General features: G+C 39.5%; 3 protein-coding genes and 1 non-coding gene across 6 annotated transcripts in view; 2 read left to right on the plus strand and 2 right to left on the minus strand.

Moving 5' to 3' along the window:
- Nucleotides 1–3,236, minus strand: part of LOC107798229 (PH, RCC1 and FYVE domains-containing protein 1) — a 10,776-nt gene extending 7,540 nt beyond the window's left edge. The window contains exons 1-3 of the mRNA XM_016621201.2: nt 2,707–3,236; nt 1,555–1,641; nt 144–233 (exon numbers count right to left, since the gene is read on the minus strand). Of these exons, the coding sequence (XP_016476687.1) occupies nt 144–233; nt 1,555–1,641; nt 2,707–2,760 (231 nt within the window). The 5' untranslated portion in view covers nt 2,761–3,236. The remainder of the gene's footprint in view (nt 1–143; nt 234–1,554; nt 1,642–2,706) is intronic.
- A 16,159-nt stretch (nt 3,237–19,395) lies between these two features.
- LOC107798231 (uncharacterized) lies at nt 19,396–40,474 on the minus strand. 3 transcript variants are annotated; one of them, XM_075231372.1, is made up of 8 exons: nt 40,033–40,473; nt 38,266–38,379; nt 37,522–38,169; nt 36,464–36,543; nt 35,095–35,565; nt 34,937–35,020; nt 34,747–34,843; nt 19,396–19,527 (listed from the first exon to the last, which is right to left on the minus strand). In XM_075231372.1, the coding sequence occupies exons 1-7, from the start codon at nt 40,037–40,039 to the stop codon at nt 34,748–34,750; spliced, it is 1,500 nt and encodes a 499-aa protein (XP_075087473.1). In that variant the 5' UTR covers nt 40,040–40,473; the 3' UTR covers nt 19,396–19,527; nt 34,747. The 3 variants fall into 3 exon arrangements, with proteins under 3 accessions (XP_075087473.1, XP_075087472.1, XP_075087471.1); XM_075231371.1 differs by lacking the exon at nt 19,396–19,527 and adding an exon at nt 33,914–34,118 and having other exon boundaries at nt 40,033–40,474; XM_075231370.1 differs by lacking the exon at nt 19,396–19,527 and having other exon boundaries at nt 34,518–34,843.
- Nucleotides 40,475–41,833: 1,359 nt separating this feature from the next.
- LOC107807677 (mitochondrial fission 1 protein A) lies at nt 41,834–45,149 on the plus strand. Its single transcript, XM_016632109.2, is given in 6 exon segments — nt 41,834–42,054; nt 43,986–44,124; nt 44,318–44,385; nt 44,387–44,440; nt 44,711–44,774; nt 44,865–45,149. Coding segments are annotated over 6 exon segments (504 nt in total). The 5' UTR covers nt 41,834–41,961; the 3' UTR covers nt 44,951–45,149.
- Nucleotides 45,150–45,853: 704 nt separating this feature from the next.
- Nucleotides 45,854–45,926, plus strand: TRNAR-ACG (transfer RNA arginine (anticodon ACG)). Its single transcript has one exon. It is a non-coding gene; the product is annotated as a tRNA-Arg (tRNA).
- The last annotated feature ends 16,204 nt before the right edge of the window (nt 45,927–62,130 follow it).

Consider the following 62,130-nt stretch of genomic DNA (forward strand, 5'->3'; position numbering starts at 1 on the left):
CACCATATGAGTTCTTCGAAATCCATTTTAAAACCACAAAAAGAGAAATATAAAGATGGATAAACTTGTAGAATAGAATCAAATAGATACAAGTCAAAAAGGTTGTAGAATGGAGATTAGTATCTTCAGCAGAGGGAACTTACAGTGCGCTGTCCAGATATTATTCTTGACACGTGACTTAGCTTAAGGTGTTTCTCCTCTTTACCAGAAAACCATATCAGAGCAGACTCATCCTGAAACCATAATGACAAATTTCTTTTTTTAGACTCCGCACATTACCTTCAACTAACACTAAGTTTCAGAGGAGCACAGTAGTTACGGTTAGCTGCGATACAACGAAGCAATACACAGTTGCTGTAGTAAATTCCTACCTCAATAAAGAAAGGTAAAGTGAAACAACCGATATCCATACAGCAAGCATGGGATTATTTTATATCAATAACAGGTTTATCTATAAGCAGTCATACAAAATAAATAACAAAATGGCCATCCCTCTAAGGCTTTAGGTTTAAACCCCAGAAAGTAGACATGAGCTCAAATGCTGGCACTACTGGAACAAGGAAACAAAGAACAAACTACCTAGGATGAAGTTTACCACGTGTATTCGAACAACAGTCAAAACCACTACTTCACAATGGTTACATGGCAGCACGAATGTGAACAAAGAACCTTGACACGGATATCTCTGATGAATATTGTGTATCCACTGAGCATGAATTATCAACATCAAAGTTCTAGAATTCTGGATGACACATAAGGTAGGCATTTGGAAGAGAATTCAAACTTCCAACTTTTTATTAAGTCTCGTTTTCTGATTTATTATCATGAGATAGTGCGATTATTTTTGCTTCTCTTTAGTGTATGGCAGTTTGGATAGTATCACTTCCAAATGGGCACAGAGATTGTAGGAGTTTTGATTACTTATGTTTACTTTCAAGATTCTCAATCCACACTCTCCTTACCTGTGGTATTATTTACATCATTTGAAGGACACTACTTCAATCTGAGATACACGCATGCAAAAACTGAAGAGTAACAAAAAGGAACAAACTACGATCATGATGGTAAACATCTTCTACTTTTTTGACAAGTATAATCATGATAGTAAACATTACCAATCACTAATCAGAAACTGACACAAGCATTTAGGATGAAATATCAACACACTGACACATAAAACTGAAGATAGGCCAAAATACCACAAACTTCAACACTGCTGTAAAATCAAGGGAAATGACCTAATTTGCTTCATTGAGATATCAAATTCATGGTGAGGATGCCAATGCCCACCTATTACGTGCTTCCTAGCAGCCAGTGTTACGTCCAGTATGGAGAACTCTATGTCGGTCTCTCAAATAAATGATATAGATTCTTGTAACGTATAGATGTGGGGTCTCACCAAACTGTGTTATAGTTGGATAAAGATGGACGCCCATCTCGCGCTCGGATAGCTAATATGATTACAGAGTAGGGATGCATAGAATTTCATTATTTCAATACTAAGAAAAGCAAGCCATATGTACAAAATTAAACAAAGAATGAAATGATACTTACATTTGCCAGACGAAAGGGGCAAAACTTTGGCTTTCCCCTTCTTCCATACTTCAGCAAACATGCCCCCTTCTTTAGAGCGGTTATCGCCTGAGATAAATCAAATGCAAAGGAATTTCAAGCAAATAGGAATTTCAAGCCAATGAACCTTGCTTCTGTCTTAACCCACTGCAGTAAACAAGGTTCATAACTTTTCTCTCCCAAAAGCTGTAATACCATAGCTAAATCTTGGCACCATTGCCCATTCACCCCATGCCCAAAGAAGAAAACAAAACCTTATTTTTCAAATGAGGACGTAAATGTTCCATAGAGACAAAGCAGCCCATACTAAGAAAGAGGAATACAAAATGAGGTGTTGAGTATATGACCATCTCATCTAAAAGCTTAAGCTACTAGAGAGAGTACATCTTAGCTAACTTAATTATGTCTTCAACATGCCCCTTAATGTGCTGCTTGATTCTTGGGCCAAGCACGTGTATGTTCTTTTTCTATAATGGGTGGCAAAGACCTCTGTCTTCTCTAATACTATGTTGAAGTGTAACTATCTCATCTAAAAACTTAAGCTATTAGAGAGATTACACTTTAATTTACTTACTTATGCATTTAACATGAGTGGTTAAAACACTGAAGGCAAGGAAATTAGGGGATTAATAAATTAACTTAGTATAGGTTCCAAGCATAGTTGCGAGAACCTACCTAATTTTATTTATTTTTATAACAGTAGTACTCGGACTAGCTTGTGCGCACTTGGACTATTTCACTATTCCACCAGATACTTGTTGCCTCCCACCGGCACATGCATCGGCTATCTATTCCCACCAGGGCTTAGGCAGATCGAAAGAAATCATCCGGTATTTCTTTATGCCTCCATTGGGATTTAAACTTGACGCCCCGAGTCAAATGGAATTGAAAAGACTTTTTTATATATATAAACAAGGTGACATCTCGAAAGTGCCGCTAGTCGAGACCCATAGTACTCCTACCACTTCATTGATCATTAGGGCATATTTTAATTATTAAAACCGAAAGTGCATCCTCCAAACTTATGTCAAGGAAGAAATCGTATTAGTATAGTAGTAATAAGCAATAGTTTGACGGGGCTTAAAATAATGACAAAAATTGGAAGAATAAGACAGTAATTTTTTTTCTTTTTACCTGTTCAATATCTCTTTCAACTGTTCCACTAGCTCTGTTGACATCTGAATTCATTCCTTTCAGCTCAAAATTATTCAAATAGTGAAGAAACCCATTTCTCAAAAATTAAAAGAAAATCTCCGATTAAAATTGAAGGAACTAACTGCAGTAATTGCAAGGCTTTAAGAATTTGTAGTAACAGTTTCTTAAATGCAGAAACCAAAACACTGCTTTAATCTCAACGCCACAAAGCTTATAAACCGAAAATGGGTTAAAAAAATTAAAAGAGCTGAAACTGCAAATGGGCTGACAATGAGAGTAAATTTCACTGATTTTGATGAGAGAGAGAGTGGTTTTAGGAGAGAGAATGGCAGAGAGATTTGCTGAAAAGTGAAGCAGTAGAATCTAGCTATTATTGGGGAATATATCGTTTTGATCTGATTTTCCAAAACTGAAGCAGTACACACACACACGCACACAGTACAAAGTGTTGCAGAGGAGAGAGAAGGGACTGAAGAGAAAGAGAGGAGTGAGGTGGTCAAAAGGGTACTGTGGATTTATGTATAAAATTAAATTAAAATTAGATTACGTATTTCTACCTCTTTCTATTTTGGGATGGAAAATATAACTATATTTTTATTTTAAGTAATAAATTATCTCTCCATTCACTTTTATTTGTTCACTATACTAAAAATATATTTTTACTTTTACTTATCCATTTTAGCTAATCAACATAAAACTATTTTAGGGCTATAAAACAGAAATTCAAGACGTTTCCAAGATTTTCATGTGTTATCATTCACGCCATTCACGCCATCTACATGAATTCAGGTGACCGGCCCCGAATCTTCTAAAATTTTGCGAGCTTATCAAAAATAACCTAATGAACAATAATCATTGCTTTGTCATTACCATTCCTTATTTTCTGGCGTTTTAGGGGTCATAAATTTCCTAAAGACGATTTCCAAATTTTCATGCCCTTTAATTCACGCCATTTGTATGAATTAGGTCGACCGGCCCTGAATCTCCTAAAATTTTGTGGGCCCTTCAAAAACGACCTAATGAACAATAGGTATCGTTCTGCCATGACCGTTCCTCGTTTTCTGGCACTTTAGGACGTTTAAACAAAAATTAAAGACGATTCCCAGATTTTAGTGTGCTATAATCCACGACATCTGCATGAATTCGAGCGATCAGTCCCGAATTTCTAAAATTTTGCATGAATGTAAAAAACGATCAGATGAACAACAGTCAAAGCTTTGCCACGATCGTTCCTCATTTTTTGGCGTTTTAGGGCCATAAAATAGGAATTCTAGACGATTTCCTATTTTCGTGTGCTATAATCCACGCCATATGCATGAATTCGGAAAACCGTTCCCGAATCTCCCAAAATTTTGCGGGCCCATAAAAGCGACTAAATGAATAATAATCACCGCTTCGTCATGATCGATCCTCGTATTTTGGAGTTTCAGGGCCATAAAATGGGAATTTAAGACGATTTTCAAATTTTGTATGCTATAGTTCACGCCATATGCATAAATTCGGGCGATCGACCCCGAATCTCCTAAAATTTTGCGAGCCCATAAAAGAGGCCTAATGAAAAATAGTCATCGCTTTGCCAAGACTGTCCCTCATTTTTGATGTTTTAGGGCCATAAAATAGGAATTCACGACGATTCCCAGATTTTTATATGCCCACGCCATCTGCATGAATTCGGACGACGGACCTCAAATCTCCTAAAATTTTATGGGCCCACAAAAAATGACTAAATGAATATAGCCAGTGTTTCTCCATAACCGTTCCTCGTTTTATGGCATTTCGGGCGATAAAACAGAAATTCAAGACGATCCCCAGTTCTGTGTGCCATAATCCACGCCATCTGCATGAATTCGAGCGACTAGCCCCGAATCTCTAAAATTTTGTAGGACTGTAAAAAATTACCTAATGAACAATAGTCAATGCTTCGCCATGATCGTTCCTCATTATTGGCGTTTTAGGGCCATAAAATAGGAATTAAGGACGATTCCCATATTTTTTGTGATATTATAGTCCACGCCATCTGTATGAATTCGGACAACCGGCCTCGAATCTTTCACAATTTTGCGGGCCCATTAAACGACTTAATAAGCAATAGTCACTGCTTTGCCATGATCGTTCCTCGTATTTTGGAGTTTTAGGGCCATAAAACGGGAATTCAAGACGATTTCCCAATTTTTGTGTGCTAGTCCACGCCATATGCATAAATTCGGGCGATCGATCCCGAATCTCCTAAAATTTTGCTGGCCCATAAAAAAGACCTAATGAAAAATAGTCATCGCTTTGCCAAGACCGTCCCTCATTTTTGGCATTTTAGGGCCATAAAACAGGAATTCAGGACGATTCCTAGATTTTTATGTGCCCACGCCATTTGTATGAATTCGGGCGACGAACCTCAAATTTTCTAAAATTTTACAAGCTAACAAAAAATGACTAAATGAACATAGTTAATGCTTCTCCATGACCGTTACTTATTTTTTGGTATTTTAGGGCCATAAAATAAGAATTCAGGACGATTACAAGATTTTCGTATCTTGTAGTCCACGCTATCTACATGAATTTGGGCAGCCGGCACCGAATCTCCTAAAATTTTGCGGGCTCATAAAAAACGACCTAATGAACAATAGTCGCTTCACAAGACCTTTCATTGTTTCTTGACGCTTTAGGGCCATAAAACATGAATTCAGGACGATCCCCAGATTTTTGTGTGCTATAGTTCACGCCATCTGTATGAATTTGGGCGACCGACCCCAAATCTCCTAAAATTTTTCACGGCCATAAAAAATAACCTAATGAACAATAATCAATGCTTTGCCATGACCGTTCTCGTTTTTGGTTTTTTGGGGCATGAAAAATTAAAGATGATTCCTAGATTTTCGTGTACTATAGTACACGCCATTCGCATGAATTAGGGCTACCAGCCCCAAATCTCCTAAAATTTTATGGACCCATAAATATGACCCAATGAATAATAGTTATCGCTTCACCATGATGGTTCCTCGTTTTTAGGGTTTTAGGGCCATAAAATAGGAATTCAAGGTGATTCCCAAATTTTCGCGTGTTATAGTCCACGCAATCTGCCTGAATCCGGGCGATCGGCTCCGAATCTCCTAAAATTTTGGGGCCCATAAAAATAACCTAATAAACAATAGTCATTGATTCGCCATGATCGTTCCTCTTTTTTCGATGTTTCAGGGCCATAATACAAGAATTTAGGACTATTTCCAAATTTTCGTATGTTATATAGTCCACGTCATCTGCATGAATTTAGGAGACCGACCCCGAATCTCTTAAAATTTTGCGGGCCCATCAAAATCGATCTAATGAATAATAGTCATCGATTCGTCATGATCGTTCCTCGTGTTTTGGTGTTTAGGGCCATAAAATAGGAATTCATGATGATTCCAAGATTTTCGTGTGCTAAAATAGTCAACGCCATCTACATGAATTCAGACGACTGACCCCGAATCTCCTAAAATTTTGCGGGCCCACAAAAATGACCTAATGAACAATAGTCATTGCTTCGCCATGATCATTCCTCTTTTTTGGTGTTTTAGTACCATAAAACAAGAATTCAGAACGATTAGCACACGAAAATCTAAGATCAGACAGAATTCAAGTTTTATGGCCCTAAAATGCCAAAAATGAGGAACGGTCATGGCGAGGCAATGACTAATATTCCTTAGGTCGTTTTTATGGGCCGACAAAATTTTAGGCGATTCAGGTATGGTTGCTCGGATCCATACAGATGGCATGGGCTATATGCTCAAAAATCTGGGAATCGGTGAAATTCTAGTTTTATGGCCCTAAAATGCCAAAAAATGAGGAACAATCATGGATAAGCAATGACTAATGTTCCTTAGGACGTTTTTGATGGGAAGACAAAATTTTAGACGATTCGGGTTCGGTCACCCAGACTCATACATATGGTGTGGGCTATAACACATGAAAAACTAGGAATCGAGCAAAATTTTAGTTTTATGGGCCTAAAACGCCAAAAATAAGGAATGGTCATAGCGAGGCGATGACTAATGTTTCTTAGGTCATTTGATGGGCCGACAAAATTTTAGGTGATTCGAGTCTGGTCGTCCGGACCCATGCATATGGCCTGAGCTATAGCACGCGAAAATTTAGGAATTTGGCATAATTCCAGTTTTATGACTCTAAAATGAGGAACGGTCGTAGCGAGGCGATAACTAATGTTCCTTAAATCGTTTTTGATGGGCCGACAAAAATGAGGAATGGTCAAAGCGAGGCGATGATTAATGTTCTATAGATCTTTTTATATGGGCCGACAAAATTTTAGGCGATTCGGGTCCGGTCGGCCGGACCTTTATAGATGGTGTGGGCTATAGCACATGAAAATCTGGGAATGAGATGGAATTCTAGTTTTATGGCCCTAAAACGCCAAAAAATGAGGAATGGTCATAGAGAGGCAATGACTAATGTTTCTTAGGTCATTTTTGATAGGCCGACAAAATTTTAGGCGATTAGGGTCCGACGCTCGGACCCGTACAGATGGCGTGGGCTACAACACACGAAAATCTAGTAATCGGGTGGAATTCCAATTTTATGCCCCTAAAATGCCAAAAAATGAGACACGGTCATGGAAATGCGATGACTAATGTTCCTTCGGTCATTTTTGATGGTCGGAAAAATTTTAGGCAATTCAAATGCGGTCGCCCGGACACATGTAGATAGTGTGGGATATAGGAAAAGAAAATTAGCGAACCGGGCAGAATTCTAGTTTTATGGCCCTAAACTATCAAAAATGAGGAACGGTCATGATGAGGCAATGATTAATCTTCCTTAGATCGTTTTTTATAGGCCAACAAAATTTTAGGCGATTAGGGTCCCGACAACCGAATGGTGTGGGTTATAACACAAAAAAATATGGGAGGAATCAAGCTGAATTCCTATTTTATAGCCCACGGTTATGACGAAGCGATGATTAATATTCCTTAGGTAATTTTTTATGGGCCGAAAAAATCTTAGGTGATTCGGGTCCGGTCGCCCTGACCCTTGTAAATGGCGTGGGCTATAATACATGAAAATCATGGAATCAGACGGAATTCCAATTTTATGGTACTAAAACGCTAAAAATATGGAACGACCATAATTTTAGATTGGCCGGTAAAATTATAGGCGATTCGGGTCCAGGCATTTAGATGATAGCACACGAAAATGTGGGAATCGAGAGGAATTCCAGTTTTATACCCCTAAAACCAGTGGCTGATCTAGGATTTTGAAGTAATGGGTGCTCCACTATATTTTGTCAAGTAGGCATATAGAACGTATAATCAATGGGTTCAACTATATTCAAGTTTTCGTCATAGGACACAGAGCATGAATATATACGTAAAAGATCATCAAAATCTCAACATATATAAAACTTTTAACCCATAATTTTAAAAGTATAGGAGTAAGAAATTAAAAACTGAACATCAAATTTTATTCCTAGATCCTCTCTATTATCACAAAATTGCTACAAAAATAAAATATAAGTAAAGTGAATTTGAGGAGTTCTAGGAAGTAAATATGGGGAGAAGAAAGTAAAATGAAAAAGAGAAACTAAAAGGGAAAAAGAAGAAATAGAAAATGCTTTCTCAGTTGGGGAAGCGGAACAAAGATATAATTGAAAACAGGAAAATAAGAAAGTAAGCAAATAAATAAATAAATAGAAGAGGGGCTGAATGGCCTGATATTGGGAGCAAAATGAAAATGAAATAAAGAAAGTAAAAGAAGAAAGCAAACAACGAACAAGGAAAGAGAAAGAAAAGATACGCTGTCTAATGCTTATAGTAGGATTCGATCTTGCGCTGAGGACTTTAGGGGCAGTTTACCAGCCTCAATAACCACATGATCCACAGCACCCAGGTTCCTCGCTGCTAACAATCTAATATATCACTTTTGTCAAGTTTTCAGCGTAATTCTATCAGTTCCGCGTCCAAAGCAATGGGTGCTCGAGCGCCCATAATGACCAACGTGGATCCGCCCATGCCTAAAATGCCAAAAAATAAGAAACGGTCATGGCGACTCGATGACTAATGTTCCTTAGGTCATTTTTTATGAGTCGACAAATTTTTAGGTGATTCGGGTCCAGGTGCCCGGACCTATGCATGCATGGGATATAATAGCACATGAAAATTTGAGCATCGAGCGGAATTCCAGTATTATGGCCCTAAAATACCAAAAAACGAGAAACGGTCATGGCGAAGCGATGACTAATGTTCCTTAGGTTGTTTTTGATGATTTGATAAAATTTTAGGCAACTACGATTAGGTATCCCAGATCCATGTAGATGTTATGGGCTATAGCACACGAAAATCTAGGAATCAGGCAAAATTCTAGTTTATGGCCCTAAAACGCCAAAAGATAAGGAACGGTCATGGCGAGGCGATGTCTAATGTTCCTTAGGTCATTTTTTATGGGTCGGCAAAATTTTAGGCGATTCAAGTTAGGTCGCCCGGATCCATGTAGATGATGTGTGCTATAGCACATAAAAATTTGGGAATCAGACGAAATTCCAATTTTATGGCCTAGAACACCAAAAAAATAAAGAAAGGTCATGGCGAAGCGATGACTATTGTTCCTTAAGTCATTTTTGATTGGCCGACAAAGATTTTAGGCGATTCGATTCCGGTCGCCCGGACCCATACAGATGGCGTGAGGTATTTCACTCGAAAATATGGGAAACGGGCGGTATTTAAGGAACGGTCATGGAGAGGCGATGACAAATGTTTATTAGATCAGTTTTGATTGGCCGAAAATTTTTTAAACAATTTGGGACATGTCGCCCAATAAGGTAGAATTCAAGTTTTTTTGCCCTGAAACGCTAAAATACGAGGAACGGTCATGGAGAGGCGGTGATTATTGTTCCTTATGTCATTTTTGATGGGCCGACAAAATTTTAGGCGATCCGAGTCTGATCGCCTGGTCTCATGCAGATGGCGTGATCTATAGCACACGAAAATCTAGGAATCCGGGGGAATTCCAGTATTATGGCCCTAAAATGCCTAAAAACGAGTAATGCTCATGGAGAGGCAATGGCTATTGTTCCTTAGGTCATTTTGTTTTTGGCCGACAAAATTTTAAGCGATCTGGGTCTGGTCCCCTGAGCCCATGCTGGAGGCATGGGCTATATAACATACGAAAATTTGGGAATGAGACGGAATTCCAGTTTAATGACCCTAAAATGCCAACTGACGAGTAACGGACATGGAGAGGCGGCGATTATTGTTCCTTAAGTCATTTTTTATGAGATGACAAAATTTTAGGTGATCCGGGTCCAGTTGCCCGGCCCAAAGAAGAATGCGGGCTATAACACACGAAAATTTGAGAATCGGGCGAAATTTCAGTTTTATAACCCTAAAAAGCCAAAAAATAAGTAACGGTCATGGCAAAGCGGGGAATATTTTTCTTTAGTCTACTTTGATGGGCCGACAAAATTTTAGACGATTCGGGCCGGTCGCCCGGGCCCATGTAGAAGGCATGGGCTATAGCACACGAAGATGTGAGAATTAGGCGGTATTTAGTGTTTTATGGCCCTAAAACAATAATAAACGAGTAATGGTCATGGTAAGGCAGTGACTATTGTTCCTTAGGTTATTTTTGATTGGCCGACAAAATTTTAAGCGATCCGGGGCCTGTCGCCCGAGCCCACGCAAAAGGCGTGACCTATAGCACACAAAAATCTAGGAATTATGCGAAATTTCAGTTTAAGGCCCTAAAACGCCAAAACAACGAGTAACGATCATGACGAGGCAGTGACTATTATTCCTTAGGTCGTTTTATATGGGTCGGCAAAATTTTAGGCAATTCGGGTCCGGTCATCCGGACCCATGCAAACGATGTGGGCTATAGCAACCCGAAAATCTAGGAAACTAGCAAAATTCTATATTTATGTCCCTAAAACGCCAACAAAATGAGTAACGGCCATGACGAGGCGGTGACTATTATTTGTTAGGTCATTTTTAACGAGCTAGCAAAATTTTAAGCGTCCTGGGTTTGGTCACCCGGGCCTATCTAGAAGATGTGGGTTCTAGCACATGAAAATCTGGAAATCGGGCGGAATTCAAGTTTTATGGCCCTAAAACGCTTTAAAACGAGTAACAATCATGGCGAGGTGGTGACTATTATTCCTTAGGTTGTTTTTATGGGACGACAAAATTTTAGGCGATCCGAGTCTGGTGGCCCGGGCCCATACAGAAGGCGTGGGCTATAATACATAAAAATCTAGGAATCGGGCTGTGTTTGGTGTTTTATGGCCTTAAAACGCCAAACACGAGTAACGGTCATGGCGCAGCGGTGACTATTGTTCCTAAGTTTGTTTTTGGCGGTCCAGAAAAGTTTTAGGCAATCCTTGCCTGGTCTTTCGGGCACATGCAGAAAGTGTGGGCTATAGAACACGAAAATCTTTATGGCCCTAAAATGCCAAAAGATGATTAACGGTCATGGCATTATTTCTTAGGTCATTTTTGATGGGCCAAAAATTTTTTGGTCCGGGTCTGGTTGCCCAGGCCCAGGCAGAAGGCTTGGAACATACGAAAAATTGGGAATCGAGCGAAATTCTAGTTTTATGGCCCTAAACACACAAAAAACGAGTAACGGTCATGGCGATGCGGAGAATATTATTCCTTAGGTCATACTTGATGGGCCGGAAATATTTTAGATGTTCTGGGTCCGATCTCCCAGGCCCATGCAGAAGGCGTGGGCTATAGCACATGAAAATCTGAGAATCGGGCGGTATTTGGCGTTTTATAGGCCTAAACGCCAAAAAATGAATAACGGTCATGACGAGGTAGTAATGGTGTGGGCTATAACGTTTTTGATATTTGGCGTTCCTTAGGTTATTTTTGATGGGCCGTCAAAAATTTAGGCGATGCACGTCCAGTCGCTCAGGCCCATACAGAAGGCGTAGGCTATAGCACACGAAAATTTGAGAATCAGGCGGAGTTTCAGTTTTATGGCCTTAAAACACCATAAAATGAGTAACGGTCATGACGATGAGGTGACTATTATTCCTTAGGTCATTTTTGAAGGGCTGGCAAAATTTTAGGCGATCCGGGCCCGATCGCCCGGGCCCATGTAGAAGACGTGGGCTATAGCACAAAAAAATCTGAGAATTGGGCAGAATTCCAGTTTTATGGCCCTAAAATGCTAAAACACTAGTAATGGTCATGGAGAGGTGCTGACTATTGTTCCTTAAGTCATTTTTGATGTGCCGACAAAATTTTAGGCGATCCGGATCCAGTCGCCCAGTCCCATGTAGATGGCGTTGCCAATAGCATACGAAAATATCGGAATCGGGCGGAATTCTAGTTTTATTGTCCTAAAATATTTATAAAAAAAAATGGTCATGGCGAGGCAGTGACTATTTTTCCACAGGTCGTTTTGGATGGGCCGGAAAAATTTTAGGCAATCTGGTCCGATTGCGGCCCATACAGAAGGCATGGTAGCACAGGAAAATTTGGGAATCAGGCAAAATTCCAGTTTTATAGCCCTAAAATGCCAAAAAATGAGTAACGGTCACGACGAGGTGGTGACTATTGTTCCTTATGTCATATTTTATGGGGAAAAAATTTTTTATGAGATCTGAGTCCGGTCGTCCGGGCCTATGCAGAAGGCGTGAGCTATATAACATATGAATATTTGGGAATCGGGCGGTATTTGGCATTTTATGCCCCTAAAACGCTAAAACATGAGTAACAGTCATGGCGAGGCGGTGACTATTGTTCCTTATGTCGTTTTTGATAGGCCGAAATTTTTTTAGGCAATCTGAATCCGGTCGCTTGGGCCCAAGCATAAAGGGTGGGCTATAACACAACAAAATCTGGGTATTATGTGAAATTCCAGTTTTATTGCCCTAAAACGCCAAAAACATTAGCAACGATCATGGCAAGGCGGTGACTATTGTTCCTTAGGTCGTTTTGGATGGTCCGACAATATTTTAGGTAATCTAGGTCCGATCGCCGGGGCCCATGCATAAGGCGTGGGATAGTAGACAAAAATTTGGGAATCGGGCAAAATTTAAGTTTTATAGCCCTAAAATACCAAAAAATGAGTAACGGTCATGGAGAGGCTGTGTCTATTATTCCTTAGGTTATTTTTGATGGGCCGATAAAATTTTAGGCAATCCGGGTCCGGTCGCTCGGGCCCATGCAGAAGACGTGGGTTATAGCACTCGAAAATCTAGGAATCAGGCAGTATTTGGCGTTTTATTGCCCTAACACGCCAAAAAACAAGTAACAGATATGGCAAGGTGGTGGCTATTGTTCCTTCGGCCATTTTCTATGGGTTGGAAAATTTTTAGGCGAATTGAGTCCGGTTGCCCGGGCCTATGTAAAAGGCGTGGGCTATACCACACGAAAATCTGAGAATCGGGCGAAATTCCAAGTATATAGCCTTAAACGCCAAAAACGAGTAACGGTCATGGCGAGACGGTGACTATTGTTCCTTAGGTCATTTTTGACGGGCTAGCAAAATTTTAGGCGATCTGGATCCGATCGCACATGCATAGAGCACAAAAAGCTAAGAATCAGGGAGAATTCTAGTTTTATGGCCCTAAAACGCCAAAAAGAGTAACGGTCAAGGCAAGGCGGTGACTATTGTTCCATAAGTTATTTTTGATGGACTGGCAAAATTTTAGGCGATCAAAGTCCAATCGCCTGAGCCCATGCAGAAGGCGTGGGCTATAGCACATGATAATTTGGGAATCAAGCGGAATTCCAGTTTTATGGCCCTAAACTGCAAAAAAATGAGTAATGCTCATAGCGAGGCAGTGGCTATTGTTCCTTCGATCATTTTTAATGGGCCGAAAATTTTTTAGGCGATCCTTGTCTGATCGCTCGGGCCCATGCAGAATATGGGCTATATAACACATGAAAATGAGGGAATCGTGCGGTATTTGGTGTTTATGGCTCTAAAATGCTAAAAAATGAGTAACGGTTATTGCGAGCCGGTGTCTATTGTTCCTTAGGTCATTTTATATGGGCAGGCAAAATTTTAGGCGATCTAGGTCCGGTCGCCTAGGCCCATGCAGAAGGGTTGGGCTATAGCACACGAAAATCTTGGAATCAGGCGGAATTCTAATTTTATAGCTTTAAAACGCCAAAAATGAGTAACATTCATGGAGAGGCAGTGACTATTATTTATTAGGTCATTTTTGATAGGCTAGCAAAATTTTTGGCGATCTGGGTCCGATCGTCCGGGCCCATGCAAAAGGCATGGGCTATAACACACAAAAATTTGGGAATCGGGAGAAATTCACGGGTTATGGCCCTAAAATGCCAAAACACGAGTAAGGGTTATGGCGAGGCGGTGACTATTGTTACTTAGGTTATTTTTTATGCATTGTCAAAATTTTAGGCGATACGAGTCCGGTCTCTCAGGCCCATGCAGAAGGCGTAGGCTATAACACATGAAAATCTGGGAATCGGACGAAATTCTAGTTTTATAGCCTTAAAATACAAAACAACGAGTAACGGTCATGGCGAGGTGGTGACCATTGTTCCTTAGGTCATTTTTGATAGGTCGGAAAATTTTTAGGCTATTCGGATCCGGTTGCTCGGGCCTATGCAGAAGCCGTGGGCAATGTAATACGAAAATCTAGGAATCGCGCGGAACTCTAGTTATATGGCCCTAAAACGCCAAAAAATGAGTAACGGTCATGGAAAGACGGTGACTATTATTTCTTGTGTAGTTGTTTAGGGGAAGGCAAACCTTTAGGCGATACGAGTCTAGTCGCTCGGGCCCATGCAGAAGGCGTGGGCTATAACACATGGATATTTGAGAATCGGGCGGTATTTGGCATTTTACGGACCTAAAACGCCAAAAAATGAGAAACAGTCATGACAAGATGGTGACTATTGTTCCATAGGTCATTTATGGAGGGCCGACAAAAGTTTAGGCGATCCGGGTATGGTTACCTGGGACCATGCAGAAAGCGTGGGCAATAGCACATGAAAATCTCGGAATCAAGCATAAGTTTAGTTTTATGGCTCTAAACACCAAAAAACGAGTACCGGTTATGACGAGGCGCCGACTATTATTTCGTAGGTCATTTTTGATTGGCTGCTAAAATTTTAGGCGATGCAGGTCCGGTCGCCGGGGGCCATGCAGAAGGTGAGGGCTATAGCACATGAAAAATCTAGGAATCACGCAGAATTCCAGTTTTATGGACCTAAAATGCCAGAAATGAGTAATAATTACGGGGAGGTGGTGACTATTGTTCCTTAGATCATTTTTGATGGGTTGGCAAAATTTTAATCGACCCGAGTACGATCGCCCATGCCCATGCACGAGGCGTGGGCTATAGCACACGAAAATCTGGGAATCAGGCGGTATTTGGCGTATTATGGCCCTAAAATACAAAAATACGAGTAACAGTCATTGCGAGGCATTGATTATTGTTCCTTAGGTTGTTTTTCATGGGAATACAAAAGGCGATTCGGGTCCGGTCTCCCGACCCCACGCAATAGGTGTGGGTTATAGCACACAAAAATCTGAAAATCAGGCAAAATTTCAGTTTTATGGCCCTAAAACGCTAAATGAGTAACGGTCATGGCGAGGCGATGACTATTATTCCTTAGGTAGTTTTTGTGGGATGACAAAATTTTAGGCGATTCGGGTATGATTGCCCAGGCCCATACAGAAAGCATGTGCAATAACACACAAAAATCTAGGAATCGAGTGGAATTCTAGTTTTATGGCCTTAAAATGCCAAAAGACAAGTAACGTTCATGGCGAGGCGGTGACTATTGTTACTTAGGCCATTTGTTATGGTTTGGAAAAATTTTAGGCGATCCTAGCACACGAAAATTTAGGAATCAGGTTGAATTCCAATTTTATGACCCTAAAACACCAAACGAGTAATGATTATGGCAAGGTAGTGACTATTATTCCTTATGTCATTTTATATGGGCCAACAAATTTTTAGGTGATCCGGGTTCGGTTGCCCGGGGCCACTCAGAAGGAGTGGGCTAGCACACAAAAATCTAGGAATCACGTAGAATTTCAGTTTTATGGCTTTAAAACGTCAAAAAATGAGTAACGGTCATGGCGAGGCGGTGACTATTGTTCCTTAAGTCGTTTTTGACGGGCCAGAAAATTTTTAGGCGATCCAGGTTTGGTCGCTTATGCCCATGTAGAAGGCGTGGCTATAACACACGAAAATCTGGAATCGGGTGGAATTACAGTTTTATGACCCTAAACGCTAAAAAACAAGTAATTGTCATGGCGAGGCGGTGACTATTGTTCCTTAGGTCATTCTTGATGGGCCAGCAAATTTTTAAGCGATCCGGGACCTGTTACCCGGGCCCATGCAGAAGGCGTAGTACACAAAAAATTGTGAATGAGGTGGAATTCCAGTTATATGACCCTAAAATGCTAAAAACGAGTAACGGTCATGGCGAGACGGTGACTATTATTCCTTAGAGAGTTTTTGATAGTCCGGCAAAATTTTAGGCAATCCTGGTCCAGTCGCCTGGGCCCAAGCAGAAGGCCTGGGGTATAGCACAAGAAAATCTTGGAATCAGGCGAAATTTTAGTTTTATGGCCCAAAAGCGCAAAAACAACGAGTAACGGTCATGGTGAGGCAGTGATTTTTTTCCTTAGGTCATTTTTATGGGTCGGAAAAATTTGAGGTGATCCGGGTCCGGTCGCCCGCACCCATACAGAAGGCATGGGCTATAACATACGAAAATCTAAGAATCGGGCAAAATTCTAGTTTTATGGCCCTAAAACGCTATCAAATGAGTAACATTCATGGTGAGGTGATGACTATTGTTCCTTAGGTCATTTTTTATGGGCCGACAAATCTTTAGGCGATCCGAGTCCAGTTGCCCGGGCCCATGCAGAAGGCGAGTGCTATAGCACACGAAAATTTGAGAATCACGCAAAATTGCAGTTTTTTGACCTAAAAAGCCAAAAATGAGTAACGGTCATGGCGGGGAGGTGACTATTGTTCTTTATGTCATTTGTGATGTGCCGACATAATTTTAGGCAATATAACACACGAAAATCTGAAATCAGTCGAAATGCCAGTTTTATAGACCTAAACGCAAAAAAAGAGTAGTGGTCATGGTGAGGCGGTGACTATTGTTCCTTAGGGCTTTTTGATGGGACGACAAAATTTTAGGGGATGCAGGTCTCCGGGGCCCATGCAAAAGGCGTGGGCTATAGCACAAAAAATCTGGTAATCGGGCGGATTCCAGTTTTATGGCCTTAAAATGCCAAAAAAGGAGTAACGATCTTGGCGAGGCGGTGACTATTGTTCCTTAGGTCTCTTTTGATGGGCCAAAAAATATTTATGCGATCCGGGTTCGATCGCCTTGGCCCATGAAGAAGGCACGGGCTATAGCACACGATATTTGGCGTATTATTACCCTAAAACACCAAAAACCGAGTAATGGTCATGGTGAGGTAATGACTATTGTTCCTTATGTCGTTTTTTATGGGAAGGCAAAATTTAAGGCGATGCAGGTCAGGTCGCCCAGGCACACGTAGAAGGCGTGGGCTTTAGCACACGAAAATCAAAGAATCGGGAGAAATTTCAGTTTTATAACCTTAAAACACCAAAAAACGAGTAACGGTAACGATCATGCTGGCCGTTTTGAGAGTACTAGCCCCTAACCCTTATTTATTGCTCCACTTATTTCATTTTTGGGTTTTGTGACTTGCCGGAAGGATTTATTTTTGGTTTCGGATTGGGACACATAATCCCTAAACTGAGAATTTAAGTTCTAGAAATTTATCGTAGTTTGAATTGTGTGAAGATGACTCTGGAATGGATTTTCGACGGTTCCCATAGAACCGTAAGGTGATTTTTGATCTTAGGAGCGTGTTCGGATGTTGAATTGGGGGTCCATAGGTAATTTTAGCGTCAATTGGCGAAAGTTGAAAAATGGAATAATTTTTGGAAAGTTTGACCAGGAGTGAACTTTTTGATATCGGGATCGAATTCCGATTCCGGAAGTTGGAGCAAGTCCGTAATGTCAATGAGGACTTGTGTGCAAAATTTGAGGTCAACCAGACTTGATTTGATAGGTTTCGGCGTCGAATGTAGAAGTTTGAAGTTTTAAATTTCATTAGACTTGAATCGATGTGCAATTTGTATTTTTTTATTTGATGTGATTTGAGGTCTCGACTAAGACTGTATGATATTTTAGGACTTGTTGGTATATTTGGTTGAGGTCTCGGGGGCCTCGGGTGAGTTTCAGATGGTTAACAGATCAAAACTTGGACTTGGAGAAATTCTGGAAAATTTCAAGTTCTGGTGCAATCGCACCTGCGATGGAAATGGTCCAGGTGCATGACCGCAGAAGAGACATGTTGATCGCAAAAGCGGGCTGGAGCAGTGTGGGCATAGGTCGCAGATGCGAGGGAAGTTCCGCATCTGCGAGCTTGCAGATATGAAGGAGGCAGCGTAGAAGCGGAAGAGACCAGGCATGGGGGCTCCACAGAAGCGGTCTTCGCCTCGCAGAAGCGAGTCCGCAGAAGCGGATTTAGGACCGCAAAAGAAATTGAATTAGGACCGCAGAAGCGGATTTAGGATTTAGGACCGCAAAAGAAGTTCCTTAGGTCTCATTCTAGGACATTTCAAACATGAGTTGAAGCAATTTTTCAGAGAGAATTCACGGGAAAACTTGAGGTAAGTCACTTGTGATCATTGTTAATCAATAATATTGAATTATCATTGAATAATTTGACTAGATTACATGTTTTTACAGTGAAATTTGAGGATTTGAGCCTAGGAATTTGAAAATAAGATTTGAGGATTTGAAGGTCGAGTTGATGTCGGATTTTAGTAAAATTGATATGGTTGGAATCGTGGTCGAATAAGCGTTCGTATTATGTGACTTTTACCCGATTTCGAAACGTGGTCCCGAGTCGACTTTTTGGGGCGATTTTTCTAATTTCTTGCTAAAGTCGTAGTTTCATTATTTAAATTAATTTTTGTAGTTGTATTTATAGTATGTAATTGCTTTTGGCTAGATTTGGTCCATTCATAGTCGGGAAAGTCGAGGGAAAGGCATCCTTATCGATTGATTGAGCGAGATTTGAGATAAGTGACTTGTCTAACCTTGTGTGTAGGAAATCCCCATAGGATTTGGTACTATTGTAACAATTTGTGATATGTGAGCGCCGTGTATGCGAGTTGACAAGTGCCTACATGGGTTAAATGTGAAAATTCCGATTCTTGCCGAGTAGTCTTCTTTTTAAATTCCTTAACTGAGTTTCCTTAGCATGTGTAGCTTTCATGTTTAGCCTAGTATCGTATGTCTGCGTGTATTTACTCTTACATAAAATTTATGCAACATGCTTAGTTGAATTGCATGTTTCCTTGATTATTGTATTCGGTCTTTAACCGTAGGATTCATTGCCGTAAATTCGTTGTTCCATAATGTCATGACCCAATTTCCCCTCTGTATGACGTCGTGACGGCACCTAGTCTCTATGACTAGGTAAGTCTAGCATTTGTGGAATAATGAAATAAAAATATAAATTTAACAACTAACTGTATTGATAACACCGTAACTGAATACCATGCCGCTTGGCATGTACAATAACCAATTTCTCAATATACTATACAACATTTTCAAAACCCGGAACATCGTGAATCACAAACTACAGAAGAAAAATCTAGTGTCTCTATACATCAGAGTCTATCAAAAGAAAATACATAAGATAATGGACATGGGGAAGAGTAGAAGGGGACTCCGAGGTCTGCGGACGCGACATATATACTTTGAAGTCTCCAAGCAGTCCTGAATCACTGATAGTGCGGCTGATAAGGAGCACCTGGATCTGCACACGAAAAACATGTGCAGAAGAGTAGCATGAGTACACCACAATCAGTACCCAGTAAGTTCCAAGCCTAACCTCGGTCGAGTAGTGACGAGGTCAGGTCAGGACCCTACTGGTATAAATAATAATAAAGCAAGGCAAGAACGAAATATCACAGTAAAATAAAGACTGAAATTTCACAAAAAAGAATTTATAGAAGATAAAAACTCAGTACACAGAGATAACAACAGGCGATCTACCGAGATACCGTCTCGTATTCCCAAACGTAAATGTGCAGAATAAGAGGATCTCCCGAAATACCGTTTTGTAGTCCCAAAGTAAATATGCAGTACAGGGGGATCTCCTAGGATACTATTCCGTAGTCCCAAAGTAAATATGCAGTACATGGGGATCTCCCGGAATACCGTTCCGTAGTCCCAAAGTAATATGCAGTACATGGGGATCTCCCGGAATACCGTTCCGTAGTCCCAAAATAAATATGCAGTATAGGAGGATCTCCCGGAATACTGTTCCGTAGTCCCAAAGTAAATATGCAGCTCAACCAACGGAAATAATAGTTACAGCAAGAAAAACCCACAGTTGAGCCTAAGTTCAAGTCAAGGAAAAGAAACAGGAATTTCACTAAACATGCTGCACAGAGTTCAGATAGGTAGTTAAGACACGAAGGCATGCTATTCTAAACTAAATAGGATAGTTACATATGCTATTGTAGTTCAAATAAGGAGAAAACAAGTTATTACTTAGTGAAATACAGAGTTTTACAACAAATAGTCTGTGTACGTACACGACACTCATATATCAAAACAGTACCAAATCCTAAGGGGAGTTTCGCCCACACAAGGTTATGCAAGCCACTTACCTCGAACCAAGCTCAATCAATCGGTCATAATGCCATTTCCATGAATATTCGACCTCGAATGGCCCAAATCTAGCCAAAAACAATTACATATCATACATACAACTATAATAGACTAGTCTAATTAATGAAATCAAGATTTTAATAAACAAATTCCGAAATTCGTCCTAAAAAGTCAACCCAGGCCCATATCTCAGAATTGGATAAAAGTCACAAAATACGAATACCCATTCACTCTCGAGTTCACTCGTACCAAAATTATCCAAATTCGATGTCTAAATCCCAATCAAAACTCAAAATTTCGGTTAGGAACTTTTCCCCCATTTTTCCAACTTTTCAATCCAAATCCGAAATTAAATGGAGAAAACAACTATAGATTAATGAAATACAACCAAAAACGAGTTAGGAATCGTTACCCCAAAGCTCTCTCTGAAAATCCCTCGAAAAATCGCCAACTCACGAGCTCCCAAGTCCAAAAATGAAGAAATGAATCAAACCCTCGATTTTTCCTCTTTTCTGCCCAGAAATATCGGTTCTGCGAACCTTCAACAACATCAAACAACGCTAAAATCACAAATCATCCTCCGATTTGAACTTAAAGAACTTGAAACTTCCAAATTCGACAACCGATGCCGAAACCAACCAAACCACGTCTGATTGACCCCAGATTTACCACACAAGTCATATTCAACATTATGGACCTACTCCAACTTTCAAAATCGGAATCCGACCCCGATATCAAAATTTTCACTACCGGTCCAAATCTCCAAAAATTCGACTTTTGCCATTTCAAGCGTAAATGAGCTACAGACTTTCAAAACACAGTCCGGACACGCCCCCAAGCCCAAAATCACCTAACGGAGCTATCATAACTGACGAAACTCCATTCCGGAGTCGTTTTCACACAATTCCGACTACGGTCCAAATCCTAAGGTTTAAACCTCCATTTAGGGATTAAATGTCCCAAAACACTCCAAAAACCAAAACGAAACCTCCCGACAATTCACAATAGTAGGAATAGATATGGGAGAAGCAGTAAATAAGGGATCGGGGCTACTACTCTCGAAATGACCGGCCGGGTCATTACACATAATGTACGAGTTGCGTATTTACTTGTGGGACTACGAGGTGGTACCTCAGGAGCTCCACATGTCGTGTATTTACTTTTAGGACTACGAGGCGATACCTTGGGATATCTCCGTATCGTACATATTTACTTTTGGGACTATGGGGTGGTACTTCGGGAGATCCCCATGTTGTGTATTTACATTTGGAACTATGAGGCGGTACCTCAGGAGCGCCCCTGTTGTTTACCTCTATTTGTTGTGCTGTTACCCTTTTGAAATTTTTTGTTGTTCATTTCTCAGTCATTTCATTGTGTTATTATATTTTCTGCCTCATTTCCTTTTGTTCTAGTAGGGCCCTGACCTGACCTCGCCACTACTCTACCAAGGTTAGGCTTGACACTTACTGGGTATCGCTGTGGTATACTTATACTATACTTCTGCACATCTTTTTGTGTAGATCCAGTTCCGTCCTACCAGACTAGATACCAGTGAGCTAGACCGTACATGGAGACTTCAAGGTATATCTGCCAGCGTCTGTAGACCTCTGAGTCACCCTCTATCCTATTACAATATTTTTCCTTATTCTATTTAGACTCTAATGTTTAGAGACACTTAGTATTTTCTCTTAGAAACTTGTGACTTATTTCTACCGGGTTTTGGGAGTTATAATTATTTGAATCATAGTTTTTATTTATATTTCATATGTTGAGAATTTGAGTTCAGTTGTATATTCAGTTATTCCACAAATTGTTAGGCTTACCTAATCTTAGAGACTAGGTGCCATCATCCTACGGAGGAGAATTGGGGTCGTGACAGTAACGGTCTTGGCGAGACAGTGACTATTGTTCCTTAGGTCATTTTTAATGGGTCGACTAAATTTTAAGCGATCCAGGTCCTGTCGCTCGGGCCCATACAGAAGGTGTGGGCTATAGCACACGAAAATCTGAGAATCAGGCAAAATTCCAGTTTTATGGCCCTAAAACGCCAAAAAATAAGTAACGGTCAGGGCGAGGCGGTGACTATTGTTCCTTAGGTAATTTTTTATGGGTCGGTAAAATTTTAGGTGATCCGATTCTGGTCGCTTGGGCCTATTCATAAAGTGTGGGCTATACCACGCGAAAATCTAGGAATCTGGTGAAATTCCTGTTTTATGGCCCTAAAATTCCAAAAAACGAGTAATGGTCACGGCAAGGCGGTGACTATTGTTCCTTAGGTTATTTTTGATGGGTTGGCAAAATTTTAGGCGATCCGGGTCCGATCGCCCGGGCCCATGTAAAAGACATGGGCTATAGCGCACGAAAATCTGGGAATCTCGTGCAATTCCATTTTTTGGCCATAAAATGCCAAAATATGAATAACGGTCATGGCGAGGTGGTGACTATTGTTCCTTAGGTCGTTTTTGATGAGGCGACAAAATATTAGGCGATCCGAGTCTGATCGCCCGGACACATTCAGAAGACGTGGGATAGCGTACGAATATTTGGGAATCAGTCGGTATTTGGCATTTTATGGCCCTAAAACGTCAAAAAAATGAGTAACGGTCATGGCGAGGCGGTGACTATTGTTCCTTAGGTCGTTTTGTATGGGCTGGCAAAATTTTAGACAATCTAGGTCGGGTTGCCAAGGCCTCTGCAGAAGGCGTGGGATATAACACACGTAAATCTAGAAATCATGCAGAATTTCAGTTTTATGGCCCTAAAACGCTAAACAACAAGTAACAGTCATGGCGAGGTGGTGACTATTGTTCTTAGGTCGCGTTTTACGGGGCAGTGTAATTTTAGGCGGTTTAGGACCGATCGCTTGGACTCATGCAGAAGGCGTGGGCTATAACACACAAATATCTGAGAATCGGGTAAAATTACAGTTTTATGGCCTTAAAATGCCAAAATACGAGTAATTGTCATGGCGAGGCAGTGACTATTGTTCCTTAGGTCATTTTTGATGGGCCGGTAAAATTTTAGGCGATCCGAGTCCGGTCGCTCGAGTCCATGTAAAAAGCGTGTGCTATATATAGCACACGAATATTTGGGAATCGGGCGGTATTTGACGTTTTATGACCGTAAAACGCCAAAAACGAATAATGGTCATGGCGAGGCGGTGACTATTGTTCCTTAGGTCACTTTTATGGAACGGCAAAATTTTAGGCGAACCGTGGCCATGCAGAAGGCGTGGCTATAGCACACGAAAATCGAGAAACTGGGCGAAATTCCTATTTTTTGCCCCAAAAATGACAAAAAACGAGTAACGGTCATAGCGAGACAGTGATTATTGTTCCTTAACTTGTTTTTGATGGGCTAGCAAACTTTTAGGCGATCTAGGTCCGGTCGTCTGGGCCCATGTAGAAGCCATGGGTTATAGCACACGAAAATCTGGTAATTAGGCGGAACTCTAGTTTTATGGCCCTAAAACACCAAAAAATGAGTAACAATGATGGCGAGGCAGTTACTATTAATCCTTAGGTCATTTCTAATGGGTCGGAAAAAATTTAGGCGATCTAGGTCCGGTCGCCTTGGCCTATGTAGAAGGCGTGGGCTATAACACTCGATAATATAGGAATCGTGTGCAATTCCACTTTTATGGTCTTAAAACGCTTAGAAAACGAGCAACAGTCATGGCGAGGCGCTGACTATTGTTCCTTAGGTCATTTTGATGGGCCGACAAAATTTTAGGTGATCCGGATCTGGCTGCCCGGGCCCATGCAGAAGGCGTAGGCTATAGCATACAAAAATCTGGGAATCGGACGGAATTCTAGTTTTATGGCCCTAAAATGCCAAAACACGAGTAACAATCATCGTGAGGCAGTGACTATTGTTCCATAGGTCATTTTTATAGGGTCGGAGAAATTTTAGACGATCTGGGTCTGGTCGTCTGAGCCCATGCGGAACGCGTGGGCCATAGCACACCAAAATCTAGGAATCTGGCAAATTTTTCGTTTTGTGGCCCTAAAATGCCAACACAATGTAACAGTCATGGCGAGATAATGACTATTGTTCCTTAGACCATTTTTGATGTGCCGACAAAATTTTATGCTATCTGGGTCTGGTCGCCCGGGCGCATGCAGAAGGCGTGGTCTATAGCACACGAAAATTTGGGAATCCGACGAAATTCTAATTTTTTTGCCCTAAAATGCTAAAAGAAGAGTAACAGTCATGGCGAGGCAATGACTATTGTTCCTTAGGTTGTTTTAATGGGCCGATAAACTTTTAGGCGATCAAGATTTGGTCGCCCAGGCTCATGCAGAAAGCGTGGGCTATAGTATGCAAAAATTTGAGAATCAGGCGGAATTCCAATTTTATGGCTCTAAAATACCAAAAAGGAGTAACAGTCATGTCGAGGTGGTGACTATTATTCCTTAGGTCATTTTTAATGGGCCGGCAAATTTTTAGGCGATCCGGGTCTAGTCGTACGGGCCCATGTAGAAAGCTTGGGCCATAACACGAAAATATGGGAATCATGTGAATTTTCAGTTTTATGGCCCTAAAACACCAAAAGAAACATGTAACGGTCATGGCGAGGCGGTGACTATTGTTCTTTATGCCATTTTTGTTGGGATGGAAAATATTTTGGCGATCCGGGTCTGGTCACTTAGGTCCACGCAGAAGGCATGAGTTATACCATACGAAAATCTATGAATCGGGCTGAATTCCAGTTTAATGACCCTAAAACTCTAGAAAACGAGTAACGGCCATGGCGAGGCAGTGTCTATTTTTTCTTAGGTCATTTTTGATGGGCCAAATTTTTTTTAGGCGATCCGGGTGTGGTCGCCCAGGCCCAAGCATAAGGCATGGGCTATAACACACAAAAATCTAGGAATCGGGCAAAATTCCACTTTTATGGCCCTAAAACGCCGAAACAATGAGTAACGGTCATGTCGAGGCGGTGACTATTGTTCGTTAGTCGATTTTGATGGGCTGGAAAATTTTTAAACGATACATGTCTGGTCGCCCGGACCCATGTAGAAGGCGTGTGCTATAGCACATGAAAATTTAAAAATCGGACAGAATTCTATTTTATGGCCCTAAAATGCCAAAACACGAGTAACGGTCATGGGGATGCGGTGATTATTGTTCCTTACTTCGTTTTTGATGGGCCGAAAATTTTTTAGGTGATCTGGGTCCGGTCGCCATGGCCCATATAATAGACGTGGGTAATAGAATACAAAAATCCGGGAATTGGACGAAATTCTAGTATTGTCCCTAAAATACTAAAATATGAGTAACAACCAGGGTAAAGCGGTGAATATTGTTCCTTAGGTCCATTTGTATGAATTTTATGAGATCTGGGTCCGGTTGCCCGAGCCCATGCAGAAGGCGTGGGCTATAGCACACGAAAATCTGGGAATGAGGAGGTATTTGGCGTTTGATGGCCAAAAACGGCCAAAAAATGAGTAACGATCATGGCGAGACGGTGAATATTATTAGTTAGGTCATTTTTTATGGGCCGGCAAAATTTTAGGCGATTTGGGTCTGGTCGTCCGGGCCCATGCATAAGGCGTGGGCTATAACACACGAAAATCTAAGAATTGTGCGGAATTTCAGTTTTATGACCCTAAAATGCCAAAACATGAGTAACAAACATGAAGAGGTAGTGACGATTGTTCCTTAGGTCATTTTTTATGGGCAAAAAATTTTTGGCGATCCAGGTCCGGTCGTCTGGGACCATGCAAAAGGCGTGGGCTATAACACATGAAAATCTAGGAATCATGCGCTATTTGGCGTTTTATGGGCTTAAAATGCCAAACAATGAGTAACGATCATGGTGAGATAGTGATTATTGTTCCTTAGGTCGTTTGTTATGGGCCGACAAAATTTTAGGCGATCCGGGTCCGGGTCCCGGGCCCATGTAGAAGGCGTGGGATATAGCGCATGAAAATATGGGAATCAAACGGTATTTGGCATTTTATGGCCCTAAAACGATAAAAAATGAGTAACGGTCATGGCGAGGGGGAGTCTATTATTCCTTAGGTCGTTGTTTATGGAAAAATAATATTTTAGGCGATCTGGGACCGGTTGTCTGGGCCAATGCAGAAGGCTTGGGCTATAGCATACGAAGATATGGGAATCGGTCGAAATTCCAGTTTTATGGCTCTAAAATGCCAAAAAAATGAGTAACGGTCATGAAGAGGCGGTGACAATTGTTCCTTAGGTCACTTTTGATGGGACGGAAAAATTTTAGGCGATAGGTATTCGGTCGCCTGAGCCCATGCAGAAGGCGTGAGTTATTACACACGAAAATCTAGGAAACGTGCGGAATTCTAGTTTTATGGTCCTAAAATGCCAAAAATGAGTAACAGTCATGGCTAGGCAGTGACTATTATTCCTTAGGTCATTTTGATGGGCCGACTAAATTTTAGGCAATCCGGGTCCGATTTTCCTGGTCCATGTAGAAGGCGTGGGCTATATAGCACGCGGAAATCTGAAAATAAGGCGAAATTCCGATTTTATGGCCCAAAACCGCCAAAAAAGAGTAACGGTCATGGCGAGGTGGTGACTATAGTTCCTTAGGTCATTTTTTATGGGACGCCAAAATTTTAGGCGATGCAGGTCTGGTCGCCCGGGCTTATGCAGAAGGCGTGGGCTATAACACAAGAAAAATCTGAGAATCGGGCGGATTCCAATTTTATAGCCTTAAAACACCAAAGAACGAGTAACGATCTTGGCGAGGCAGTGACTATTGTTACTTAGGTCTTTTTTGATGGGTCAAAAGTTTTTTTAAGGGATCCGGGTCCGGTCTCCTGGGCCTACGTAAAAGGCATGGGTTATACATACCATACGAAAATCTGATAATCGGGGGAAATTCTAGTTTAATGACCCTAAAAAGCTAGAAAACGAGTAATGGTCATGGAAAAGTGGTGTATATTGTTCCTTAGGTTATTTTTGATGGGTCGGCAAAATTTTAGGCGACCCGGGTCTGATCGCTCGGACCCATGAAGAAGGCGTAGGCTATAACATATGAAATTTGGGAATTTGGCAGAATTCCAGTTTTATGGCCTTAAAATGCTAAAAAACGAGTAACGATCATGGCGAGGAAGTGACTATTGTTCCTTAGTTCATTGTTTATGGGCTGACAAAATTTTAGGTAATTCGGGTTTGGTTGCCCGGGTCTATGCAGAAGGCGTGGGCTATAGAAACGAAAATCTGAGAATCGAGCGAAATTCCAGTTTTATGGCCATAAAACGCAAAAAAACGAGTAACGATCATGGAGAGGCGGTGACTATTTTTCCTTAGGTCGTTTTGATGGGCCGACAAAATTTTAAGCAATCCGTGTCCGAACACTCGGGCCCATGCAGAAGGCGTGGCCTATAGCACACGAAAATTTAGGAATCAGGCGATATTTGGTGTTTTATAGATCTAAACCGCCAAAAAATGAGTAATGATCATAGCGAGGCGAGGACAATTGTTCCTTAGGTCATTTTTGATGGGTCGACAAAAATTTAGGCAATCCGGAACCGATTGTCCGGGCCCATATAGAAGGCGTGGGCTATAACACACGAATATATATGAACCAGATGGATTTCTAGTTTTATGACCCTAAAACACAAAAAATGAGTAACAGTCATGGAAAGATGGTGACTATTATTCCTTATGTCGCTTTTGATGGGCCGGTAAAATTTTAGGCGATATGGTTCCGGTTGCCCCGGCCCATGCAGAAGACGTGGGCTATAACACGAAATCTAGGAATCATGCAGAATTCTAGTTTTATGGTCACAAAACGCCAAAAACGAATAATAGTCATAGGGAGACAGTGACTATTGTTCCTTAGGTCGTTGTTTATGGGCCGATAAAATTTTAGGTAATCCGGGTCCGGTCGTCTGGGCCATATAAACGGCGTGGGATATATCACATGAAAATCTGAGAATCAGGTGGAATATAAGTTTTATGTCCCAAAAATACCAAAAAAGAGTAACGCTCATGGTGAGGTGATGACTATTGTTCCTTAGGTCATTTTTTATGGTCCGACAAAATTTTAGGTTATCCGGGTTTGGTCAGTCGGGCCCATGCAGAAGGCGTGGGCTATCGTATACGAAAATCTGGGAATCAGGTGGAATTCTAGTTTTATGGCCCTAAAATGCAAAACAAATGAGTAACGGTCATGGCGTGGTGGTGACTAGTGTTTCATAGGTCACTTTTGATGGACCGATAAAATTTTAGGCGATCCGGGTCCAGTCGTCCGGACCCATGCAAAAGGTGCTGGCTATAGCACATGAAAATCTTAGAATCGGGCAAATTCTTCTTTTATGATCCTAAAACACCAAAAAATGAATAACGGTCATGGTGAGGCAGTGACTATTGTTCCTTAGGTCGTTATCGATGGACCAGTAAAATTTTAGGTGATCAGGGTCCGATCACCCTAGCCCATGCAGAAGGCACGGGCTATAGTACACGAAAATATGTGAATCGGGCGGTATTCTAGTTTTATGAAAATAAAAGGCCGAAAAACGAGTAACGGTTATGGCGAGGCGGTGACTATTGTTCCTTAGGTCATTTTTGATGGTCCGGCAAAATTTTAGGCGATCTGTATCCCGTCGTCCGAGCCCTCTAATACGCAAAAAACGAGTAATGGTCATGGCGAGGCGATGACTATTAATCCTTAAGTCATTCTTTATGGGACGACAAAATTTTAGGAGATCTGGGTTCGATCGCCGAACCCATGCAGAAGACGGGAAATAAGATTTTCCTTTTCTTAAAACATAAAAAAATAAAAATATTGGAATCAAGCGGAATTCCAGTTTTATGGCCCAACGAGTAATGATCATGGCGATGCGGTGACTATTATTTCATGGGTTGTTTTATATGGGCCAGCAAAATATTAAGCGATCCGGGCCCGATCGCCCGAGCCCATGCAGAAGGCATGGGTTATGCACACAAAAATCTAGGAATGTGGTAGAATTCTAGTTTTATGGCCCTAAAACGCCAAAAAAGAGTAACAGTCATGGCAAGACGGTGACTATTGTTCCTTAGGTAGTTTTTTATAGCTTGGAAAAATTTTAGGCGATTCGAGTCTGGTCGCTTCGGTCCATTAAGAAGACGTGGGCTATACCATACGAAAATCAGGCGGAATTATAGATTTATGGCCCTGAACGCCCAAAAACGAGTTACGGTCATTGCGAGGCGGTGACTATTGTTTCTTAGGTCGTTTTTATTGGGCCGCCAAAATTTTAGGCAATCCGGATTCGTTCGCCTAGGCCCATGCAGAAGGCGTGAGCTATGCACACGAAAAACTAAGAATCAAGCGGAATTCCAGTTTGATGGCCCTAAAACGCCAAAAAAGAGTAACAATCCTGGATAGGCGGTGACTATTGTTCCTTAGGTCATTTTTTATGAGCCGGCAAAATTTTAGGCGATCCGGGCTTGGTCGCCTGGGTCCATGCAGAAGGCGTGGGCTATAACATACGAAAATCTGGGAATCAGGCGAAATTCTAATTTTATGGCCCTAAAACGCCAAAAACGAGTAACGGTTATGGCGAGGCGGTGATTATTGTTCCATAGGTCATTTTTTATGGGCTAGAAAAATTTTAGCGATCTGGGTCCGGCCGCCAACGCCCATGCACAAGGCATGGGCACACGAAAATCTAAAAATCGGGCGCAATTTTGTTTTATGGCCCTAAAATGTCAAAATTCGAGTAACGATCATGGCGAGGCAGTGACTATTATTCCTCAGGTCATTTTTTGTGGATAGGCAAATTTTAGACGATCCGGGTCCGGTCGCCCGCTCCCATGCAGAAGGCCGCCTATAGCACACGAAGATTTGGAAATCGGACGGAATTCTAATTTAATGACCCTAAAACGCTAAAAATCGAGTAACGCACATGGCGATGCAGTGACTATTGTTTCTTAGGTCGTTTTGATGGGATGACAAAATTTTAGGCGATCCGGATCGAGTAGTCTGGGCCCATGTAGAAGGCCTTGGCTACAACAAACGAAAATTTGAAAATCGGGTGAATTCCAATTTTACGGCTCCATAAACGCCAAAAAATGAGTAATGATCATGGCGAGGCAGTGACTATCGTTCCATAGGTCATATTTTGATAGGCCGATAAAATTTTAGGCGATCCGGGTTTGGTCGTCCGGACCCATGCAAAAGGCGTGGGCTATATAACACATGAAAATCTAAGAATCGGGCGAAATTCTTATTTTATGGCCCTAAAATGCCAAAAACTGAGTAACCGTCATGGCGAGGCGATGTCTATTGTTCCTTAGGTCATTTTTGATGGGCCGACAAAATTTTAGATGATCAATGTCTGATAGCCCAGGCCCATGTAGAAGGCGCGAGCTATAGCACACGAAAATCTGGGAATCATGCGGTATTTCAGTTTTATGGCAATAAAACGCCAAAAAATGAGTAACAGTCATGGCGAGACGATGATTATTTTTCCTTACGTCGTTTTTGATGATCCGACAAAATTTTAGGCGATCTGGATTTGGTCGTCCGGCCCCTATAAAACGCCAAAAATGAGTAATGGTTATGGCGAGGCAATAACTATTATTCCTTAGATCGTTTTTTATGGGCCGACAAAATTTTAGGCGATGCGTGTCCGGTCGCCCGGGCCCATGTAGAAGACATGGGATAACACATGAAAATTTAGGAATCAGGTGGAATTTCAATTTTATGGCCTTAAAACGCCAAAAAACGAGTAATGGTCATAGTGAGGCAGTGACCGTTTCTCATTTTTTCGTGTTTTAGGGCCATAAAACAGGAATTCAGGACGATTCTGAGATTACGTGTGCTATAATCCACGCCATCTGCATGAATTCAGGCCACCGACCCCGAATCTCCTAAAATTTTGCGGGCCCATAAAAAATGAGTAACAGTCATGGCGAGACGATGATTATTTTTCCTTACGTCGTTTTTGATGATCCGACAAAATTTTAGGCGATCTGGATTTAGTCGTCCGGCCCCTATAAAACGTCAAAAATGAGTAATGGTTATGGCGAGGCAATAACTATTATTCCTTAGATCGTTTTTTATGGGCCGACAAAATTTTAGGCTATGCGTGTCCGGTCGCCCGGGCCCATGTAGAAGGCATGGGATAACACACGAAAATTTGGGAATCAGGTGGAATTTCAATTTTATGGCCTTAAAACGCCAAAAAACAAGTAATGGTCATAGTGAGGCAGTGACCGTTTCTCATTTTTTCGTGTTTTAGGGCCATAAAACATGAATTCAGGACGATTCTGAGATTACGTGTGCTATAATCCACGCCATCTGCATGAATTCAGGCCACCGATCCTGAATCTCCTAAAATTTTGCGGGCCCATAAGAAATGAGCTAATGACCGATAATCATTGCTTTGCCATGACCATTCCTTGTTTTTAACATTTTAGGGACATAAAACAGAAATTCATGACGATTCTTAGATTTTCATGTGTTATAATCCAAGCCATCTGCATGAATTCGGGAGGCCGGTATTGAATCTCATAAAAATTTGCGGGCACATAAAAACGACCTAATGAATAATAGTCATCGATTCTTTATGGCCGTTCCTCATTTTTTGGCATTTTAGGGATAAAAAACAGGAATTTAGGATGATTCACAGATTTTCGTATGCTATATAGTCCACGCTATCTACATGAATACAAGCGACCGACCCCGAATCTCCTAAAATTTTGCGGGCCCATAAAAAATAACCTAATGAACAATAGTCATCGTTTCGCCATGATCGTTCCTTATTGTTTTTGGCTTTTTAGGGCCATAAAACAGGAATTCAGGACGATTTCCAGATTTTCATGTGCTATAGTCCACGCCATCTGCATTAATTCGGGTGACCAGCCCCGACTCTCCTAATATTTTGCGGGCCCATCAAAATCGACCTAATGAACAATAGGCATCGCTTCGTCATGACCGTTGCTCGTTTTTTGGCTTTTTAGGGCCATAAAACAGGAATTCAAGATGATTCCCAGAGTTTCGTATGCTATAGTCCACGCCATCTGCATGAATTCGAGCGACCGACCCCGAATCTCCTAAAATTTTGCGGGCCCATAATAAATGACCTAATGAACAATTGTCATTGATTCGCTATGACTGTTCGCCATTTTTTGGCGTTTTAGGATCATAAAATAGAAATTTAGGACGATTCCCAGATTTTCATCTGCTATAGCCCACACCACCTGTATGAATTCGGGCGACCGACTCGGAATCTCCTAAAATTTTGGGGGCCCATAAAAATGAACTAATGAACAATCGTCATCGTTTTCCTATGTCTTTTCCTCGTTTTCAGCGTTTTAGGGCCATAAAACATGAATACAGGACGATTCCTAATTTGTTTTATGTATTAATACATTTTGATTTTGTAGTAATTTTTTGACGGACTCCAATTGGCCTGAATTTTTGTAGGTCAATAACAAACGACTTAGTGACTAATTTGCATTGCTTCAACATGACTTTTGGGGTTCTTTTTATGGTGTTTCAGGATCATGCAACACGAATTTGTAATTATATCTACTTTTTCGTGTGTATAAGAACATGTTGATTTTGTAGAATTTTGATAGACGCTAATTGACATGAAATTTCATAGGTCCATAGGAAACAACCTAGTGACCAATACTCATCCTTTCGCCATAGCTTTCGGGTTTATTTTTTGGTATTTTAGGTCATGCAACACGGTTTTGTGATTATATCCATTTTTGTGTGTATTAGTACATGTTGATTTGTCGAATTTCTTTGACGGACTCCGATTGGCCTGATTTTTCGCAGGTCCATAGGTAACATCCTAGTGACTAATACTCATTGTTTCACCATGGCTTCCTAGTTCATTTTTTGGTGTTTTGGGGTCAGACAACACGAGTTTGTGATTATATTCTCTTTTTTATGCGTATTAGTACATGCTAGTTTTTGTAGAGTTTTTTTGACGCACTCCGATTGGCCTAAAATTTCATAAGTCCATAGAAAATAACATAGTGACCAATACTCATTGCTTTTCCAGAACTTTCAGGTTCATTTTATGGTGTTTCAGGATCATGCAATGCAATTTTATGATTATATCAAAAATTTTATGTGTATTAATACATGTTGATTTTGTAGAAATTTTTTGGACGTACTCCGATTAGCGTGAAATTTCATAGGTCCATAAGAAACTTCCTAGTGACCAATACTTATCGCTTCGCCATGACTGTCAGGTTCATACAACATGAATTTGTGATTATATCCACTTTTTCGTGTGTTAACTTTTTTATGGACTCTGATTGGCCTAAAATTTCGTAGGTCTATAGGAAACTACCTAGTGACCAATACTCGTTTCATCATGACTTTCAGGTTTATTTTTTGGTATTTTAGAGTTATGCAACACGAATTTGTATTATATCCACTTTTTGATGTCTATTAGTACATGCTGATTTTGTATAATTTTTTTGACGTATTCCGATTGACCTGAAATTTCGTAGGTCCATTTCCAAATTCGGCATCCAGCTGCTTCAAATGCAACAAATTACTTATACTATACAAAGACAAAAGTTCTCCAATTTCACGTACTGGTATACTGATAAACATTAAGTTGTTTTGATCTGTACAAATCCAACGGAAGTTCTATCAACACACAGGATTCCAAAAAAATTCACTACACTGGACTTTTAACTTTTCTCTAGTCAAGTGCAAATGTCTCACCCGTCAAAGAACTGGTTTCTTCTGTTTTATTATCTTCATTAAAGCTAGATGGAATCTCTGCAGCAAACCTAGAGCCAACACTAGGAGTGTCAGTATTAACATAACAGTAAAGAAAATTCTTAAAGGGCTTAACTTATATAAACCGACACGTGTTGTTGCAGCTGTTGCAGATACTATCCCTTTTTTCAGGTTACTAATCCCACTACTTATGGACAATATGACAAACCACAAACTCTATACTCTATATTCTTTTGTTTTTAATAACACATAGAAACACTTAATAATCGGACATCAGAACTTAATTACACTCAATAATGTCTACCAGGAAAACGTATAAAGCTAGAAACATTTATATCGAACACTATGCTATGCACAATGTCCAGAAGATGGACCGTACATCGTTCTGCAGTGTCGTAAATCAATCTTCTATGAATGGGAAAGAAAAGGTAATGGAGACTTATCACTTATGAGAGGCACGACTTTCAGCCATATATTCTTCTGTTCTTTACATCACAAATCTAAGTTTAAAATCAGTTCAACAAAAGCCATCTAAGAACTAAAAAGATTCTCCACAACAATGATATCCAGTCAAATATCTCAAAATGGAGCCATATATGTCCAAATAAGTTGCATGCTCATGACTGCATAGAACACATACTTAAGGAGTAGAAATCAAGATATTAAACATGGTCAAACCTCATCCGATGATTTGTCTGGGATCACATTGTGTCACTGATGCTTTCCTCGGATATTCTTGATGGTTAGGGGATTCATCCCTTGCTCTTTTGGCAGCCTTCAAAATTTGTGTTTGAAGAGTTCAAGTAACCATAGCGATATCTAAAGGAATCCCAAACGGTAATATACTAACATGAGCTAAAAAGCTTACCCTCATTTCATTCTCCCAGGGTATTTTCACGCGATCTAGATTATAGTTTTCATCAACTGCTGGTCTGTCCACATGGATGTAATCCTATATATCATTCTCAAGGAAAACTTATCAGGATATTGCTGGATAAAAAAGAAGCAACAAAAATAGTTTTATACCTTTTCAACTTTACTGGAAAGCGCTCTGTCTGGACAATAACGATGCTTACTTCCCTTCAGGACAAAATTTGAAGGCTTGCATTCAAGATCTTCCTCCTCCATAATCTTAAGGTTCATTTCGTTGCAGCTAGTGAACCTAGGCTTCACCTGCTCTCCATTGACTTGTCCAGTGCGGGGACTTCGAAAACCATTGCTAGAGCTAGTACCAGTTCTAATTTCTGCACCATCATGTTTAGCCATATACTTATAGTTGCATCTGCCATCAAGCACCACTTCTCTTCCGGAACCTTTGTACATGTCTATTGATGAGTCCCGCCCAAGATAGTAACAATCACCATCATGAATAGAGGAATTCTGACCAGGCTTTTGGTTGAAGTAATATTCGGGATGAGCAGACTTGAGTGATTTTTTGAAACTTGCACCTTCCAAATCAGGGACATGAGAGTTTGTCTTGGAAATGGATCCATATCCCTATCGAAACCAATGCAAAAACAGAGTAGGTATAATTCTACAGATTGACTTGAGTACTTCAGTTTTGATAGTAAGATCCAGATATGGTAGGAGAGAAGACACAAAATTAAGCACAATTATATCTCAATCCATTTGCATTTGGGCCAGTAAAAAAATGAAAAGATGTTTGATCCCCGAGAAATGTAATGTCCAGAAACAAGTCTCCCTCCATGGTCCATGATATTTTTTTTAAGGTCTAATCATGGTCAAAGGCAAAATATAGAAAAGAAAAAGAAGTTGAAAAATAATCACCCAACAGAAAAAAGGAAAATAGAGATCACAAATTCTTAAGAGAGAACTTTTTGAGGTAATTTAAGAAACCTTAGGTCAATAACCAGATACCAAAGGTACTCAAAATACACCAAATATGCAAGCCAGCAAAATAGCACTGCAATTTTATGAAGTTAACAAAGATAGTAAACAAACGAAAAACAATTTTGTCACCATATCAGTAATGGAATGGGCAGTCTAATCTATAAAAGATGCAGCATCCAAGGTAACGAAATCACAAGCAAAATATGCTTACACTGTCACTATCACACATTAGTTCAAAGTACATTAAGCACTCAAAAAAAGCATATGCTACTGCATTCTTTTGTGTAGTGTTGCTATTCCACAGTTCTATATTTGGTAGTTCGTACTTCTTTGCCTCATTCATTCGAAAGATCAACTAACTGAAGTATATAGCATCTGTTGCCATGGAGTAAAAACTTATACAATGCATAGTCTAAATTCAATTAATTATCAACTTGACCCAAAAATTAAGCATTCCCATACAAATGCAGTTAGTTGATGGCTGTGAATTATAAGATCAAGGTTTACAAAATCACTAAGATCAATTTGCACAAGATCCACTTACTATGCATGAATTCGATTGCTTGTACACTTTAGAGAAATCTGGTGCAAGCGCTGGAACAGGTTCTCCAGCATATTCAGGTTCTGACAAACATTAATAGGAAAGTAAAAGTCAGCAACTCTTTGCACTAGACACAAAGTTATACTTTCCGAATCCACAATCAGATGCAAAAAAGAAAGTGAATATATACTCAAGCATATAAACTTGAACATGGAGTAAAATCCAGAGTAGAAGTGTTATTGGACATGGCAATAGGAACTTCACTCGTTCAGTAAGAAAGAGCCGTCAAACTCTTTTTTGCATCTAAACAAAAAATGATCTGAATACAAGAAGAGTATACACTACAGACATGTATAAGGAAATTTCAAACATCACATAGTTATGATAATGGGCACATAAAGTATTGATAAGATTGTAATTTTATTCCTCTCGAAGAAAGAAGATGAACCAAATTTCAGAGTTTACAAGGTTCCGAATTTTGTTCTGCCAACTCAATTGTAAGTATAAGAGCAGAGAAACTAGTAATTCTGGATAGAGAAGCATGTATAAGATGATCCCATTAAAAGGACTAGCACAAAAATAAAACCCTTAGTATCAAGAGAACATGAAAAAGGACTTCACAACTTGCAGATACCCTAAGTCACTCTATTCGTAATTACAACTCTGAATCAGTCTAGGTTTTAATGCAAATTTAATAATATTGTCATATATGAGCTGGTTTTGTTCGCAATTTGGATCATATTAGCTTTTCTTATAAAATAAACACAGTATTGCCATAATTATTTTTTTTAACTTAAAAAAGATTATTATTCTAAATATAACAATATCTTGTTCCTTAAATTGCACAGAAATTTTCACAGCACAATTAGATGATAGAGGTTATTTTAGTTGTAGAGAAGCATAACAAAATTGAAAAATCAACAGCTAAACTAAATAGGAACAGAATTAGCATGCTTTAAGGAGAGAAAGGCATGTACACAATGAGTTGAATGGATGAAAATACTTGGATCAGAAAAAAAAGTCAACTGCGAAAAAGACAAGAAGCAGCAATTTTAACTCACTGTCAACAAGATTTTGCACTGATGATTCAAAAGCACCAGGTGGAAGTGGATCAAATTCAACACCAAGTGGTGGACCATCCTGTCGGTAGAGACTTCCCAATTGCCTCTTCACAGCAGTAATTGCAGCATTTTCTACCTGGCCTTTCACCTTTAAGTACCCGGATGGGCCAGTTCTTGGTTTCACACTCTTAAGATCAGTAGGTACATTACACGATAGGTATCTCGATGTTGCCATATCAAATGATTCCACATTTTGTGAAAAACATGCATCCCGTAAGGAAGAGCTACTTCGTGAAGGTGTATCCTCCATGAGATTAGACTCTGTTCTATACTGAGTACCAACTTCATATGTAACATCCGCAGCTGAGACTTCTCGGGCAGTTAATCTTCTACTCTCAACTTCCCGATGATCAAAATTCTTATCATCTCCTTGCTTAGTACTTCCGCAAGAATCCTGCTTAAAACCGCTGCCCCGGTCCTGAATGACACCACTTGAACGATCTTGTCTTCCATTTGCATATGCTTCCCGACTTAATAGCCTCTTGTCTTTCAACCGCCTATGACAAAACCACCCAGAAACCTGCTTTTCTGTTAATCCTAATGACTGTGCCAGTTCTGATTTCATTGATTCTGTAGGATATTTATGTTCTGAAATTTTGAAAGCTCTCTCATTGTTAAGTTTGAAATAACATATATGCTATAAAAACTCATTGGGAAACACAAAAAATTAGTAAGATCTGTTACCCTTATAAAATTTCTCAAGGCCTTCAATCTGAGCACGCGTCTTGATGACCTTGATTCTTGTCTTGTTTTTTTCAGTATGACCTTTATCATCTTCAGAATGCATTACAACAGGATCTAAAGCATGGATAAGAAAAGGTTAATAAACCCAACAATTACCCAAGCTGGAAGTAAAGATCACATTCAACTGTTCCAACAACAACAGGTCCTACTTTAAATTGAACAAGTTTCATAAGCATTATTTGAGATATCAACTATTCAAACCAAAGGGATAAAACCTTTCCAGGATTAGACCAGAATACAGGATGCGCCTAATAGTACTACCCATGGGCTGCTTTAAAATGATGCCTAGCCCAGACCCTTTCACATTCGAAGCACCATCTGTGAAGAGGTCCATACCCCCGATGATGTACCCGATTTTAACAAGAGTTCCTTTTCCACTTCGGGTACGAGGGTTGGTGCGAAATTGGCTACGAAGTCCGCTAAAATTTAAGACTTGACGGCCGTCCGGGATTGATATTCGATATTGTACCCACTGAGTTCGATGGCCCATTTGGCCAATCGGCCCAATAGTTCGGGCTTGTGAAAAATATTCTGAAGTGGGTAAGTGGTTAATACACATATGGGGTGACATTGAAAGCATGGTCTTAACTTTCTAGAGGAGCTTATCAGTGCAAGTGCCAATTTCTCTAAGTGCGGATACCTAGTTTCTGCTTCTGGATGCCATCGCACAATATACAAGTGGTGAAGGATTATTTTTCAGTTGCAGACACAAGAATAATGGAAGGATACACCATATACCTCATAACTCAGAAGAATACATAAAAGTGCTGCAGTAACCAAGGATACATGTAGAAGGCAGAAGAAGAGCTGATTACTTCCTCCACCACATCTCATCTCAAATTAACCTAGTCTACTGCTCTCTCTTTTTGTTATGTTTTTTCTTTCTTTTGGACAAAGAATTCAATGACTAAATTCTAGTCACACCTGTTCTTCACAAGGCCAGATTAAATAGAGCTTACAGCATATTCCACGACGAGAAAGGAAATATCAAATAACTGCTGAAACTTCCACCATGTTGTTTAAGACAGTTCACTACCTTGACTACAACAACAAAAAAACGCCTCTGCCCCAAACAAGTTGCAGTCTGCTATATGAATCATCACTTCTCCATTTAAGCTCATTCTCATGTCAGTATCATACCATTTAAAAATGACAATGAAAAAATAAGTTAAATATATATAAATAACAGTTCACTACATTGACTGCGCTTACAACAACAACAACAAATACAACTACAACTACAACTACAACTCAATCCCAAACAAGTTGCGATCAGCTATGTGAATCCTCACTTCTCCACTTTAGCTCAATCTCATGTCAGTATCATACCAAATAAAAATAAAAGTGAAAAAATAAGTTAAATATATATAACTAGCAGTTCACCACATTGACAACGTCTACAACAACAACTACAATTACAACTCAGTCCTAAACAAGTTGCGGTCAGCTACGTGAATCCTCACTTCTCCATTTTAGCTCAATCTCACGTCAATATTCTATCAAATAAGAAGAAAAGTGAAAATTTAAGTTATATATATATTATAGTTCACTTCACCACATTGCCTATACTGGGTAAGACACCTATAAGGAAAACATGAAACAAAATTGAAATCAAATCCGTCATATACAAAGGCACGGAAATCAAATTAAACGCAATGAAATTGATTTTGATATGTATGAAAAGGAAAATTGGAAAAAATTCGATACCTTCCATGATCTCTGGCCAATTTCTCTGGGGGTTTTCCTGAACCCCTTTTTTGTCAATTAACTCAAAATTCGAACCCCAATTGGCGGAGAATGCAAGATTAAACCGCCCTTGTGTGCATCTGTACAGAGAACGAAATTGCTACATACATACACAAATGTACAGAGAGAAAATAGATTTTATATGCATAATTCTAAATTGACAAAACATTTTCAGAAGAAAAAAGATTTCTTGAGCAAAAAGGGGGAAGAAAATAAGAATTGAAGAAATTAGCTTAATGCTTCCTCTGTTTCATCAATTTAGACGAGACAGTTTTACTTTATATGAATTTAAAAAAAAAATTAACTAAAGACTTTTGAACGTGCAATATTAATTGATATTTGTGTGTTTATAAAATGTTAAAATAAAAAGTATAAAATTGAATTATTTTTAATTTTAAAAATATGTGATAAAGTAACATTTTCGTTACTTTATTTTGGAGATAAATGTGTCCTTTAGAAATGTATCATTGGTTTTAGTTTGGAGAGAATAGTATTTTGCAGCATTCCGTTTGCTTCTTCGGTTGAGTGCTTAGCAATCAACACGGGTGTGTATATTAAACTGTGAATTTTTATTTTTTTCAATTGATGTTTAGTGTATTCTGAAGAAGAATTTTCCCACAAAAAAAATCACTAATTATTTAAATTAATAAAATGTTTGCCCTGACGCTAGGTTAGTCTTGAAATAAATAAAATAAAAATTGATAGCACTTTTTTAAGCGAAACTTATAAATTTTCTTATTCTAATAGAAATATCGAACATCGATATATATTGATTACAATTTTGCATCTTCTTACAAATAGACTTCGTATTTATTTAGGTCTTACAAAATGAAGACATATTGAAAAGTTAGATTAAGTTAAATTTTCTTATTCTATTTGTGTTTATTCAGAAAGATTTAAATACCACAAGTAGCTCAAAATGTTAATTTGATTGTGTCATTTACTTTATTAAAGTTCGTTATTTTAAAAATTATTTCTCAATTCTATTTACCTATTGGACCTTAGCCAATCGAGTAAAAAAATATTTTTATATTGTTTTGAGTCAAGTTGGTGAAAAAGACCTATCAACCACTATAAAAATCTCTTGGCTTTTTTAGTCTACTACGAATATTATTTTTAGATTTGCTTTATCCTTAATTCATAGTTTATTGTAAATATTATTCTAATTATGTGACTTTTCTATAAGAGATCAATAAGAAATAATATATGAGAAATTTACATATATGTTTTCTTTTATTCAAATTGTAAATGAGTATGTGATATTTTTTTATCCACATGAAATATGCATATAAACCAAACTCCAACTTCTTCTAGAATAATTTGTGTACAAAATTCAATTCAAAGAATATGAATAATAATTCAAATGATAAAATTATTTGACGGGAAACTTACTTTTTCTCCCTTCTTTATATAGTACTCTATTTATTGTTCTATTATGATATAATTTCTGGGATCTTTACATAAATAGCCGATAGAATTTACTATTTACTTATCCTATGTAGTATATATATAGACTATACACTAATTATATATGATCATACATATATTATACATGAATTATATATTTATTAGTTATTTTTAGTTTAAGCAATTGGGTGTGTGACTATTTAGATTAATTTTTTTTAAAATTTCAGTCAGTTAATAGATCACAATTTTTTATACTTAAAAATAATTTAATTATAAAGTTCTTATTTTATTCTTAATAAATAATTTATATCCAAACAAAATTTATGAATTATTTTAAATTCACATACGTTTTCCTCTCTTAGTTTGCAAGCAAAGAAACTTAACGAGGAAGCTGCATTTCTGGTCTGAGACTTCCATATTTAGCTAACGTTCCCCTCCCCTTTCGTACAAAATCAAAAGCACGACGTACAACTAGACAGAAAAATGGATGCAAAGATCGGAAAATTCTTCGAATCGATCGGCGATTTCTTCACTGGCGGAGATCAAATTCCGTGGTGCGACTCTGATATAGTCGCTGTAAGTCTAATTCCATGTCGATTTTTTTTTCTTTTGAAATTATTTGATTTTATTGACAGATTTGACCACTTATTAACGAATTACGGTTAATTTCTAGTGTTGAATTATTGATTATCTGTGCATTTGATCCTTCCTTGAGCTGAAATTGTGCTTAGCATATACTTTGGAGAACTTTATATGATTTAGGAACTTGTGGAGTGTAATTGAGTTTAAATTCTACTATTCGTTGTTATCTGTTATTGTTTCCCGAATAGACAAGCTTAGACAATGCCATGTGTCGAGCTTAGGGATGAAAATTGGATTAAACGTACTTATTTAAAAAAGGATTAAATGGTGAAATATGTTTTTTCCTTAATCTGATAGTTGTATGATGTGAAATAATAAATATAAAATTTTATCTGTTTGTTCTTGTATAGAAACGCCTGAGTAGAGAGAATTATGCGGAGGAATCATATAGTCGAATTTAACTAGTTTGGTTGGAAGTGCAATTGATTTGGTTATTGTTCTTATCTAGAAATAAAGTTATGTTGCTATGTGCTGGTTTTTGATTATTTGTTCTTATTAGAGATGACTGAATAGAGCAACATTAATATGGAGGATTTATATAGTGTATACCAATTAGTTTGACGGCGTAGTTAATTGATTGATTGTTCTTATTTAGAAGTAAAGTTTATGAGTCACCTGCTTAAATACTTGATGTGTTTTCTATCTATGGTGAAAACAATCACAACAAAAGATCCCAATACCAAGAGCAAGAGTTAACACGTGTAGAACAATTCGAAGATCCTAATTTAATTTTCTAATTTCTACAGTGGTAGCTTTGAAACTAAAATTTAAGTGGTGTAAGGATATAAATCCTCATTGCCACCTCAATCAATTAACGATGTCTCAATCCTAACCTAGTTGTGGTCGGATATATCAATTCTACTTTAAAATATATATTTTCTTCGTTTCACTTCATTCCAATAACAGTAAGTCATTTCTCATGTATTTTATTTTATTTGGAGAAGGAGAGGATTCAGCTTATTTAGATACCCTTTCATTGGGTATCTTTAAAGTCAACATTAACTTAGGTGAATTGGTTTTTTTTTTTACTAAACAGAAGTGAGCAAAAGCAGAGCAAAAGTGTTTCACATAGGACTCTCTTTATTTTATCGCAGTTCTTATTATATCTAAGAAACTTTGAAGGGGACAGTATACTGATTGAGATCATTTGCTTCCTTTCTCTTTCCCCCCAATTGAAGTTTGGTTGTTGGATAGAAGTAGTACTACTTATAAATGGCATTTAAAGGTCGAATACTTATTAATGGTCTTTTAACACTGATATAGTCAATTAAAAGTTGAGGTTTAACAAAATATTCAGCCACTTATCCTGGCTCTGTTATGTAGAAAGCACATTATGATACATTACTTTAATGGTCGGATTATGATAGTGGGCAGTGACTTGAGTCTCTTTACATTTCAGACTTTAATTCCTTTTATGCACGTTTAAACCCAACCATATGGGTCAACAGTCTGGTTCAACTGGCAGTTCCTTTGGTTTTTGCTAGTTAGAGCAGTTTTGACTACCAGAATGATTATGGAGGTCAAAGTGGCCTGTTTTCTTTGCTGAGCAACAGTCAAACCAGTTAGGCAGTATGGTCCAGGTTTTTAAAACATTGGTTAGCACTTAGCACCATAAGCAATACATTTTCCAGCAGCTTTTCTCGCTGATAAATTGGTTGAGACATCATGAACAAGACTGCAGAAATATTCTTTATAGATCTTGCTGAAAGTTACTTGATTCGGGAGATAGCCTGTGGAACTACTAACTGATTTGCAGTTCCATATGCAGTGCTGTTCATTAACTGTAAACTGAGTTTGAATTTTCTTGCAATGGTCTTGGCATCTAGACAATATTCGAATATTTCAAAGTTGTAATGTGTCTACAGGGTTGTGAACGTGAAGTTGCTGAGGCGGAAAAAGGTTCATCTGATGAACTTAAAAGTGAATGCATTATGCGTTTGTCTTGGGCTCTTGTTCACTCAAAAAGGCCTGAAGATGTACAGCGTGGGATAGCAATGCTTGAAGGTTAGTATAGTAGAGCTATTCATTTCGTTCTTCCTTCCTTCCTTTTCTTTTAGCTGGACTTTTGATGCAACTTTTCATTCCCTCACCCTGACATTTCCTTTTTCCATTTACTCCTTTTATACCTTCTCCTTTTGCTTTTGCATTAGGCGAGGGAGAGAACCATATTCTCTGACTTATATATTATCATTTGCAGCTTCTTTGGGTGGCAGTAGCAGTCCCCTGCAAATGAGAGAAAAGCTTTATCTTCTGGCTGTTGGGTACTTATAGGAGTGGGGACTATCCAAGAAGCAGGCAGCTTGTTGATCGTTGTTTGGAGGTTTGATCTTTGTTCTTACCTTTGCTTCACCCTTGACATTAATACTGAGGTCTTTATCTCCAGGCTGTAAAGTTTGCATCATTTCTGAAAATTAAAGTTTTCTTCAGCCCATCTATTTAGTGAAATTGCATGCTTGAACTGCATCCATACAACTCTGAAGCTCTGTTCTTTCAACCGACTAGAGGTCTCACACCTACACAAGTTATTTTATTTTGGGATGGCAGTTTTTCATCTCTCGAATCTGTTTTAAGTGGTTTTGTGAATCTACAGATTGCACCGGATTGGAGGCAAGCCTTGACTCTCAAGAAAACAATTGAAGAAAAAATTACCAAAGGTAACAATTTGAATTCTAAAATTGTCACTTGTTATCGTGTATCGTTTCAGTTGATGAATATTACTATGCCTTTTACTGTGTCTGAAACAGATGGAGTTATTGGCATTGGCATTGCTGCTACTGCTGTTGGAGTTTTGGTCGGTGGAATTGCTGCTGCTTTAGCCCGCAAGAATTGACTTGCCATAAAACACTATTGTGCATAATGAACTCGCCCCTTTCCATTTGGTCCTTATTTGAAGCACATGAATTCCAATTTGTGTGCGTAAAATTTTGAAACTTTTCTTTGAATGATAGAAACAATAACATGTACAACTGAAGCAAGAAGGGATTTCATTTTTCTAATTTATATGTAGTTTATAAATTTGTCATAAAAAAGCATAGATATTCAGACTCGTTTTGGTTGTCTATCATCTTATATTTGTCTATCATCTTATATTGATAAACTTATTAATCTAGTAAATCATTCTACACCAGATTGGGGAAAAGAATTTGTCATTTATTACAATATATAATATTTCACGTCACTGGATGCTCAACCACTCATTGTGTTTAACCCAAGCATTGTATTCTTACATAGGAAACAAGTATTAACATACTAATAAATTGACCAAGCAACCTTTGTGATTAGTAAGGGCTCGTTTGGTACGAGAGATAAGGGATAATTAATCCCGAGATTAAATTTGATTTGAATTTATTCCATGTTTGGTTGGGATAAAATTGTGGTATAATATATCCCAGGATTAGCTATTCCGAGATTGTAGTATTTTTTTATCCCAATGGGAGAATGGGATAACTAATCTTAGGATAATTAATCTCAGAATAACTTGTTTCCCAACCAAATGACCCCTAACAATTCTAGATTATTGGAGATGAGCACCCGCAACTTTAAAATCCCGAATCTTGCTTTCAATCTTAATCCTCCGTAATTGTAACATACCATCAACCCGTATTCTAATAAATATTAAAAACTGATATGAAAATACTTATAGTATGTCTTTTAATTCCTCACCTTAAAAGAAGAAGAAGGGTGGAAGAATACTAACTAATAAAAATATATATTATTAAAAATGTAACAACCTGACTCTGTGGCCCAATGGATAAGGCGCTGGTCTACGGAACCAGAGATTCTGGGTTCGATCCCCAGCAGAGTCGTGTTTTATTTACTTTTTAAATTTGTGACAACTTTTCAATTTTCCGTAGAAAGAAGAAATTGTTTCGATACTGGGTTCGATCCCCAGCAGAGTCGCGTTTTATTTACTTTTTAAATTTGTGACAATTTTTCAATTTTCCGTAGAAAGAAGAAATTGTTTCGATACATATAATAGCCATCTACTGTAGTAAAATAAGGAATAATAAAGTGATTTAAGAACCATGAAATAATACACATTCGTTTGACCTAGTATAATCTTTCAACTATACTATGATGATTTATTAAAGGGTGTTTAGCATAAAAAAGAGGAAGTTATGAGCATGATCAATAATAATACAAAGGTGATTATGAAAAAAAAATACAGTGATTAGAAATTCTAGGAAAAAATTGAAATTGGTCAATCTCATCTATGCGTCTACAAAATAACTAGAATATAGTCTCAAAAAAAAAAATTATTACTATTTAGGGAATCAAACAACGATTTCTTTACCTATAATTTTTGCAAATAATTTTTAAATATTTTAAAGTATTAATTATTGAGACTTATAGTACTTTTATGTAGTTTTTAAATACATAAATTTTATAAAATGAACAACAAGTTGTGGAAGAAGGAAACGAGGAAGTTAAATCTTGAAAGAGAGATAATATGTGAAATGTGATATCACATTTTGTATTAAAACAATCTGTTACTGATAAACAATTAATGTACCTTATTGTGATCTTATAAAATGTTCCTTGTGCTTGGGAGCATGGGATTATGTGTATATATGTTGAGTAATTTTTATATGTATTATTTATATAAATACTACTTATAATCTGACTTGATACGTAGTTTAAGAAAAGAATGACTTTTAAAACTTGAGATCTAATAGATTTATATGACTATAGATCATTTCATTGTAAAATTAAGTTTCTAACTATAAAAATATATTATTCTTTTCAAAATATACTAAAAAAGAAAGCGAGTCACATAAATTAAATTAGAGGGAGCATAATAAACAAATAAGACATCTGCTGCTATATATCCATGGAAAACTTAATTAGCATTGGTCTTTGAGACATCTTTCTCTCCTAATGATTTAGTCTCCCAATTTAGGTGACCTGATACCACAAAGAAGCCTTAGATTTACATTCCCTCCGTTCATTTTTACTTGTTCAGTATTCTAAAAATAGATTTTTACTTTTACTTGTTAATTTTAGTATATCAAGAGAAACAATTTCTTTTTTCGTGTTATACTCACGGTATTAATTACTCATTTCAAATTATTTTCTCAAATTCATTAAATATGCATCAATTAATATTGATATCATGGCAAATTATGCACTTCATTTAGTGTTTCTTAAGGGGTGTGCAAAATACATAGTGAACAAGTAAAAGTGAACGGAGAGACTACCCAACATCTTTATATCAACATTAATTAGGAAGATTATCATACTCAGCTCCTAAATTCTTGAAAGAATTCCTAATACAATCCTTTGGCAAGGACTATACAATTTCTGTCTTAACCTCATACAATTCTAGAAAGATAAGGTGAAAGACTAGTAAAGCATTTGCTCTAGGCCCGGTGCTATTTTTTTCTTCATCCGGGGTTTTATTCATTATGAGACCTCAAAAAATTTTAATAATGAATTTAGTGATTTTATTTTTGCTTAGACAACATTGAATTTTGTAAAAGAAAAAATATATATAAACAAAGAGAAATATTACCTACTTTTTAACAATACTAATATTTTAGAACTTAACATTAAACTACTTGAATTTTTATATTAGTAAATAGAATTTTTTTACAAAAAGATCCAAGTTAATATAATACAAACACATGATTCACGTCGTATTACCTTGAATTAACTCTTACCAATATAAATAATACTATTACCATGTGAAGTTAAAGTTTTATTAAGAATGTTACACTATAAAAATAAGTTACGAAAAAAATTGAAATACTAACTTTTTGCATATAAATGTGTGTGTAAATTCTATTAAATAAACTGAACTCTTTTATTAAGATTTAACTTTATTGAGAGTCCAGTCAACTTAACATCATAAGAACGAACTCAGATCTGACACCCTCCGCACATCAATTCGAATATACAGTTCTCCCAAAATGTTTGTTGAATCATATACATGAAGTTGGTATATTTAGATGGTTTGAGGTGACTACTTCTATATCTTACGTTTATAAGCCAATTGCAAATCTTGCTGAAGAGTAAAGCGGTTCTATCTCTCTCTCACTATATTGTTCGCATCTCATCAAAAGATACATAGCAATCTTTATCTATGATTACCACTTGCATACTTAGAAATATAAGAGAGAATTATAATTGCATTTTCAAACATAACTTGTTCCTTCGAAATCAAGTGCATAATATCATTCAAAATTAAGACAATTGAATCTCAGGAGGTACAATTTTATGAAACGGATAATTGTCTTAGGAGCTAACGTGATCAGCGAAAGAACTGCCTATGAATACTTTTTTAGATCCAAAAAACTTTCTATGTAAACAAATTGTGTAGCAATAAATCTTCATTTTAAGTTCGTAAGGTTTTAAAACTTTTTGATAAGTTCCAAAGTTAAACTTCTTTGACTTTCTGAATAACTTTCAAGAAATTCCAGCATAAATTGTAATTGCCTAATTGTTATTAAAAATATAAGGCTGTAAGTCCCCGTTCATTCACTTATCCTAAGAGTGGTGACTTTCAAAAGCAGGTTATTACTAGAACAAACTTATCATTCTTATCACAACTTAATATTGAACAACATAAAGTTCATTAGATACAATTCATATATGATGTTCTTAGCGAGAAAACAAATGGGAAAAGTAGGTATATATGCAGGGCATTCAGAGAAAGGAAAGATGCTAATTTTGTATGATAGATAGGGTCAACATAGAATAAATTAAGATTTCATTTTTGTAGAAGCTAAGGTTAAAGAATAAACTTATACCTCGATTGTAAATTTTTGCAGGTATGGAGTTGCTTCTAGAAGCGGAGTAATTCTAAGTAGAGAACCACGATCCACGTCATGGAGTCTCAACACAACAACCTGTTTGAGATTGTTGAATGTTGAGAAACAACGCCTCTTCAACAAGCAGAGAAACAACGCTTCAGTCCCAAAAAAGTATATAAATTCTCGCTGACCATATTTCTCCATTTAAACTCATCTCAGTTTTCAGACTGATAAAATAAGTACGTAAGTTGTTCTCTGTGGAGGGAGGAAATTGCTTACCCTTGATGAAAAAGTACCTTCAACTTCAAGTGAGAGCATCTCCAACAACAACAACAACCCAGTATAATCCCACTAGTGGGATATAGGAAAGGTAGTGTGTACACAGACCTTATCCCTACTCTGGGCAGCTCGAGATTAAACTTTCAACTGCCTGACAATCCACACTAACATGCTTTAGAGTCAGCTTTTTGAGAGTCCTGGAGAGAAAGAGTGAAGAGGTTAAAAGTTCAGTGGGAAAGGAATATTCAGCCAATGTTGTATTAAGTGGTCAAGGGGAAGGGACTGAGAAGTCTAATTTAAGGCTTTGGATCTTCCTTGATGATGCAAATTTGAGCCACTTATAAATTTCAAAATTAGCAGCACTACTAGCCCTATGAAGGAAAGGAAAAGAAATGTTGAATTCTTCTAAAATAGGACCCTTATGCAAATCCAAAACACGATTAACCCAATTGATATATCCCATCACTTTTTCTATGCAGACGTCCTTATGATACCGCTCTTCCTTCGGAATCTTTGGACCATTAAAGTTGAGACATGAGACATGCATCCAGAGGTACCACCATCGACTTGAAAGAAAACTTGTGGCCACTTCTTCTTCCACTGTCAACTTAGAAAGAATTGATACAAGAATTTCCTCCGGCAATTCGCTAAGCCTATCCTCCACCTCCATACTAAGGCAAAGTGTATACGGTCAAAACCGGTTTAGACCTTCGTATGATTAGTAAAAATTAGAATATAATGGACCGAAGGTCATCTTCATAATATCAGGTATGACATCCGAAGCCAGGTTACCGAGCTCAAATTTCTGGGACCGATCAAATACCGAACTCGAAGTCATTACTGAGCTCGAATCCAAATCGAACTATGATGCGAAGCAGCGTTATCGAGCTTGAGAGCCAGAGACCGATCAATACCGAGCCCAAGTCAATACCGGGTCCCGAGTTAATATCGGGCTCTAAATCTGGAAACCAACCAATATCAAGTCCGATCAAGATCGAGCCAAGGGACAAGAGTCGTTACAGTCACACTAAGGCGAGAGAATCTTGGCGGAAATTAGGGAAAATTATTCTATCATAGGTTCCCCACTATGTATTTTTAATTATATACAAAGTAGAATCCCTCCACTATAAGAGGGATGACTATTATTTCTGTAAGACATGGAACATCAAGGCATTAATACACTCTCATATTCATATACTATTGATATTAACAGAGAAATACAAGAGAGATTATCCTCTCGTGAGCTTTATGCATTGATTCATCTTGCTTGTTCATAAAATAATTTTTTATTCAATTTGGTTTGTATTTCATTCTTTAAAGAGTCAATAATCAATATATTTCTACTTATTTTCCGATTTATTCCAAGTTATACCATGTATTCTTAGAACTGCGTATAAATTCAACTCTATCCGTTTTTCGGATAAACAGTTTGGCACCCACCATGGGGCTAAGGATAACAGTGGCTATTTGGCACGAATCTCTGCAAAACACACCATTTTACACTTGCTCTTGGAAGTATCTTTGATTTCAGATTGAAGATGACGAATCCTCAATTAATGGCCCTACCTATCGACAACGAAGTTGGCCTTCAAGATGAGAACAACAACTTAACCCCCGGGGGTGGAAGGGCATTCGTCGATCCCATTGGAGCTCGGGTCGAAGAGCCAATAGACATTAATTCGCATGCGGCCATCGAGGCAAACCAACGTTCTGACCCTGAAAATAGCATTCATGGTGGAACTCGGTCAGCAGGTCGAAATACCCAAAACGCTAAGGATAACATAATCAGCTTGCGTATGATTTTTGAGATGTTTCAAGCTCAACAAGTAGCAATAGCCCAGTTACAGAGCCCAACCCAGGCACCGACCAGACTCGAGCCTAGTCCACCCCAAGAAGTCACCTACAAAACGGGACCAGCTATAGTAAGGTCAAATGAGCAAGAATCGGGGACTAATCCCGAAATTATTAAGATGTTCAAAGAACTAACAAAATGAATAGAGTCAGGAGAAAGGAGGATCGAAGCAAACGACAAAAATGGAAACATATAACTCCAGGGTTGATCAGATCCCAGGGGCACCGCCGATATTGAAGGGCTTAGATTCCAAAAAATTTGTACAGAAGACTTTCCCCCCGAGCGCGGCTCCCAAACCAATCCCAAAGAAGTTTCGCATGCCCGAAATTCCTAAATATAACGGAACGACCGACCCCAATGAACATGTCACCTCTTACACATGTGCCATTAAAAGAAATGATCTAGAGGGCGATGAGATCGAATCTGTATTATTGAAAAAGTTTGGTGAAACCCTGTCGAAGGGAGCAATGATATGACATCATAATTTACCGTCTAACTCTATCGATTCTTTTGCTATGCTTGCAGAATTTTTCGTAAAAGTACACGCCGGAGCCATAAAGGTCGAGACTAGGAAGTCGGACATTTTCAAGGTAAGGCAGAAGGACAACGAGATGCTAAGAGAGTTCGTGTATCGTTTCCAAACGGAACTAATGGATCTACCACCGGTCACTGACGATTGGGCTATACAAGCTTTCACTCAAGGACTGAACGAGCGGAGCTCGATGGCCTCATGATAGTTGAAACAGAATTTGATCGAGTACCCGGCTATTACTTGGGCTGATGTACACAATCGGTATCAATTGAAGATCAGAGTTGAAGACGACCAGTTGGGGTCTAGGTCCATCATTAAAAGGAATATCGACCGAGAACCAAGGTCAAACAAGGATCGATATCGGCCGTATAACGGAGATAGTAAGGGTAGAAAACCTTCACGCAACCTCGTACGAGGCAAAAGGAGAATAATCGAGGCCAAGGGTCTCGGGGGCTGAGGGAAAGAAACGGGTTCGACAAGCATACCGGACCTAAGGAAGCACCACGGTTGTCAGAATATAACTTCAGCATTGATGCATCCGCCCCCATGTCGGCTATCGGACGCATCAAAGATACTAAATGGCCTCGACCTATGCAGACTGATCCTGCCCAGAGGAATCCCAATCAAATGTGCGAATATCATGGCACTCATGGTCACAGAACGGAAAATTGCACACAACTGAGAGAGGAGGTAGCCCGGTTGTTCAATAAAGGGCACCTTCGAGAGTTTTTAAGTAACAGAGCCAAAAACCATTTCAAAAATAGGAATTTCAATAGGGAAAACTAACCAGAAGAGCCACAAGCGATCCCAGACTCAGGATTACACACCAGAAGAAACCCTGCCCTTCAATAACAAAGACGCGGAAGGAATCATGCAACCACATAACGATGCAATGGTAATATCTGTACTTATGAATAAAACTCAAGTTAAATGTGTTTTAATTGATCCAGGTAGTTCAGCCAACATCATTCGATCGAGGGCCGTAGAGCAACTCGGTCTACAGGACCATGTCGTACCCGCAACCTTGGTACTAAACGGTTTTAATATGGTATGTGAAACTACTAAGGGCGAAATAATCCTGCCAGTTAACGTGGCTGGGACCATCCAAGAAACTAAGTTCCACGTGATCGAAGGTGATATGAGATACAACGCCCTGTTCAGAAGACCGTGGATCCACAATATGAGGGTTGTACCCTCGACCCTCCACCAGGTTTTGAAGTTCCCAACATCGGAGGGAATCAAAACGGTTTACGGGGAACAACCAACCGCAAAAGAAATGTTTGTCATTGATGAAATGATTCCAATATCATCATTATCATCAGCAAAAGGATCGGATTCAAAGGAGGAACAAAATACCAAATAGCAATCACAAACGTCAGCTTCGACCCAATTAGAGAATCAGAAGACTGACGAAGATGATGAACGTAGGGTCCCTCGACCCTTCATGGCCCCCGATGATTCCGACGCTACCCAATCAACGGTCGAAGAACTGGAGCAAGTCATACTAATCTAATATTTACCCGAACGAAAGGTATACCTGGGCACGGGGTTAGATCCCGAGCTCAGGAAAAAACTTATTCAATTTCTTATAGCTAACATAGATTGTTTTGCTTGGTCCCATCTTGACATGACAGGGATCCCACCGGGAATCACCACTCATAAGCTAAGCTTGGACCCAAAGTTCCACCAGGTAAAACAAAAAAGAAGGCCCCAGTTCGAGGTCAAACATACTTTCATCAAAGACGAGGTAACCAAACTTCTTAAAATAGGGTCTATTCGGGAAGTAAAATACCCCGAGTGGCTAGCAAATGTGGTGGTAGTCCCTAAAAAGGGAAACAAACTTAGAATGTGTATAGATTATAAAAAACTGAATAAAGCATGCCTTAAGGATTCTTTTCCTTTGCCTAATATCGATCGTATGATCGATGCCACGGCCGGCCACGAGACTCTTAGCTTTTTCAATGCCTATTCCGGGTACAACCAAATCAGATGAACCCGGAGGATCAGGAAAAGACCTCATTTATCACTAAGTACGGAACTTACTATTATAATGTAATGCCATTCGGTCTAAAAAATACTGGTGCAACTTATCAACACCTACTAAACAGAATATTCGAAAAGAATATAGGAAAATCAATGGAGGTTTATATTGATGATATGTTAGTCAAATCCCTGCGAGCAGAGGACCATTTAAAACATTTACAGGAAACTTTCGACATACTAAGAGAATACAATATAAAGTTCAATCTCGAAAAATGTGCTTTCGGGGTTGTCTCAGGCAAGTTTCTCGGTTTCATGGTGTCCAATCGAGGAATCGAAATTAACCCCGATAAAATCAAAGCAATCGAGGACATCAAAGTGGTAGATAATGTGAAGGTCGTACAAAGGTTAACGGAACGGATAGCCGCCCTGGGACAATTCATTTTGAGATCCTCGAATAGGAGCCACCGATTTTTCTCCCTGCTTAAAAAGAAAAGCAATTTTGCATGGACTCTGGAATGTCAGCATGCTTTGGAAGAGCTAAAATGGTATCTTTCGAGCCCTCCATTGCTTCATACCCCGAAGGCAGACGAACAGCTTTACCTGTATCTAGTTGTCTCGGAGATAGCGGTAAGTGGAGTCCTAATTCAAGAAAAACAAGGTACGCAATTCCCTATTTATTATGTCAGTCGAACTCTAGGCAAGGCCGAAACTAGATATCCGCACTTAGAAAAATTAGCGCTTTCTTTAATAAGTGCCTCTAGGAAACTAAAACCATATTTCCAGTGTCATTCTATACATGTTGTAACAACTTATCCTCTACGGAATATTTTACACAAATCTGAGCTTTTAGGTCGATTGGCCAAATGGGCCATAGAGATCGGCGGGTACGACATTGAGTATTGACCTCGAACCGCTATCAAATCTCAAATCTTAGCGTACTTCGTGACTGACTTTACGCCGGCCTTCGTACCCGAGATTGAAAGGGAATTACTGATAAAATCAGGTACCTCTTCAGGAGTCTAGACCCTCTTTACGGACGGTGCCTCGAACGCAAAGGGGTCCGGACTGGGTATCGTACTAAAATCGCCCGCAGGTAATGTAGTTAGACAATTTATTAAAACTACTAAATTGACTAACAATGAGGCCAAGTATGAGGCCGTGATTGCAGGTCTCAAATTACCTAGAAGTTTGGGAGCCGAGGTCATAGAGGTTAAATGTGATTCCCTCCTCGTGGTAAATCAAGTTAACGGGACTTTTGAAGTCTGAGAAGATCGAATGCAGAGATACTTGGATAAATTACAAGTGACTCAACACTGATTTAAGGAATGGACTTTACAACATGTGCTTCGAGAACAGAACAGAAAGGTCGACGCTATTGCAAACTTAGGTTCTTCGGTCGAGGATGACGAACTCAACTCGGGGACTGTCATGCAACTCATGAAATCGATAATAGAAGAAGGTCATGCCGAGATAAACTCCACAAGTCTAACCTGGGATTGGAGAAACAAATATATAGAGTACTTCAAGAATGGGAAACTTCCATCGAATCCAAAGGAATCAAGAACTCTACACACAAAAGCTGCACGGTTCACCTTAGCCGATGATGGAACGCTATTTAGAAGGACGTTCGATGGTCCGCTGGCAATATGTTTGGGACCGAGAGATACCAACTACATTTTACGTGAGATTCATGAGGGAACTTGTGGGAATCATTCCGGTGCCGATTCATTGATCCACAAAATAATCAGGGCAGGATATTATTGGATCGATATGGATAAAGATGCAAAGGAGTTCGCTCGAAAATACGACAAATGTCAAAGACATGCGCCCATGATTCATCGACCCGGGGAACTTCTCCACTCGGTCCTAGCTCATTGGCCTTTCATGAAATGGGGAATGTGCATCATCAACCCCCTCCCATCGGCCCCAGGTAAGGCTCAATTTATTTTGTTTATGACTGATTATTTCTCTAAATGGGATGAAGCACACGCTTTCGAGAAAGTCAGAGAAAAAAGAGGTGATAGACTTCATTTGGGACCTCATCATATGTCGGTTTGGGATGCCATCCGAGATTGTATGTGACAATGAAAAGCAATTCATCGGAAGCAAAGTAACAAAATTTCTCGAAGACCACAAAATCAAAAGGATCCTATCAACACCTTATCATCCCAGCGGAAACGGACAAGCCGAATTGACCAACAAAACCATCATCCAAAATCTTAAGAAAAGATTAACCGCCGCTAAAGGAAAATGGATAGAAATACTACCCGAAGTCCTATGGGCATACCGCACAACATCAAAATCGAGTACCGGGGCGACACCATTCTCGTTGGTTTATGGCGCCGAAGCTTTTATCCCGGTTGAGGTCGGAGAACCTAGCATCAGGTTTCGATATGCAACAAATGAGTTGAATAACGAGATGATGAACACGAGCCTAGAATTATTGGACGAAAAATGAGAAGCAGCTCTCGTCCGATTAGCCGCCCAAAAACAGCGGATCGAAAGGTATTATAATCGAAGAACCAATCTTCGATATTTTAAAATCGGGGACTTAGTGCTAAGGAAAGTCACCCTCAACACCCTAAATTCAAATAAAGAAAAACTGGGTCCGAACTGGGAAGGACCGTATCAGGTTCACGAAATCATTGGGAAAAGATCATACAAGCTCGGTGTAATAAACGGCAAATAACTAGCAAGAAATTGGAATGTGTCGCACCTAAAACGATACTACTGTTAAGGTACGACCCTCATATGTTCATTTATATTTCGAAATTAACCCTTGCGGGTGTTCGATCAGAAACAAGGATGGATTATTCAACTCGAAGCCTTAGGCCTGAAAGCACGCGTTGCACTTTTTTTCCTTAGACCGATTTTGTCCCAAATGGGTTTTTCGGCAAGGTTTTTAATGAGGCAACCATTGATCGTGCTAACTTAGAACAATTCAACAGTATTTGAGGCCTCTTTACAACCAATCTCGAATACTGGGGGGGGGGGGGTTACCCTCGAATATAGCAAATTCGATTATCAAGTTCGATACAAGAAAGTTACTTCATGACAACAGGGTTTCGATAGAAAAAATTGTAAGAGCCAAATGGTCAAAACGAACCATGCTCATGTAGTTTGCTTGATCCCTGGTACAGAACATAAACACGTGTAATGATATAAAGAGAATTTTCTTCTTTACCGATATCTTATATCTCAGAATCCATCCTCTATTTCGTGATCTATTATCCATAAATTGGGGACTGCCAACCGAAAAATTGACGAGATCAAACCCCATATAAGCCTAAGGGCCACACATCACTTCGAGTTCGAGCAATCACTCACTCGACTATTAAGCCTATGGGCTACATCACTTCGGGTTCGAGCAAACACTCACTCAACTATTAAGCCTAAGGGCTACTATTACTTCGAGTTCGAGCAATTACTCACTCGACTATTAATCCTAAGGGCTACTCTTACTTCGAGTTCAAGCAAATACTCACTCGACCATAAAGCCTACGGGCTATATTATTTCGAGTTCGAGCAATCACTCACTCGACTATTAAGCCTATGGGCTACATCACTTCGAGTTCGAGCAAACACTCACTCGACTATTAAGCCTACGGGTTACATCACTTCGAATTCGAGCAAACACTCACTCGACTATTAAGCCTAAGGGCTACTATTACTTCGAGTTCGAGCAATCACTCACTCGACCATTAGGCCTAAGGGCTACTCTTATTTCGAGTTCGAGCAAACACTCACTGGACCATAAAGCCTACGGGCTACATTACTTCGAGTTTGAGCAATCACTCACTCGACCATTAAGCCTAAGGGCTACTCTTACTTCGAGTTCAAGCAAGCACTCACTCGACCATAAAGCCTACGGGCTATATTACTTCGAGTTCGAGCAATCACTCACTCAACTATTAAGCCTAAGGGCTACATTACTTCGAGTTCGAGCAATCACTTACTCGACTATTAAGCCTACGGGATACATCACTTCGAGTTCGAGCAAAACTCTCACTCAACCGTAAAGCCTACGGGCCACATCACTTCGAGTTCGAGCAAGCACTCACTCGACCATAAAGTCTACAGGCTACATTACTTCGAGTTCGAGCAATCACTCACTCGACTATTAAGCCTACGGGCTACATTACTTCGAGTTCGAGCAATCACTCACTCGACTATTAAGCCTACGGGCTACATCACTTCGAGTTCGAGCAAAACTCTTACTCAACCGTAAAGCCTACGGGCCACATCACTTCGAGTTTGAGCAAGCACTCACTCGACCATAGAGCCTACGGGCTATATTACTGCGAGTTCGAGCAATCACTCACTCGACTATTAAGCCTACGGGCTATATTACTTCGAGTTCGAGCAATCACTCACTCGACTATTAAGCCTACGAGCTACATCACTTCAAGTTCGAGCAAAACTCTCACTCAATCGTAAAGCCTACGGGCCACATCACTTCGAATTCGAGCAAGCACTCACTCGACCATAAAGCCTACGGGACACATTGCTTCGAGTTCGAGTTAACACTCATTCGACTGCTAAACCTAAGGGCTACTCTTACTTCGAGTAAGAGCAATCACTCACTCTACTATAAAGCCTAAAGACTACTTTTACTTCGAGTTCAAGAAACCAAATACACTCAACTATTAAGCCTAAGGGCTACTTTTTATTTCAAGTTCGAAAAAACGCTTGCTCGATTATAAAGGTTACAAGGTCCGACTTCGATCAAATTGCCTAAGGCCTCGAACTTATGAAAACTTTCATAAGGAATGAATGAAACAAAATCTTCACAAGGCAGAGAACAAAATAGAGACAAGTCGGGAAAGAAAAAGATCTTTCTCTCTCTATATATAAGAGTATTTATAACGTCCGATAAGGACCCTACACAAAAAATCAAAATGGAAAAAACCTAAGTTTCCTAGTTATCTCCGGGGGCAGTCTTTTCTCCATCGGGCTCATCCCTGCTCTCAGACCCACTCTCGCTCCCATCATCATTATCATCATCATCATCGAAAGCCAAGGCTCCGGCATCGGCTTCAAGCTCTTTAGCCTTTTTATCTCTTCGGTAAGATCAAAACCTCGACCATGGATCTCCTAGAGGGTTTCCCTCCGAGATTGGCATATGGCGAGTTCAGAAACCCAATTTGCTCGAGTCTGAGCGGTCTCAGCTGCCTTTTTCGCTTGTATTTGAGCAGCTTCAGCATCGGCCCGATAGACGGCCACGAATGCATCCGCCTCGGCCTTTGCTTTTTCGACTTCAGATTTGGCCTTGGCAAGTTTGGAAGCCAACCGAGCCTCGAGCTCCTCTATTTTCTTGCTTGAACCAAGCTCTTCTCCTTCATGCCTTGAAGTTGACTTTCGGCCGATGATAATTGGGCTCGAACAGTCTCTTTTTCTGTAGCGAGGCGGTCCATGCCTTCTTTCCACCCTAAGGTATCCGCCCTTATCGTATCGACCTCCTCACGAAGCAGCCCGATCACCTCAAGCTTCTGCTGCAGCTGTGAAATCAAATTATTAGCCACCATTCCCGAATCGAGCCCATGAGTTTTTTAGATTATCATTACCTGCTTGGTCAGTTCGGTCTGATCTTGGTATGTCTTGGCCAACTCAGTTCGGAGATCTTTGATCTCTTCCTCTTTCTACCCATTAAGAAGTTTGAGGGCATTTCTCTCTTCCGAAAGCCCTCGGAAGTCGGCCTCATGTCGGCTCAGTTCCGTTCGAGACTTGGAAAACTCCTCTTGATGAAGAGCTAAAGCCTATACAAAAGAGAGAAAAAGTTAGGCAGAAAATGGAAAAATGTGATATCAACAAAGGGAATCGAGACTTACCCGATTCAGGGTTCGTTGAACCTCGAAGAAAAGACCCGACACGTCACTTGGGCCGGAAGCATCCTCAATACCGGTAAACAAATCGCGAAAGGGTTCCTCTCCATCATGGGCCCCGTCTATCTCGAGGGTCCCCAAAGATCGGGCTTCCCAAATCGCCCCTTCAGAAAAGCAGGGAGAGTAGGTGAGTCTCCGATTACTATTACCACAAGCGAGTCGCTTGGGGCGTTCTCCTCAGTTCGAAGAGCTTCAAGGCCGTCCCCTTCAGATATACCCACCATTTGTTAACTTTGGTGGAAGGCATCCTCGGCCTTTAACGACTCGGGGACTTTGCCTGAGTCCTTCTCTGACTTTCCCTCAGTTCGAGATGGAGCCTCATCAAATGCCATCGACCCCGCTGTCTTTGGGACATCGATGGTTTTCTTCGCTCGGGCCACTAGTATGGACCCGTCGTTTTCTTCTTCCTGTTCCTCTTCATCCCTTAGATACCGAACTGATTCTTCGGTCAAAGGGATGGTGTTCTTCCTCGGCTTACGAGTTGTCTTTGTCTTAAGTGTTGGATCCTCGGAAGTAGAAGCCCTTTTTCTTTTATTGTCCTTTGTTGGTTTTGGAATCGGGGCCAAAGTCTTTTCCTCGCCAGACGGGGGATTCATAACTGCATCTTTGCCCAGGCTTACATACAAAAAAATTGGTTAAGTATAAGAAAAATATTTTGTTCGAATCATCAAAGACATGGGAAAGAGGCTTACCATGATTTTTGGCCTCCCATCAGCCCTTTGATAAATCGCGCCACGAGCGCTTGGCATATGTAGAGGTCGAAGCCAGGTCCCGTACCCAACTCTTAAGGTTAGGAACTGCACCGGGCATCCAAGCAACTGCTGCATCGCAAAAAAGATATCGGTGAGAAAGAAATGAGGGAGCAAAATGATAGGAGCTAACAGTAGAATTATACTTACGCCTCATGTTCCATTCCTCGGGAAATAGCATCTTCTCGGCCGGGATTAGGTCTGAAGTCTTCACTCGAACGAACCTGCCCATCCAGTCCCGGTCCTTGTCCTCATCTTTGCTCGAGAACATCACTTTGGTAGCCCGATGCTGGAGTTTTATTAACCCACCTCGATAGAAGCGGGGGATGTACAATCTAATGAGGTGGTCAAAGGTGAAAGGCATCCCCTCGACTTTGTCCACGAAAAAGCGGATCAGAATAACGATCCACCAAAAAGAAGGGTGGATTTGGCCTAGAGTTACTTGGTATTGGCGGCAAAAATCAATGACAACAGGGTCGGGGGGGGGGGAGTCGAGGGGGCCCAACGTGAAAAGGTAAGTATACACACTTAAAAACCCTTTCACATGAGTAGTAATATCTTCTTCGGGAGCCGGGATTATCACTTCTTTGTCCTCCCAATTACAATCTTTCCTTAACTGTTCAAGATGGCCCTCGGTTATCGAGTACATATACCTCGATACTGGCTCGCATCGACCAGGAACCGACAAGGCTTTGTCGGTCTTAAAATCGGAGGTAAGAACACACCCCCCGGGAACACACTCCTCAGGTCGTGGCTCCACCGGTATTTTGTCGCCGACGGGCCGCGAAGAAAACTCTTTTTCTTTTTGAGGAACGATTTTTTACGTTTTCGCCATTGGGATTTGAAGATTGAAGATAAAGGAAGATGACGAGATTTGGTGTTCTAAAGAGGGATTTTGCAATGAAAATCACAAAATTCACAAATGAACTCAGAAGATGCGAAAGGGAACTTAGAAGATTTGGAGATATAAAAGTAAGAAGTGGTAAAATGAGGGGTTATTTATAGGGTTGGCAATGATGGTTCAGTGTCAACAATGGCCGACCATCGTCTAACACGCATTTAATACCTTGGTAAACTGAACCGACGAGACATCTATCACGTACGTCATGGTCGGACTCGATGCAAACGTTAGTTTGCATCGAGTCATACCGCTTGAAAATCATGTCGTTTCTCGCCACATTCTTCCCGAGAAACGAGGGAACTATCTGTATACGGTCAAAACCGGTTTCAACCTTCGTATGATTAGTCAAAATTGGAACATAATGGACCGAAGGTCATCTTCATAATATTAGGTATGAGATCCGAAGCCAGGTTACCGAGCTCAAATTTCTGGGACCGACCAAATACCGAACTCGAAGTCATTACCGAGCTCGAATCCAAATCGAACTATGATGCAAAGCGGCGTTATCGAGCTTGAGAGCCAGAGACCGACCAATACCGAGCCCAAGTCAATACCGGATCCCGAGTCAATATCCAGTCCGAGTCAATATCGGGTTCTAAATCTGAAAATCAACCAATACCAAGTCCGATCAAGATCGAGCCAATGGACAAGAGCCGTTACAGTCGCACTAAGGAGAGAGAATCTCGGCGGAAATTAGAAAAAAACTATTCTATCATAGGTTCCCCACTATGTATTTTTAATTATATCCAAAGTAGCATCTCTCCAATATAAGAGGGATGGCTATTAGTTCTGTAAGGCATGGAACATCAAGGCATTAATACACTCTCGTATTCATATACTATTCATATTAACATAGAAGTACAGGAGAGATTATCCTCTCGTGAGCTTTATGCATTGATTCATCTTGCTTGTTCATAAAATAGCTTTCTATTCAATTTGGTTTGTATTTCATTTCTTAAAGAGTCAATAATCAATATATTTTTACTTATTTTTCTATTTGTACCAAGTTATACCACGTATCCTTAGAACTGCATATAAATTCAACTCTATCCGTTTTTCGGGTAAACACAAAGCAATACC

The sequence above is a fragment of the Nicotiana tabacum genome, chromosome 15 (genome assembly GCF_000715075.1).
Source record: "Nicotiana tabacum cultivar K326 chromosome 15, ASM71507v2, whole genome shotgun sequence".
In the NCBI taxonomy this organism is placed as follows: domain Eukaryota; kingdom Viridiplantae; phylum Streptophyta; class Magnoliopsida; order Solanales; family Solanaceae; genus Nicotiana; species Nicotiana tabacum.

What these genes read in the sequence shown, in the direction of transcription:
- LOC107798231 (XM_075231372.1), bottom strand. An exon ending in AGTGCAAAATCTTGTTGACA is followed by an intron (nt 36,544 to 37,521) that starts GTGAGTTAAAAT and finishes AATGTTTGTCAG; the next exon opens with AACCTGAATATGCTGGAGAA. An exon ending in CCTGGGAGAATGAAATGAGG is followed by an intron (nt 34,844 to 34,936) that starts GTAAGCTTTTTA and finishes CAAATTTTGAAG; the next exon opens with GCTGCCAAAAGAGCAAGGGA.